The sequence below is a fragment of the Taudactylus pleione genome, unplaced genomic scaffold, assembly GCF_031769625.1.
Source record: "Taudactylus pleione unplaced genomic scaffold, aTauple2 ptg000781l, whole genome shotgun sequence".
Classification (NCBI taxonomy): domain Eukaryota; kingdom Metazoa; phylum Chordata; class Amphibia; order Anura; family Myobatrachidae; genus Taudactylus; species Taudactylus pleione.
In genome coordinates, this window is record NW_028285183.1 from 4371813 (window position 1) to 4432760 (window position 60948).

A 60948-nucleotide genomic window follows, 5' to 3' on the forward strand; every position below is an offset into this window, starting at 1 on the left:
CGCTAATAATCTATTCTAGAATACACCTGCCGCTAATAATCTATTCTAGAAAACACCTGCCGCTAATAATCTATTCTAGAATACACCTGCCGCTAATAATCTATTCTAGAATACACCTGCCGCTAATAATCTATTCTAGAATACACCTGCCGCTAATAATCTATTCTAGAATACACCTGCCGCTAATAATCTATTCTAGAATACACCTGCCGCTAATAATCTATTCTGGAATACACCTGCCGCTAATAATCTATTCTAGAATACACCTGCCGCTAATAATCTATTCTAGAATACACCTGCCGCTAATAATCTATTCTAGAATACACCTGCCGCTAATAATCTATTCTAGAATACACCTGCCGCTAATAATCTATTCTAGAATACACCTGCCGCTAATAATCTATTCTAGAAAACACCTGCCGCTAATAATCTATTCTAGAATACACCTGCCGCTAATAATCTATTCTAGAATACACCTGCCGCTAATAATCTATTCTAGAATACACCTGCCTCTAATAATCTATTCTAGAATACACCTGCCGCTAATAATCTATTCTAGAATACACCTGCTGCTAATAATCTATTCTATAATACACCTGCTGCTAATAATCTATTCTAGAATACACCTGCCGCTAGTAATCTATTCTAGAATACACCTGCCGCATACCTGCAGAATAGCCCTGAACCTATTTCCCTATAGTTAAACAATTTTTTCCCATTTTTTTTTTTTCACCCCAATTTTTAAATTAATTTTTTGGGGTGTCCCTATTTTAAAAAAAAAAAAATTTTTGACACAGTTATTTTTAAAATGTCATTCCCAGGGGTGCAGGCTATTTTTTTTAAGCCTGCACCCCTAAACCCCAATTCTGCACTTTTTTTTGACACCTATTCAGTGGTGAAAAGTTAGTGTATGTCGCTCATACAGTCCTTGGTCCAGCGACTTTTTCTTCCTGATAGCTTGCATTGTTGTCGCCACAGCAGCGAGAATACAGGCACGAGCCTTCCTATCTCAAACTCATGATGGGGAATGAAATGAGGGACGTATTCACAACTCAGCACTAGGTCAGAAAATGGCAGACAATTCCCTGCCCATTATGCTAATTTTAGGTACACCCTCCGCGAGTGCAGCCCGGAATCGGGAGTGTGTGTACGCTGGTACAATCATTTTCTTTCGATATTTCGTCAGCCCGGGATCGAAGGGTGCAAGTATGATTGTATAGGTGTGTACGCGTGTATCGACACTGCGGTTGGGACTTCCAAACTGGAGTGAAGTCGATCGAAACATTGCATCAAAAGTGTGATTGTACCCAGCTTTACTTAGCCTAGTGTACTTACATAGGGGAGAACACGAAATTACAAGCACGTGGTTGTATACCAATTGTTCTTTTTGGAGGGGTACAGCTTCAGTCCTTCCCTCTCCTGTCCTCTGCAACATGCTTTTCCTAAAATGATATCAGAGTGTCGCTTATCATATATGATGTAGTTCTGTTTCAGAATATCCTAAATGGTACCTTACATACCCACTTACAATTAAATATTTAATTTAGAAAATTAAGCCCAAAAATGTAACATACATAGAGCTGTATCCATGTAGCTGCGATAAGTCGCCATTGTGCGAAAAGTTTACACTTGTGAGCTCTTTGACAAAAATGCGTTTCGTGCTATCCTATTGGCAGAATCTTTTCGCACACACGAATTCTCGTAGACAAAAGCGACAAAAAAAGTTTTCATCATATCAGAGCAAAGTTGTGCAAAACCCCTATTTTTTGTCTAAAAATGTTGGGACTTGGTTCAGAACCCCTTGGATACCCCCCTTAATGACATAATAGGCAAAAATTATTTACTTAGCATAATTCGCCCAATAATGACATAGAATTTTTGGGGTAAAAAAGTATTGGAAAATGGGTTTAAAGTAGTGAGGTAGGTATATTTTTTTTGGGGGGGGGGGGGCTGTATGGATGGGACAGGGGTTTTAAACATTGCAGGTGGCTGCAGCAGGTGTATTTTTTTTTTTTTTTTTTATTAAAGTGCCCTAAAATGACACAAAAATATACTTGCACCCAGGGGCAGAACGATGGGAGACAATGGGGGGCGCCTGCCACCGGGCGCCAGCACTGAAGGGGCACCTCTTCCATTGCCCACAATATATTCACCCCACTTAGGGCTGTAACTATGTACCCAGGGTGTACCATCAATGCTGCCCAATACATGGCACCCCTTCCCGGCACCTGAGAAGCCTCCATACACTAGTGGAGAGCTCCATGTCAGACCATCAGCTGCTGCTTCCATCTATCTATAGCCTGTCCCTACTCATTGGTGTCACTGCCCCTCAGATCATGTCGGTGTGACACGTCCAGCACCTCCCCTCACCCACAACTCCCCGTCGCACTCCTCCCTGGCGGCAGCACTAGCCTCAGACCCAGGGCCGGACTGGGACTAAAAATAGGCCCTGGCATTTACAGCACACAGGCCCACCTCGCATCGGCACCTGGCTCCAGGCACAGACTCCTCCCCTTACTATTTCCGACTCCTCCCACTTTAGTCTATACAAATATAAGCTTAGAACAACAAAAAAGTGTACATCATTCTCTGTATTAAAATAGTCACACTACAGAGCTCATCCTGTAGGGGATTGATACATGTGCCATAATCAGACATTTGGTATTTGGTTGGTTCTGTTAGGTAAAAAGCCCTAGCTTAGAAATTGTTGAGGATTAGATAGTGTTCACTGTAGGATTTTGTTAGGGCAGGGGGTACTGAACGCAGAGGAGGACACATCCGTGCACACCAAATTAGAGCTGTCACCACATTGTTGTGCCATGTGTACATAAAGAGCATTGGTGCCCCCATCCACAACCAAAGAAGGGAGAGCGCACGCCTCCGAAAAAGCATGAAGTCTCGCTGGGAAGGGGCACGACCACACAATAGCACCCCGAATGCAAATTACGCCACACAGTAGTAATGCCCCTAATTCACATTATGAAATGCAGGAATGCCTCCCAGAAGCCATCATGCCACACTGTGATGCCCCCAGAAGCCATCATGCCACACTGTGATGCCCCCAGAAGACATCATGCCACACTGTGATGCCCCCAGAAGACATCATGCCACACTGATGCCCCCAGAAGACATCATGCCAAAAAGTAAACACCCCCCTCCCAGTAAGACAACATGCCAAAAAGTAATCACAGACAGTAATGCCCCAAAAAGATTGCCACACGGTATTGACCACTGTATTAACTATTAAAAACACAATGCCGCCGACGCTCCCCCCAAGCAATTTACCTGCTTCCAGTCTGGGCCCTGCATGTGCCTGATGCCGCCCGCACTGGGAGAGCTAGAAAATGCAAAGAGACCTCAGTGCTGCCAGGTAGCTATGGGCCACTCCACCCCTGCCGCGCTTCTCACACCAGGCCATCAGGCCGCGTTCTCACATCATGAGGCTGCTGCACATGTCCCCAACCTGAGCGCAGTGCCGTCCAGGAGGCGGTGCTGCCGGGCTGCCCTGCACTCTAGCTCAAAGCAGCTGTCAGAACAGCATCCATCCGGATTCCCCCCACCCCACTTCTCATACACGGCCACGTCGTGACGTCACGACGCAATGGCGCGGCCAAACATCGAACCACCCGCCGAGCATGGCGCCGCCCGGGAGGCGCTGCTGCCGGGTGAGCGTGCACTCGGCCACACCGGCCCATGTGGCCATCGGCCCTTCTGGCATTTGCCAGAAGTGCCCGATAGCCAGTCCGGCCCTGCTCAGACCCGTGCAGCAGTCCCGGCGCACCTCCTCACGTACAACTCCCCATCCCGCTCCATACATTTATCCTCAGTGCGCTACAAGTCGCGTTACACATAACGTGTGAGCACAGAGTGACTCGGTAGCGCCGAGCATCTTTTCGTGCAAATATTTCCATTGGAATGCGTCTTATTTGCACAGCGACGTGAATAGGACGCGCAAACAGCTTCTGCTGATTAAAATGATATGCGGCATGCCTATATTCTGTGTGCGACTGCGGGTGTATCGGCATGCGAAACGCTACTTTACAGCGCCAGCAGCTGTGACGGGGGGTGTTTGCACCAAATTATTAATTGTCTCAGGGCGTCGGCGATGAACTTACGTCACTGCTTGCACCCATTTTAATATACCCTTAATTTAACTGCAGCATTTATTTTGGACAAAAATATAACTTTCTTTCAATCATTTTTCACTGTTAGAGAAAAACGCATATAACAGTGGTTCCCAAACTGGGTGCCGTGGCACCCTGGGGTGCCTCAAGCCTCTTGCAAGGGTGCCTTGGGTCAGTGGTCCAGTACCAAATAAAATTCTATTTAGTCAGCGTTCGGCAAAACCAGTGCTAATGGCCGCCAATCAAAAAATGTGTGGACAGAAAGAAGCGCAGCCCTGTCAGCCGCCACATAACTGACCCTACGGGTGACATAAAAGCACAATATACTTCATGTAATTGTTGCTGAATTTCTCAATAAGAAACTTTTGGCCCAGGGGAGCCGTGAAAAAATGCTGATACTCTAGGGCGCCGTGATTCAAAAAAGTTTGGGAACCACTAGCATATAACATTCATTTGACACAATTTAAACCCCCCAAAGCCTTTGATTCTAGCCACTAATTACTTCTACACTGTTACCCTATCTTAATTTACCTTTTTTGGGGGGGGTACAGACACATTTCCCCATTTTCATCCGCTCTCTTTCACCACTAAACGCGTCTTTTGCAATAGGACCGTTAATATTCAAAACAACATTACAAAACAAATTCTAAAATCACATTTACAACAAAATGAAAAAAGAAAGTAGTGCACCTATATTTTATTACGGCGGTATTCACTGTCCCACATTGAAGGGTGCTGCATATGTTGTCATTGACAGCAGCGAGATGCCCAGTTTAACTGACCCATAACCGCCTCCCAGGTGACAGCTGTAGGTTAGTCCATTTTCTTAAAACCCATTACAGAATAATTTGTTATTGTCTGTACATTCTGGGCAGAAATATTCATCCTTCTGTTTTTAATGTATTTTTTTTTTTTTTTTTTGTAGTCCCACACAGTCCAAATAAAACCACAATTGACATTTTTTGCAACTTATCATTACATATTGGGTCCTGTAAAATATGCAGAAGCAAAATTATATTTGTATATTTTTTTTAAAATAAATTTATTTAATTGTTTCATTTCTTATGAGAAAACAGTAATTTGTTATTCTTTAATGCAGTAGACTAAACAAAAACACAAAGAGACTTCATGGAGGTCCCCCCCCCCCCTTCCAATGAACTAAATAAAGGATTTAAGGTGAGTACAACAATCCCATTTTCTTTATTCATCCATTGGGGGACACTGGAGAAGTAACAATGGGGATGGTACAAAAAAAAAAAAATTCCCAAGGGAGGGGGTACACTCAGAGGTTGCAGTCCACGGTGCGTGTCCAAAGTTGGCATCTTTGGACGCCAAAATATTTGGTAAAGGTATGCACTGCAGACTAGGTGACTGTCCAACACAACTGTCCAGCATAGTTCCCATGTCTGCCCCCAACCATCTGGTGGAATGTGCTCTCATAGGTCCAGGAACTGACAGATGTTTCACACGGGAAGCCCAGTGGGCCACCAAAATAATCCACCTGCCAATGGACTGTTGGGACGCTGGACAGCTCATCTTGTGGATATCATACAGAACCAACAGGTCATCCGTCCTGCATAATCGACATGTAAAATGAGATATGGAGAAAGATAAGATACAGCTCCCAGTTCAGAAACTCTCAGAGCTATCTATGAAAATAATAAAATAAAGACCACCAAATCCATTGGTTATAAAGGAGGGTGATGCAGAGCCGTCAACATCAGGTCAAGATCCAAACAAATTATATTAAGGATGAATGGAAGCTGAACAAGCATCCCTCCCCTGTAAGAAGGTCTGCACTTCAGGTGTTGTTTATTGGCTGAAACAGGTTGTTGAGCACTGAGCATGGTCGGAACTACAACGTCGGTAATATCTCTAGCTGTAAGAATCATTACTTCAACACTAAGCCAGTCAAGGTAAACTCTAGAAGATGAAAGTGACCCTGATTTAAGAGATCAGGTCTCAGAGGCAGGTGCCACACTGGGCCTTCCACCATAACCCAAATCATCTGGAACTGCCGGATACTAGAAACACCAGAACTCGTTCTCTGTTTACCCTCTTGAAGAACCAAGTAGATCACACTGAAGCTGCAAGGAACAGGCATCTGCCAGAAATGCTTGCTGAACCCTGATCCTGGAGCAGAAGTACTTTACCTTGTGGGTATGTCAACATCTGGTTGCCCCCATCTATGAAGGACCCATTTGAGGGTTTATCAGTTGTAAAAGTTTTGCTCTACCCAATACACGATCTTGCTTGTCTCTCATGGCCGAAGTTCTCCTGGTGCACCCTTGGTGATCAATTGTTGGAATGAACCTTAATGGCCCTTCCTTGCAAGATGTGGTGTCCGGAGAACAGAGAGTGTTAAATTGCTCTGAGCTCCAGCGCGTTGATGCAGCACTGACTCCACTGAAGGCCAAAGACCCTGTAATAATCTGAACTGAAGAACAATGGTCCACTAGCTGCGAAGGCTGAGATCTGTGTTGCAGGAACGAAGCCAGAGGGCTCTCCTGGCCGCGACGGAGGAAGCTGACACTTTAGAGGTTAGGATACTAGTGTCAAGGGCTGCCTCGTCTAGATAGGAGGCAGCCTCCTTAATATGCGCCACTAGGGGCAATAACTGGTTCCTGGGAGTACCAGAAGAGAGGCTCTCTTCTAGGGCATCCGTCCAACTGCCGATGGCCTTAGCCACCCAAGCAGATGCCATAGCCCGACATGCGACAGAATCTACATGGGAATAAATAGTTGGAGCCTTAAGGGAAGCAGTATTAGGGATAGGAAGGGTAGATTTCTTAACTAGGCGGGCAATATGCGCATCAACCATAGGAGGAGAATCCCATTTGTGACTCTGCTAATTGATCCTCCAGCTGTTCTGGCTTATGGAACTCTACAGAAACCCGCTTTTAGTGCTTGAAAACTGGAGCCTTGGATATAGGGGCCAGTTCCTCGTCTTCGATCTACAGAACCTGTTAAACCGCCTTAATCAAGGTCGCTACATCTACCCGAGATGAGGATTCCTCCTGAAAAGAGGAGGTCTCCACATCTGAAGCAACGGAACCAATCTCAAGATCTGAGGAAACCTTAGAATCCAAAGCATAAGCAGATTTATGGTGCGTACACACTGGGCGATCAGGAAAGACAGTACGATTACGACATCGTAATCGTGCCATCGTTCTTGGTCACCTGTAGTGTCTGCACTGAACGATCAGTCGTTCACTGCAGGCACAGTCCATCATTCCTGAACATGCCAATCTGTCATTATTGGCAGATTGGCCTCCATGTTCAGGCGATGGACAATGTCGGAAACGATCAGCGGGAGCGCGCATCTGACATAAAAGTGCATGATTACTGAGCGATTGCATGATTACGATGTTGTAATCGTGCAATCGCTCAGTGATATCGCCCAGTGTGTACACACGTTAAGGCCCGTATACAATTGCCGGCGAAAAGTCCCAGACTTTTCGCATTCCGGAGATTTCGCCGTCATCGCTAGTTTTTCCTCCGGAAAAGTATCGCGCTCATCACCGCTTTTTGCCCTGTTCAATTGCAAAGGACGTGAGAACGCGTCCCGGCAAAACTCAAATCATCAAAAAGTCCTGTCAGATTTGGGGAAATCAGCCTGACACCCCCCAAAAGATGCACTGACATGGGGGATCACTATGGATACCCCCGAATAGCCCTGCTGAAGGTATTTGGGGTGCTTAAGTGTTCTCAATTGGTGCTATTTAGCGTCTTTGCAGAAGTGATGAAGAATAGCATTTAGCTGTTTTTTAATAAATAAGTAGTCCCAGCAAATTTGGGGTACATGAAAATGGGTGCAAGCATGGTTAAAAAGCACTAAAGTGCGTTTTTAAAAAACGCACCTTCAGCATGCACCTGCAATCAAAAAAACACCTGGGGCACAATTGGGGGACCCCCTGGAGTCTATTTCGCTAGTTTTTAAGTTTGTCCCCCAACTTTTAACTATTTCGCCCCCAAAACGAAAGTACTTTTTTGGGTGTTCTAAACTATTGTTCCCACTTTTTTTGACGCAGGTTACCTTTGGGGGACTGTCCCAAGGCTGTAGGGGTGTCGTCGCAACTTTGCACCCCAAACCCCCAATTCTGCACTTTTTTCCGCCTCCTTTCAGAGGCGAATCTTTCCCGCTGGTTACAAGGCGCAGACTTTTCACACCGGCGAAAAGTCTTTGGAATTGAATATGGGGAAAAGTTCTCGTCTGGCGTAATGACGTCACCGGTGAGAACTTTTCGCCGGTAATTGAATATGGCCCTAAGAGGTAGCGCCTTCCCGTCTGGAAGGCCCACGTTTGGAATCACGGTCCTTATCCAGCATTTGCTGGAAGGAGGCGGATACCTGCGCCAAACCCTGAACTGACTGGGAGAAGGAACTCATCCATGATGATTCCAAAGCGGGTAGCTGCAGATTAGACTGCAGAACCGCGGCAAGGTGGGCCCCCGTCGGAGGGAGGGTTGTCAAACGGTCAACTAGCTGTGTCATTACCTGTGACAGCGAGGCAACCCAAGCCAGCTCCTGGATGGAGACTGTGGATGGGACCTCTCGCTGCGCATCTGTGCACAGAGACCATCCTGGACTAGATCCTGCGGGGAGAGACCAATAGAACTAGGGGTCTCATTCAGACCCGCTCGCGAGCGCTGTACGCTCGCAAGCGGGTCGATGGTGCCCAAGTGCGCATGCGCATGACGGAGGGAGCTCGTCGTGCGCATGCGCGAGACCCGGCGAGTGACGGGGAAGCCGTTGCTCCAGGTCTCGCACCAAAGGGGGTGTGCTGTCGATGGTGAGTGACAGCACGCCCCCTTTGGTGGGCGTGCCGGGGGCGTGGCTGCCCAGACGGAGGCGTTCCCATGGGAACGCCTACCGTCTGGGGCCGGCCCCACTGACATCACTAGTGATGTCAGCGGGAGTGTTTTTGGCTCTGATAGAGGGTCTTGTCGCAAGCCCGAAGACCATCGTGACCATCTTTTTGGCCGCTCGCATAAGCTGTGGGTGGTCACCCACAGCTATGCGAGCGGCCAGGAGGCTGCTCCAATAATAGGTAGGCCGGCCAGGGGCGGATTGGGATAGAAAACCAGCCCGGGAAATTTCTGGTAGCAGCCTTAATGGGGGCGGGTCTTTTGATGGGGCGGAGTCTGTGGAGGGGGTTGGGATACTCCATCCTCATAGGGCCTGATTCTGTGATTCATAGAAAGAAGCAGTTACAGCCTTCCTTGTGTCATTTGCTGCAGTTGTGTCTGCAACTTAATGCTAATGCCACTACAAAGCCCTTCCCTGATGTACATCCATGCATCTGAATGTGCAAGGACTGACACTGCAATTATGCTTTGTGCGTCTTTAGACACCAACATCAGTCATGCCACTGAAACTTTCACCAGACCAATGCTAGGTGCAGATCATTCATCTAATTATGGCCTCCAATGTGAGCGAGACTATGCAGCCTCTTTCCACAACATACCTGTCACTCCAATAACACACCAATCGCTACATCTGCATCTGATTAGCCAGCCCCCTGTAGCCACACAGGAAGTCCAACACATTTCTGATGCACTTCTTGTGCATGCATCAATATCTGTACTGCGCATCTATACAACACCATCGGGACAAAAAACACCACTCTGCTGCTTCTGACTCAGAATAATGCTGTATACTATGCCATAGTGGTTCCTGCTGAATAACATAACTACATAAATAGTTATAAAATGTCACTGGCGTGACATTATGGTGACCATCACACCAAACACGCTGCAGCATACTGTATCATATACAGTATATCAAATGGTCTGGCTGACTGACTCATCAATGCCCAGCCCAAACCCCTGGACCTAGAAACATGAAATCCAGGGGGTATATTCCTTCCATGATGTAAGCACCCACTAAGAAGGGATTTTTTGAAATTCAACTCCAATGGGGGTGAAAATTAGTAAAATGTTTCCTCTTAACTGAGGTGATAGAGTGACAAAACAACATGCCCCAAGCGCTGCAGGACTTTAAGCTCATGTCTGGGATGAATGACGTCTCCGTGTGTCTACATATGAGACAAATCCTCTGTGTTCTATGTATTGTATGGTTGCAGTTATAATACCGACAGTCAGAATGCAGACACTGAGAATAGCGGCGCCAGCATCCAGACCGGCACCGACATCCTGACAGTAAGTTTTGGTGTTAGCAGGGAGGGTTAGGCACCAGAGGGAAGGTTAGGGTTAGGCAATAGGAGGGGTTAGGTTTAGGCAGCTGGGAGAAAAGCGGGGTTAGGATACCCATACCCAACCCATATAAGAAATGCACCTACACTATCAATATAAAATACAAGGCAATGACTGCATACAGGGATAGATGGACAGATATATTATTGCTATGCATATTTTCTATAAGTACACATAAATGTAGGCATAAACACATCTATAGCAGAGGTCTGTGTATGTGTGTGTATATATATATATGTGTGTGTATAAAACATGTGCTTTTATCTAGCACATGTAGATCGGCATTCCTATATACCCATGAGGAACTTGCCAGGGTGCTCATGAGAAAAATAACAAGGTATGCAAAAAAGCGGCACTCCACTGGTCTTCATAACAGCAAATAAATATACTCAGCAGTGTCAGTGTAACACTTCCGTGAAAAGGGACAAATAAAAGTTTGAAACGTTGGTTCATTAGACTGGCTCTTTGAGTACATTTATTTGATGTTATGAAGACCAGTGGAGTGCCGTTTTTTTGCATACCTTACATATATATAAATAATGTGGTGAGCGATGGGATGTGATTTTATATATATATACTGTGTATGTATATATCACATTCACATCCCATCCCGCAATAAATAATCACATTCCATCACACAAGTTAAGATAGTTAGGGGCCCATTTATCAAAGATCATTTGAGGTAAATTCCCCGAAAACACCTGTTTTCGGGGGTTTACCTCAAATACTTAGTATCCCCCGAATGTATGAAGGAGGGACCGCAGCAGGTATCTCCGATACCTGCTGCGATCCCTCCATTGCCGCCGGCAGCCGCCTCCCCCATAGGTTTCTATGGGGGATGCGATGCTGCCAAATGTATCAATATCGGGAATGCTTCGCATTCCCGATATTGACCCCAGCAGCTAACGCCATCTGCAGATAGCGTTAGCCGCTGTGTCCTATGGGCACTTACCGCATTTGAGTCCCTCCGCCGGCAATGGGCGCCGCTCATGTGCAGTCCGCGGGCATGTTCCGGGTCATACATTCGGCCGGTATGATCGCATTTTACCATGCGATCATGGGCGATACTGCATGCCCTGATCGCATTGCAAAATGCGATCCTTAATAAATGGGCCCCTATATGAGGTGATGCTTCAGTGGCATGTGATGTGATTATATTTTATAAATATTTGAGGGGTCCATGTGGATTTTATTTTTTTATAAGTGATGCTTGTACAGTGCACACTTAACATTTTGTCTCACAATATGGGGGACCCCCGATCGCCTCCCCCGCCCCCCCCCCCGGCCCATGCAAATTATAATAGAATAAGAACAAGTAGATTCAACAACTGCACACACATACAAATAAAATTGAGACTTACTGTACTCAATGCAAGCTAGCCGCGGCTGCCCCGAGTCCTGCTGCAGCAGCATCTGCCCTTCCCGGCTCCTAAGTCCTGCCCTTGTGACTGCTTGAGGCGGAGCCATGAGCTGTCACTCACGAGCTCCGCAATGGCCGATGGGAGGAGCTGCTACTGCTGCTGAGAATGCGCAGCAGCCATGAGCCCTCCCGCGGCCATATTACACGGGATGGATTAGCTTCTGTATAGAAGCTTATGACCGCTGCTCACATTACCGGCCGTTAGAGCTGCCGATGCCTGTGTCAAGCGGCCCAGCGGAGGGGAGAGGGGGACCGGCCCAGCGGGAAACAGCCCGCTTTCCCGGTGGCCCAATCCGCCCCTGAGGCCGGCCCTGATTCAGAGCGAGCGCTCTGGTCAGAGCGTCCGGCTCTGAATCAGGCCCTAGATCTACATGTGCGCAACACAGGAGCTCCCACCTCCTTGGGTGCTTTGCCTCTGGGAGACGTGGTAAAATCCAAGGCAGTCCCCACACACGAAGCTATAGCAACAGATGTGTGCAATAAGGGGAAGGTGCAATGAACGTAAGGCCACACAAAGTAATAATAAGTGGGGTGTAATAAAAAGAATCCCCTTATATGTTTTGGTTCATTGCCAATAATTTTATTTAAAAAATAGCTCATTTGTAAGGCTTATTCTGTTTATGTCTTCCATATTTGTTTTTGTGAGCTTTCTAAATAAAGAATTAAAAAAAAAAAAGGGACACAGGGAACCCCTCACCCTGCTAACACAAGGGTTAATTGGTCATTACACAGAGAGGATGTATAGTGTTAAACAGGACAGAAAAAAATGACAGAAAGAAAGAAAATTCCTTTCTATAAGAACAAGCACAGAGTACATTCAATGCAATAGATAGGGGAATTCAATATGGAGCGAAAACTCAGTTTTTGCATTAATTTTGCACCTATGACGTCATTATCGCAGGTTTTAGTTTTACACCGTATTCAATTTCAAAGACTTTTCGCAGGTTCAAAAAGCCTTTGAAAAAACACGGGGATAACTTTTCACCACTGAATAGGTGTCGAAAAAAAGTGCAGAATTGGGGTTTAGGGGTGCAGGCTTAAAAAAAATAGCCTGCACCCCTGGGAATTACATTTTAAAAATAACTGTGTCAAAAAAAGTAAAAAAAAAAAAATAGGGACACCCCAAAAAATTAATTTAAAAATTGAGGTGAAAAAAAAAAAAATGGGAAAAAAATTGTTTAACAATAGGGAAATAGGTTCAGGGCTATTCTGCAGGTATGCGGCAGGTGTATTCTAGAATAGATTATTAGCGGCAGGTGTATTCTAGAATAGATTATTAGCGGCAGGTGTATTCTAGAATAGATTATTAGCGGCAGGTGTATTCTAGAATAGATTATTAGCGGCAGGTGTATTCTAGAATAGATTATTAGCGGCAGGTGTATTCTAGAATAGATTATTAGCGGCAGGTGTTTTCTAGAATAGATTATTAGCGGCAGGTGTATTCTAGAATAGATTATTAGCGGCAGGTGTTTTCTAGAATAGATTATTAGCGGCAGGTGTATTCTAGAATAGATTATTAGCGGCAGGTGTATTCTAGAATAGATTATTAGCGGCAGGTGTATTCTAGAATAGATTATTAGCGGCAGGTGTTTTCTAGAATAGATTATTAGCGGCAAGTGTATTCTAGAATAGATTATTAGCGGCAGGTGTTTTCTAGAATAGATTATTAGCGGCAGGTGTTTTCTAGAATAGATTATTAGCGGCAGGTGTATTCTAGAATAGATTATTAGCGGCAGGTGTATTCTAGAATAGATTATTAGCGGCAGGTGTATTCTAGAATAGATTATTAGCGGCAGGTGTATTCTAGAATAGATTATTAGCGGCAGGTGTTTTCTAGAATAGATTATTAGCGGCAGGTGTTTTCTAGAATAGATTATTAGCGGCAGGTGTATTCTAGAATAGATTATTAGCGGCAGGTGTATTCTAGAATAGATTATTAGCGGCAGGTGTATTCTAGAATAGATTATTAGCGGCAGGTGTTTTCTAGAATAGATTATTAGCGGCAGGTGTTTTCTAGAATAGATTTATAGCGGCAGGTGTATTCTAGAATAGATTACTAGCGGCAGGTGTTTTCTAGAATAGATTATTAGCGGCAGGTGTATTCTAGAATAGATTATTAGCGGCAGGTGTATTCTAGAATAGATTATTAGCGGCAGGTGTATTCTAGAATAGATTTATAGCGGCAGGTGTATTCTAGAATAGATTATTAGCGGCAGGTGCACAGTTGCAGAATTTAAAAAAAATTACTTTAGGGAAATAAAAATATGCTAGTACCCATTTTCATGTACCCCAAATTTGATGGGACCACTTAAAAAAATGAAAAAAATAACCTAAGTGCTCTTCTGCACCACTTCTTCAATGTCGGGGAAAAAGCACCTGCCACAGCTACTTAAATCCCCGACTTTCATTTGCAGGCTAAAACGGGGGTACCCATAGTGATCCCCCATGTTTTTACAGCTTTAGGAAATTTTTTCTAGTTTATCGCAAATCCCACTTCGCCAGGTGCCGTTTTCGTTGATTTTATATTGAATACTGGGATAAAGCAGGCGCGCTCCCGATACTTTATCCCAGCAAATCTCAGATGTGGAGCGAAAAGTCCAGCACAGACTTTTTGCTTCCATATTGAATACCCCTCAGAGTAGTGGTTCTCCAACTCGGTCCTCAGGACCCCACACAGCTCACGTTTTGCAGGTCACCCAGCAGGTGCACAGGTGCATTCATTACTCATTGACACATTTTAAAAGATTCACAGGTGGAGCTAATCGTTTCACTTGTGATTCTGTGGGGAAACCTGGAAACATTTAGGACCTCATTCAGAGCCACTCGCAAAATGCGAGCGCACGCTCTGAATGAGGGCGGCCGCATCTCTAAAAAGAGCCGGCCTCCTGGCCGCTCGCTAAGCTGTGGGTGACCACCCACAGCTTTAGCGAGCGGCCAGGTTGATGGTCGCGACCATCGGGGCTTGCGACGAGACCCTTGTGGTAGGGTCTCGTCTGCCGCAAGCCCCAGAGAGCTTCCGGCTCTAATAGAGCCGTAAGCTCTCCCACTGACATCACTGGTGATGTCAGTGGGGCCGCCCACAAACGGCAGGCATTCGTTTGGGAGCGCCTCCGTTTGTGAAGCCACGCCTACAAAACGGGGCGAGCTGTCGATCACCATCGACAGCCGCCCCTTTTGTAGTGAGTCCCGGAGCGAGAGAATTTCTCTCTCGCTCTGGGGCTCGCGCATGCGCACGCCGGAGGCGGCGTGCGCATTGGGGGACCATTGACCCGCTTGCGAGCGCGTCTGAATCAGGCCCTGTGCAATATAGTATAATGGGCAGTGAGTGCTCAACAGTCCAAACCCCGTAGTTGGCTGAAAGGACCATAACTGTATAAACCTGACCTAGGAGTGAGGTATACAGGGAGACAGGAGCCCAGCTCTCCGGCATAGATGCCGACATTCTGGCTGCCCTTTCAGGGAGGGCTCAGCCAGGTCGGCAAAATCGGGGGCGTGGCTGACGTTTTGGGCCACACAATCGCATAATTTTGGCCCCGCCCCCGCTACACAATGCTGAGATTACCGGCATTGCGCAGAATGGGGTGGGGCTAAAGTGACGCGATTCGCGACGAGCAGTGCCCTGTTTCCTATGTGCGCTGGTGGTCTAGTGGGGGTGCAAGCGGTCCAGGACACCCGCTTGTCAGAGACGCACCAGTGGGTGAATCCGCATCTGGCTGGGGTCCTCTGTCTGTGGAGGATCCGGTCGCCAGCGTCACGGCCACCAGCACCAGGAGTCGTTGGAGTAGCCGCGCGGAGCGTCCTATAGGACACTCTGTGCTGCCCACTTAAAATAAAACAAAGATTTGAGGCTGCATTAGCTGACCCCTGTTAAAGTGTGCACGCCTCCTGCCGGCACCAAACGTAAACTGGCCTGGGTGGGGTATAGGGGAGAAGGAGGCTGGGCTGGCCTGAAGACAAAGATTAGCTGTTTGGTGCCCCAGCGTTGTGTACCCCCATGGTTATGATGAAGAAAATAAAAAGAATGGCTACCGCAGTAGCTCTTAAAGATGGGCCCTTAAACTAAGCTGTGGCTTCCAGGCAGCCACCGGGGAATATAGAGGGAGGAACCTGAGCTTTACAGGTGTTTCTTACATTGCCAGGCTCCCTGCACCACATGCTATAGCTATGGCTCCTATCCCAGAGCCTGCCAATGGATGACAGGGGAAATATATCAGCCTAGTTCTGCATTTCTGAGCGCGCAAAAGGAACATTTTCCTTTATTCATAACACAGACAAATCTCTATAGCTGTGATTATACATCAGTGTGCAAGTCAGAGCAAGCAGTTGTGCCCAGCCCGGCTGTGGTCATGTTCAGGACGTAGACTCTGAGAGCATGCTGCGTATGCGCAAAATAATCTGGAGAAACGTAATACGCATGCGTTACCCTCTGTGTGTGCACAATTGCGCTGTTGCATATGGGACCACTGACATCAACACTGGCGAGGGAAAAGCATGGGCATTCCTGGGTGGTGACTGGGTAGTGGTCTGAAAAGAAACCCCCCCTAAAAAATCTGTCACGTGGGGGCGTTATGACAGCGTCATGGGCGTGTCCATGAAAGCCTCTGCGTTCTTGGATGCAGCCATAGAGGCTGTGGACCTGATTCAGACCCGCTCGCGAGCGCTATGCACTCGCAAGCGGGTCGATGGTGGCCCAGTGCGCATGACGGAGCCGGCTCCGTCGTGCGCATGCGCGAGACCCGGATAGCGACGGGCAAACCGTCGCTCCGGGTCCCGTACCAAAGGGGGCGTGCTGTCGATGTTCAGTGACAGCACAACCCCTTTGGTGGGCGGACCGGGGGAGTGGCTGCCCAAACGGAGGCATTTACATGGGAACGGCCCCACTGACATCACAAGTGATGTCAGTGGGAGAGATTTTGGCTCTGTGAGAGCCGAAATCTCTCTGGGGCTTGCGGCAACGAGACCCTACCACAAGGGTCTCGTCGCAAGCCCAATGGTCGCGATGGTCTTGACCATTGCGACCATCCTCCTGGCCGCTCGCTATAGCTGTGGGTGGTCACCAGGAGGCCGCTCTAAAAAACAAGAAGGCCGGCCCTGATTCAGAGCGAGCGCTGTGTCAGAGCGTCCGGCTTTGAATCAGGCCCTGTGGTCAGATGGAGACATTGATGGTGGATTGTTCAGAACCACTGGCAGTGTTGTAATGCGCATGGGCATTGAAAGTCGGCGTGCCGGGGCTTGCACTTTCTGCCGCAAAGTAGTACGCTGGGGAAAGCTGAAACTAGCATTTGCCGTTACAGCACCACTAAAAGACACAGCTATGGCAGCGACATCAGCCCCTAATAGTAAACTCTGAGACTTGAATTTAAACTAAATACAAATCAACTGAGTGGAAGTTAATTTGCGCAGAAAGGAACCAAGCACCCATGTTGATCAGTGGTACTACTCCACCAGGTCACTGATCATCTAATAGAGTAACAATGTATGATATGAGGTCTGGAACCAGAGACAGACAGAGTAGGGGGTGGGCCCTCAGGCAGTGGGGCCCACCGGGGATTTCCCCTGTACCCCTGTGGGCCAGTCCAATCCTGTGCCCGGGAGAGAGGGCAGCTTATTAGTTTCCATGAGTTTGGCCTCTTCTCATGTACTTTTATATCTGCATCCCCGCCATGTAAAATCTGTAATGCAAGCCATTCAGCCAACCAATACAGTCTTAACAGTAGATCAGGTGTTGGAATAAAAAATATTCTGTGGTGCCAGCAAGTGGGGACAGTACCTGGGAGCTGTATAAAAAATAATTTGTGGTGGTGCCAGCTCTAAATAACCTGATGCTGATGTCACTAGAGGGTCCAGACCCTAAAGACTTTGATTATGAAAAAGATGCTGACGACTGGGCCTCTAAGAAGAAGAGGAGAATTAATATATAAAATGTTATCTCAAGTTGAAATCATTATAAGGTTAGGATTTGAAACCTTTTATTATTGCGAAGGCCCCCACCCGGCTACTTCTTGATGCCACCCGGCTGGAAAAAATTTCTGGGGAGAACACTGGAGAGGTATCAGCAGAGAGGACCTGATTTGCAGCGGCGGACAACCTGCACTGTGTGGCATTAACAGAAAGTACGTACTATTCTGAGGTGGGCAGCCTGCCATGGGTTGTGGAGCTACCACTGCCAGCAGGTCTTGCCAGTCAGAGAGCCACTGGATGCCTCTGAACTATTCAACATCTCGAGCAGAACATCCACACCTTGGGATTCCATGACTGAACCATCAGAATGCTAAAGCCATCCTTACTGCTGTAAACGTCCGCTGTTTCCTCTCTCTGTCTGGTTTTCAACATTGAGCTCCAGCAAGTGCTTCTACCTGCATGCCAACCTCAATTACACTCCAACCTATGTGGAACAACTCTATAGGGCATCTTGCGTCTTTCATTGTTCTCCCTTCAATGGTTCTTGCCTTTCTGAGGTGGTGGATAAATCTGTATCATCTATTAGTGTGTTCGGGAGGGTCCTTCCTGGTTCTCTTTCAGCCTCTGGAGACAAGGTCACCTCCGAAGTCCACTGTACAATTTGTCTTGGAACAAAGTGCCATTTATGTGGCTCTGAGCTCTGGAAATGGGGTGGATGAAGTAGTTTGTTCAGACCATATTAGCCATCAACATTTCAGTTAGTGGGGAACAATTAGTAGAAAGGCATTGAGTCATCATCGCCTAGACACCGTCAAGTGGATTCTTCATGCAGAAATATTTTGTGCTCTAATAGATGTTAACAAGTCTCCAGATATAGACCTGATGGTTTTGTGACTAGTTCACCAACTACAGCCATGTCCAGGAGGCTTATCTTGCAAGCACAATCCTGGCCCTGTGGTCATTCTAGTTCATCCACCAACACCTCTAACTTCACAGATCTTGTTAAAGGGCAAGCTAGAAGGAGTATGGGTGCTGTTTTTCACCCAAACTGGCCCAGGTGATTGTTGGAATTATTGTCTGTGGCTGGATTAATTTTCTCGGAGCCCCTTTTTTTCCCTTCAAGGACTAATGGAACTAGCTTAATTGCAAGGCTCTTGGGGCAAGGATTCTTAATTGAAAGCATCACATCGGCTAGATGATTGAGGCTGTGCTGCAAGTGGCGAGACCTTTTGCCTCTCAGACTGGTGATCTCGCTTTGTCTGCTGCAAGGCGTGCGGTTTTCAGAGGGAGAATCTCTTACCTACTAGTTTTTATTGAAGAAGCCTAGAGAAAATGCCTGTCCTGACCTCTGTTAATGTGAAGGGTTCTCCATATAATTCTAGATTTATTAGATGCTGCTTCCAGATGTTAATGTTTTTCTGCAAGCAGTGGTCACATTCGGCTAGCCTTTTGTTCTCCAGTTTTGCCTCGGGACATCAAGTATTGTCCTGGAGGTTCTACAGAGTGCAGACTATAGAGTGCCTCAGACTGGTTCCTGGGCTTCTTCACCTGGACAGTAACCTGTCTCCAGGTCATCGTATCCTGTAGGCATGTTCATGTCTTTCATCTGGAGTCCCATTCTTATCAGTCCCTGTAATTATTTTTACAGAAACACAAGGTGATTTTTTGCATGGTGCTATATTTTTATCTTAAGCTAGCACAGTGGTTAGCTTTGCCGCCTCACAGCTATTGGGCCATGGGTTTGATTCCAACCAGGACACTTTTATGTTCTACCCGTTTTCTTGGGTCTCATCCAGGTGCTACTGCTTCCCTACACAGTCCGAAGACATACTGGTAGGTGAAGTGGCCTTTGGATAAATTAACCCTATTGTGTGTTCATGTAGTAGGGAATATGGATTTTAAACTTCACAATGGTGGGGACTGTTGTAAATGATTAAATATTCTCTGTAAAATGTTGCAAAATACGTAGGATTAATTAATTGTAAAGATTACAGGTACAGTCTGATTATCACGTGAAACAAGAGTTGATTGTGCCTTCATCCTGAGACACCAAGGAGTCAGCGTTAGGGATGGCAATGGAAGGCTTAAACATCTGTGGTTTCCATTGGTGGTGCAATTGGTGCTTAGCATCAAGGGCATGAAACCATCCGTGGCAAACCATGTGACACACTAGGCAGCAGGGTTAATTGGTCATTACACAGAGAGGATGTATAGTGTTAAACAGGACAGAAAAAAATGACAGAAAGAAAGAAAATTCCTTTCTATAAGAACAAGCACAGAGTACATTCAATGCAATAGATAGGGGAATTCAATATGGAGCGAAAACTCAGTTTTTGCATTAATTTTGCACCTATGACGTCATTATCGCAGGTTTTAGTTTTACACCGTATTCAATTTCAAAGACTTTTCGCAGGTTCAAAAAGCCTTTGAAAAAACACGGGGATAACTTTTCACCACTGAATAGGTGTCGAAAAAAAGTGCAGAATTGGGGTTTAGGGGTGCAGGCTTAAAAAAAATAGCCTGCACCCCTGGGAATTACATTTTAAAAATAACTGTGTCAAAAAAAGTAAAAAAAAAAAAATAGGGACACCCCAAAAAATTAATTTAAAAATTGAGGTGAAAAAAAAAAAAATGGGAAAAAAATTGTTTAACAATAGGGAAATAGCTTCAGGGCTATTCTGCAGGTATGCGGCAGGTGTATTCTAGAATAGATTATTAGCGGCAGGTGTATTCTAGAATAGATTATTAGCGGCAGGTGTATTCTAGAATAGATTATTAGCGGCAGGTGTATTCTAGAATAGATTATTAGCGGCAGGTGTTTTCTAGAATAGATTATTAGCGGCAAGTGTATTCTAGAATAGATTATTAGCGGCAGGTGTTTTCTAGAATAGATTATTAGCGGCAGGTGTATTCTAGAATAGATTATTAGCGGCAGGTGTATTCTAGAATAGATTATTAGCGGCAGGTGTATTCTAGAATAGATTATTAGCGGCAGGTGTATTCTAGAATAGATTATTAGCGGCAGGTGTTTTCTAGAATAGATTATTAGCGGCAGGTGTATTCTAGAATAGATTATTAGCGGCAGGTGTTTTCTAGAATAGATTATTAGCGGCAGGTGTTTTCTAGAATAGATTATTAGCGGCAGGTGTTTTCTAGAATAGATTATTAGCGGCAGGTGTATTCTAGAATAGATTATTAGCGGCAGGTGTATTCTAGAATAGATTATTAGCGGCAGGTGTATTCTAGAATAGATTTATAGCGGCAGGTGTATTCTAGAATAGATTATTAGCGGCAGGTGTATTCTAGAATAGGCTATTAGCGGCAGGTGCACAGTTGCAGAATTTAAAAAAAATTACTTTAGGGAAATAAAAATATGCTAGTACCCATTTTCATGTACCCCAAATTTGATGGGACCACTTAAAAAAATGAAAAAAATAACCTAAGTGCTCTTCTGCACCACTTCTTCAATGTCGGGGAAAAAGCACCTGCCACAGCTACTTAAATCCCCGACTTTCATTTGCAGGCTAAAACGGGGGTACCCATAGTGATCCCCCATGTTTTTACAGCTTTAGGAAATTTTTTCTAGTTTATCGCAAATCCCACTTCGCCAGGTGCCGTTTTCGTTGATTTTATATTGAATACTGGGATAAAGCAGGCGCGCTCCCGATACTTTATCCCAGCAAATCTCAGATGTGGAGCGAAAAGTCCAGCACAGACTTTTTGCTTCCATATTGAATACCCCTCAGAGTAGTGGTTCTCCAACTCGGTCCTCAGGACCCCACACAGCTCACGTTTTGCAGGTCACCCAGCAGGTGCACAGGTGCATTCATTACTCATTGACACATTTTAAAAGATTCACAGGTGGAACTAATCGTTTCACTTGTGATTCTGTGGGGAAACCTGGAAACATTTAGGACCTCATTCAGAGCCACTCGCAAAATGCGAGCGCACGCTCTGAATGAGGGCGGCCGCATCTCTAAAAAGAGCCGGCCTCCTGGCCGCTCGCTAAGCTGTGGGTGACCACCCACAGCTTTAGCGAGCGGCCAGGTTGATGGTCGCGACCATCGGGGCTTGCGACGAGACCCTTGTGGTAGGGTCTCGTCTGCCGCAAACCCCAGAGAGCTTCCGGCTCTAATAGAGCCGTAAGCTCTCCCACTGACATCACTGGTGATGTCAGTGGGGCCGCCCACAAACGGCAGGCATTCGTTTGGGAGCGCCTCCGTTTGTGAAGCCACGCCTACAAAACGGGGCGAGCTGTCGATCACCATCGACAGCCGCCCCTTTTGTAGTGAGTCCCGGAGCGAGAGAATTTCTCTCTCGCTCTGGGGCTCGCGCATGCGCACGCCGGAGGCGGCGTGCGCATTGGGGGACCATTGACCCGCTTGCGAGCGCGTCTGAATCAGGCCCTGTGCAATATAGTATAATGGGCAGTGAGTGCTCAACAGTCCAAGCCCCAGTTGGCTGGAAGGACCATAACTGTATAAACCTGACCTAGGAGTGAGGTATACAGGGAGACAGGAGCCCAGCTCTCCGGCATAGATGCCGACATTCTGGCTGCCCTTTCAGGGAGGGCTCAGCCAGGTCGGCAAAATCGGGGGCGTGGCTGACGTTTTGGGCCACACAATCGCATAATTTTGGCCCCGCCCCCGCTACACAATGCTGAGATTACCGGCATTGCGCAGAATGGGGTGGGGCTAAAGTGACGCGATTCGCGACGAGCAGTGCCCTGTTTCCTATGTGCGCTGGTGGTCTAGTGGGGGTGCAAGCGGTCCAGGACACCCGCTTGTCAGAGACGCACCAGTGGGTGAATCCGCATCTGGCTGGGGTCCTCTGTCTGTGGAGGATCCGGTCGCCAGCGTCACGGCCACCAGCACCAGGAGTCGTTGGAGTAGCCGCGCGGAGCGTCCTATAGGACACTCTGTGCTGCCCACTTAAAATAAAACAAAGATTTGAGGCTGCATTAGCTGACCCCTGTTAAAGTGTGCACGCCTCCTGCCGGCACCAAACGTAAACTGGCCTGGGTGGGGTATAGGGGAGAAGGAGGCTGGGCTGGCCTGAAGACAAAGATTAGCTGTTTGGTGCCCCAGCGTTGTGTACCCCCATGGTTATGATGAAGAAAATAAAAAGAATGGCTACCGCAGTAGCTCTTAAAGATGGGCCCTTAAACTAAGCTGTGGCTTCCAGGCAGCCACCGGGGAATATAGAGGGAGGAACCTGAGCTTTACAGGTGTTTCTTACATTGCCAGGCTCCCTGCACCACATGCTATAGCTATGGCTCCTATCCCAGAGCCTGCCAATGGATGACAGGGGAAATATATCAGCCTAGTTCTGCATTTCTGAGCGCGCAAAAGGAACATTTTCCTTTATTCATAACACAGACAAATCTCTATAGCTGTGATTATACATCAGTGTGCAAGTCAGAGCAAGCAGTTGTGCCCAGCCCGGCTGTGGTCATGTTCAGGACGTAGACTCTGAGAGCATGCTGCGTATGCGCAAAATAATCTGGAGAAACGTAATACGCATGCGTTACCCTCTGTGTGTGCACAATTGCGCTGTTGCATATGGGACCACTGACATCAACACTGGCGAGGGAAAAGCATGGGCATTCCTGGGTGGTGACTGGGTAGTGGTCTGAAAAGAAACCCCCCCTAAAAAATCTGTCACGTGGGGGCGTTATGACAGCGTCATGGGCGTGTCCATGAAAGCCTCTGCGTTCTTGGATGCAGCCATAGAGGCTGTGGACCTGATTCAGACCCGCTCGCGAGCGCTATGCACTCGCAAGCGGGTCGATGGTGGCCCAGTGCGCATGACGGAGCCGGCTCCGTCGTGCGCATGCGCGAGACCCGGATAGCGACGGGCAAACCGTCGCTCCGGGTCCCGTACCAAAGGGGGCGTGCTGTCGATGTTCAGTGACAGCACAACCCCTTTGGTGGGCGGACCGGGGGAGTGGCTGCCCAAACGGAGGCGTTTACATGGGAACGGCCCCACTGACATCACAAGTGATGTCAGTGGGAGAGATTTTGGCTCTGTGAGAGCCGAAGTCTCTCTGGGGCTTGCGGCAACGAGACCCTACCACAAGGGTCTCGTCGCAAGCCCAATGGTCGCGATGGTCTTGACCATTGCGACCATCCTCCTGGCCGCTCGCTATAGCTGTGGGTGGTCACCAGGAGGCCGCTCTAAAAAACAAGAAGGCCGGCCCTGATTCAGAGCGAGCGCTGTGTCAGAGCGTCCGGCTTTGAATCAGGCCCTGTGGTCAGATGGAGACATTGATGGTGGATTGTTCAGAACCACTGGCAGTGTTGTAATGCGCATGGGCATTGAAAGTCGGCGTGCCGGGGCTTGCACTTTCTGCCGCAAAGTAGTACGCTGGGGAAAGCTGAAACTAGCATTTGCCGTTACAGCACCACTAAAAGACACAGCTGTGGCAGCGACATCAGCCCCTAATAGTAAACTCTGAGACTTGAATTTAAACTAAATACAAATCAACTGAGTGGAAGTTAATTTGCGCAGAAAGGAACCAAGCACCCATGTTGATCAGTGGTACTACTCCACCAGGTCACTGATCATCTAATAGAGTAACAATGTATGATATGAGGTCTGGAACCAGAGACAGACAGAGTAGGGGGTGGGCCCTCAGGCAGTGGGGCCCACCGGGGATTTCCCCTGTACCCCTGTGGGCCAGTCCAATCCTGTGCCCGGGAGAGAGGGCAGCTTATTAGTTTCCATGAGTTTGGCCTCTTCTCATGTACTTTTATATCTGCATCCCCGCCATGTAAAATCTGTAATGCAAGCCATTCAGCCAACCAATACAGTCTTAACAGTAGATCAGGTGTTGGAATAAAAAATATTCTGTGGTGCCAGCAAGTGGGGACAGTACCTGGGAGCTGTATAAAAAATAATTTGTGGTGGTGCCAGCTCTAAATAACCTGATGCTGATGTCACTAGAGGGTCCAGACCCTAAAGACTTTGATTATGAAAAAGATGCTGACGACTGGGCCTCTAAGAAGAAGAGGAGAATTAATATATAAAATGTTATCTCAAGTTGAAATCATTATAAGGTTAGGATTTGAAACCTTTTATTATTGCGAAGGCCCCCACCCGGCTACTTCTTGATGCCACCCGGCTGGAAAAAATTTCTGGGGAGAACACTGGAGAGGTATCAGCAGAGAGGACCTGATTTGCAGCGGCGGACAACCTGCACTGTGTGGCATTAACAGAAAGTACGTACTATTCTGAGGTGGGCAGCCTGCCATGGGTTGTGGTGCTACCACTGCCAGCAGGTCTTGCCAGTCAGAGAGCCACTGGATGCCTCGGAACTATTCAACATCTCGAGCAGAACATCCACACCTTGGGATTCCATGACTGAACCATCAGAATGCTAAAGCCATCCTTACTGCTGTAAACGTCCGCTGTTTCCTCTCTCTGTCTGGTTTTCAACATTGAGCTCCAGCAAGTGCTTCTACCTGCATGCCAACCTCAATTACACTCCAACCTATGTGGAACAACTCTATAGGGCATCTTGCATCTTTCATTGTTCTCCCTTCAATGGTTCTTGCCTTTCTGAGGTGGTGGATAAATCTGTATCATCTATTAGTGTGTTGGGGAGGGTCCTTCCTGGTTCTCTTTCAGCCTCTGGAGACAAGGCCACCTCCGAAGTCCACTGTACAATTTGTCTTGGAACAAAGTGCCATTTATGTGGCTCTGAGCTCTGGAAATGGGGTGGATGAAGTAGTTTGTTCAGACCATATTAGCCATCAACATTTCAGTTAGTGGGGAACAATTAGTAGAAAGGCATTGAGTCATCATCGCCTAGACACCGTCAAGTGGATTCTTCATGCAGAAATATTTTGTGCTCTAATAGATGTTAACAAGTCTCCAGATATAGACCTGATGGTTTTGTGACTAGTTCACCAACTACAGCCATGTCCAGGAGGCTTATCTTGCAAGCACAATCCTGGCCCTGTGGTCATTCTAGTTCATCCACCAACACCTCTAACTTCACAGATCTTGTTAAAGGGCAAGCTAGAAGGAGTATGGGTGCTGTTTTTCACCCAAACTGGCCCAGGTGATTGTTGGAATTATTGTCTGTGGCCGGATTAATTTTCTCGGAGCCCCTTTTTTTCCCTTCAAGGACTAATGGAACTAGCTTAATTGCAAGGCTCTTGGGGCAAGGATTCTTAATTGAAAGCATCACATCGGCTAGATGATTGAGGCTGTGCTGCAAGTGGCGAGACCTTTTGCCTCTCAGACTGGTGATCTCGCTTTGTCTGCTGCAAGGCGTGCGGTTTTCAGAGGGAGAATCTCTTACCTACTAGTTTTTATTGAAGAAGCCTAGAGAAAATGCCTGTCCTGACCTCTGTGAATGTGAAGGGTTCTCCATATAATTCTAGATTTATTAGATGCTGCTTCCAGATGTTAATGTTTTTCTGCAAGCAGTGGTCACATTCGGCTAGCCTTTTGTTCTCCAGTTTTGCCTCGGGACATCAAGTATTGTCCTGGAGGTTCTACAGAGTGCAGACTATAGAGTGCCTCAGACTGGTTCCTGGGCTTCTTCACCTGGACAGTAACCTGTCTCCAGGTCATCGTATCCTGTAGGCATGTTCATGTCTTTCATCTGGAGTCCCATTCTTATCAGTCCCTGTAATTATTTTTACAGAAACACAAGGTGATTTTTTGCATGGTGCTATATTTTTATCTTAAGCTAGCACAGTGGTTAGCTTTGCCGCCTCACAGCTATTGGGCCATGGGTTTGATTCCAACCAGGACACTTTTATGTTCTACCCGTTTTCTTGGGTCTCATCCAGGTGCTACTGCTTCCCTACACAGTCCGAAGACATACTGGTAGGTGAAGTGGCCTTTGGATAAATTAACCCTATTGTGTGTTCATGTAGTAGGGAATATGGATTTTAAACTTCACAATGGTGGGGACTGTTGTAAATGATTAAATATTCTCTGTAAAATGTTGCAAAATACGTAGGATTAATTAATTGTAAAGATTACAGGTACAGTCTGATTATCACGTGAAACAAGAGTTGATTGTGCCTTCATCCTGAGACACCAAGGAGTCAGCGTTAGGGATGGCAATGGAAGGCTTAAACATCTGTGGTTTCCATTGGTGGTGCAATTGGTGCTTAGCATCAAGGGCATGAAACCATCCGTGGCAAACCATGTGACACACTAGGCAGCAGGGTAATCAGGGGAGGAGCTTCATGGGTGATGACACGCCAAGCAGCAGGCCAATCATGGGAAAGGGTGGGTCTTCTCAGGTACCATCGGGAGCGGAGCTAAGCTACATTTCTCCAGCACTAGGGGAGGAGAAAAAAAACAAACATCACCAGGCACTGCTATTGGTGGCTGAAAACCATTGGATCTCCACCATCTATGGCAAAACCTTCATCCATCAGTGGCAAACCCAAGGCACTTGTCAAGGATACAGAATTTCATCTATCAGCCTCTCCGTTGCCTCATCACTGGGTTTGGAGGGCAATTTGGCAGGTCTGTTCTAGGGATGGCCATTGCATGATTGCAGGATGGCCCAATGAATAGTGGCGGCAGAGCCGCCATTACAACCTGACTTGCTATGGTTTGCAGGTCGGTTTTGCCATAAAACTAATAGTTGCTATAAATATAGTGACTATCTTGCCGGAATTGTGCCAGTTCCTGCAAATCGCGGGCTATTCAATTTGGCCCAGCTTTGCAGAAAGGAAATTTGTTTGTCCCCCCAGTCGTCTTTTTAAGTTCCACAAGGTAAGTGTGGCATGCTTTGCCATGAAGGTACCTGGACTCCCCACGAACTGAATGTGTCTTTCGGACATCTGACAATTATTAATGGAATTTTTTGGCCTTACCGTGAAATCCTTTTTTCTGAGGCTCTAGGGAGGGCAGAGCCAGGGGGGTATGTGGAGAGGTCTGGGAGGCACATGTGAGTAAAATAGGGGAAGAGTGGTTCAGTGGCACATGGGGTGGTCTGGGAGGAGGTCTGAGAGGCATATGTGGGCACATGTGCGTAAAATGGGGGAAGAGTGGTCCAGCGGCACATGCGGTGGTCTGGGAGGTGTGAGAGGAATAGCCCGGGGGGTGGGGGGTGGTGGAACAGTTTGGTAGTCCATGTCGGACCCAATGGGGCATTTTATGGCAAGTGGGAGTCATAGTAAATGTAGGAGTATTATATTGCAAGTCGGGGGTCGACGGTCAGAATTTTGTACTAGTGTCAAAAAATTTGGAGGCTTTTTTATAAAGGGTAATGTGTGGCCAGTTTGAGGGTTGACGGGGGAGCGCGCATGCCACCCTATGAGTGTGCCAGGTTACCCATCACTGGTCACAGTACAATGACCAGCCTCTTTGGTCAGAAGCAATAACCACAACATGTGACATGTATGATGTGCAGTTTGCGTACATGTGACATGTATGATGTGCAGTTTGCATACATGTGACATGTATGATGTGCAGCCTGCATACATGTGACATGTATGATGTGCAGCCTGTGTACATGTATGATGTGCAGCCTGTGTACATGACATGTATGATGTGCAGCCTGCGTACATGTGACATGTATGATGTGCAGCCTGCGTACATGTGGCATGTATGATGTGCAGCCTGCGCACATGTGACATGTATGATGTGCAGCCTGCGCACATGTGACATGTATGATGTGCAGCCTTTGTACATGACATGTATGATGTGCAGCCTGCGTACATGTGGCATGTATGATGTGCAGCCTGTGTACATGTATGATGTGCAGCCTGTGTACATGTATGATGTGCAGCCTGTGTACATGACATGTATGATGTGCAGACTGCGCACATGTGACATGTATGATGTGCAGCCTGTGTACATGTGACATGTATGATGTGCAGCCTGTGTACATGTATGATGTGCAGCCTGTGTACATGTATGATGTGCAGCCTGTGTACATGACATGTATGATGTGCAGACTGCGCACATGTGACATGTATGATGTGCAGCCTGTGTACATGTGACATGTATGATGTGCAGCCTGTGTACATGTGACATGTATGATGTGCAGCCTGTGTACATGTATGATGTGCAGCCTGTGTACATGACATGTATGATGTGCAGACTGCGCACATGTGACATGTATGATGTGCAGCCTGTGTACATGTGACATGTATGATGTGCAGCCTGTGTACATGTGACATGTATGATGTGCAGCCTGTGTACATGTGAGAAGTGTGATACAGAGCAGAGATCATGGCTCCTTATCACACACTGTGTATACCAGCAGCAGCAGCAGTACCCGGGGAGAGGAGGCAGCACCACGTTACCACCAGCACCGGGGTCCCCCAGACTCCTCCTCCCACAATGCCCTGCGCGGGGCCGCCCAGTCTCCGGTTCCGGTTCCGGTGGGGGAGGAAGAAGCCGCCGCTGACACCGGCTGGACCGGCCCGGGGATACGGTGGGCAATGCGGGTGAGGACCGGGTTAGAGGGGGGAAATCATGAGGCGGCCGATGTAACCGCCCGGGAGGCCGCAGCCCGACAGTAATCCAGGAAACTCCGGGGATGAGCAGCTGGTACAGGCCGCATCTCCCTCACCCGCCGGGGGAGGGGGCTGTGTGTGTAAATAATATGGGGGGAGGGGGAGAGCTGTGGGTATATAATATGGGGGGAGGGGGCTGTGTATATAATATGGGGGGAGGGGAAGAACTGTGTGTATATAATATGGGGGGAGGGGGCCGTGTGTATAATATGGGGGGAGGGGAAGAACTGTGTATATAATATGGGGGGAGGGGGCTGTGTGTATAATATGGGAGGGAGGGGGCTGTTTGTGTATAATATGGGGGGGAGGGGGCTGTGTGTGTATAATATGGGGGGGAGGGGGCTGTGTGTGTATAATATGGGGAGAGAGCTGTGTGTGTGTATAATATGGGGGGAGGGGGAGAGCTGTGTGTATATAATATGGGGGGAGGGGGAGAGCTGTGTGTATATAATATGGGGGGAGGGGGAGAGCTGTGTGTATATAATATGGGGGAGGGGGAGAGCTGTGTGAATATAATATGGGGGAGGGGGAGAGCTGTGTGTGTATATAATATGGGGGGAGGGGGAGAGCTGTGTGTGTGTTTAATATGGGGGAGGGGGAGAGCTGTGTGTATAATATGGGGGGAGGGGGAGAGCTGTGTGTATAATATGGGGGGGAGGGGGAGAGCTGTGTGTATAATATGGGGGAGAGCTGTGTGTATAATATGGGGGGGAGGGGGAGAGCTGTGTGTATAATATGGGGGGAGAGCTGTGTGTATATAAAATGGGGGGAGAGCTGTGTGTATATAATATGGGGGAGAGCTGTGTGTGTGTAATATGGGGGAGGGGGAGAGCTGTGTGTGTGTAATATGGGGGTGGGGGAGAGCTGTGTGTGTGTAATATGGGCGGAGGGGGAGAGCTGTGTGTGTAGAATATGGGGGGACAGCTGTGTGTGTAGAATATGGGGGGACAGCTGTGTGTGTAGAATATGGGGGGACAGCTGTGTGTGTAGAATATGGGGGGAGAGATGTGTGTGTAGAATATGGGGGGAGAGCTGTGTGTGTAGAATATGGGGGGAGAGCTGTGTGTAGAATATGGGGGGAGGGGGAGAGCTGTGTGTGTAGAATATGGGGGGAGGGGGAGAGCTGTGTGTGTAGAATATGGGGGGAGGGGGAGAGCTGTGTGTGTAGAATATGGGGGGAGGGGGAGAGCTGTGTGTGTAGAATATGGGGGGAGGGGGAGAGCTGTGTGTGTAGAATATGGGGGGAGGGGGAGAGCTGGTTATATAGAATGATATATAGGACAGGTGTGAAGAGCAGTATATTATATGTATGAGGAGATATTGGAGGGTTATATAGGATGATACATAGGACAGGTGTGGAGTGCAGTATATTATATGTATGAGGAGATATTGGAGGGTTATATAGGATGATATATAGGACAGGTTGTGGAGTGCAGTATATTATATGTATGAGGAGATATTGGAGGGTTATATAGGATTATATATAGGACAGGTGTGGAGTGCAGTATATTATATGTATGAGGAGATATTGGAGGGTTATATTGGATGATATATAGGACAGGTGTGGAGAGCAGTATATTATATGTATGAGGAGATATTGGAGGGTTATATAGGATGAAATATAGGAGAGGTGAGGAGAGCAGTATATTACATGTATGAGGAGATATTGGAGGATTATATAGGATGATACATAGGACAGGTGTGTTGTGCAGTATATTATATGTATGAGGAGATATTGGAGGGTTATATAGGATGATACATAGGACAGGTTGTGTAGTGCAGTATATTATATGTATGATGAGATATTGGAGGGTTAAATAGGATTATATATAGGACAGGTGTGGAGAGCAGTATATTATATGTATGAGGAGATATTGGAGGGTTATATAGGATGATATATAGGACGGGTGTGGAATATGGGGGGAGAGCTGTGTGTGTATAATATGGGGGGAGGGGGAGAGCTGTGTGGGTAGAATATGGGGGGAGGGGGAGAGCTGTGTGTGTAGAATATGGGGGGAGAGCTGTTTGTGTAGAATATGGGGGGAGGGGGAGAGCTGTGTGTAGAATATGGGGGGAGGGGGAGAGCTGTGTGTAGAATATGGGGGGAGAGCTGTGTGTGTATAATATGGGGGGAGGGGGAGAGCTGTGTGGGTAGAATATGGGGGGAGGGGGAGAGCTGTGTGTGTAGAATATGGGGGGAGAGCTGTGTGTGTAGAATATGGGGGGAGGGGGAGAGCTGTGTGTGTAGAATATGGGGGGAGGGGGAGAGCTGTGTGTAGAATATGGGGGGAGGGGGAGAGCTGTGTGTGTAGAATATGGGGGGAGGGGGAGAGCTGTGTGTGTAGAATATGGGGGGAGAGCTGTGTGTGTAGAATATGGGGGGAGGGGAGAGAGCTGTGTGTGTAGAATATGGGGGGAGGGGGAGAGCTGTGTGTGTAGAATATGTAGAATATGGGGGGAGGGGGAGAGCTGTGTGTGTAGAATATGGGGGGAGGGGGAGAGCTGTCTGTGTAGAATATGGGAAAAGGAGTAGTGTGTGAGTATATATTGGTGGGGAGGATTTGTGTGTTTATATATTGGGGGAGGAGTAGTGTGTGTATATATATATATTGGGGAGGAGTACTGTGTATGTATATATTGGGGGGAGGAGCAGTGTGTGTATATATTGGGGGAGGAGTAGTGTGTGTGTATATATTGGGGGAGGAGTAGTGTGTGTGTATATATTGGGGGAGGAGTAGTGTGTATATAATGGTGGGGAGGATTAGTGTGTGTATATAATGGTGGGGAGGATTAGTGTGTGTATATATTGGGGGAGTAGTAGTGTGTGTGTATATTGGGGGGGGAGTAGTGTGTGTATATATTGGGGGAGGAGTAGTGTGTGTGTATATATTGGGGGAGGAGTAGTGTGTGTATATAATGGTGGGGAGGATTAGTGTGTGTATATATTGGGGGGGAGTAGTGTGTGTATATATTGGGGGAGTAGTAGTGTGTGTGTATATATTGGGGGAGGAGTAGTGTGTATATAATGGTGGGGAGGATTAGTGTGTGTATATATTGGGGGGAGTAGTGTGTGTACATATTGGAGGAGTAGTGTGTGTATATATATTGGGGGAGTAGTAGTGTGTGTGTGTGTGTGTGTGTATATACACTGCTCAAAAAAATAAAGGGAACACTTAAACAACACAATGTAACTCCAAGTCATTCACACTTCTGTGAAATCAAGCTGTCCACTTAGGAAGCAACATTGATTGACAATCAATGTCACATGCTGTTGTGCAAATGGAATAGACAACAGGTGGAAATTATAGGCAATTAGCAAGACACCCCCAATAAAGGAGTGGTTCTGCAGGCGGTGACCACAGACCACTTCTCAGTTCCTATGCTATTTGGCTGATGTTTTGGTCACTTTTGAATGCTGGCGGTGCTTTCACCCTAGTGGTAGCATGAGACGGAGTCTACAACCCACACAAGTGGTTCAGGTAGTGCAACTCATCCAGGATGGCACATCAATGGGAGCTGTGGCAAGAAGGTTTGCTGTGTCTGTCAGTGTAGTGTTCAGAGCATGGAGGCGCTACCAAGAGACAGGCCAGTACATCAGGAGACGTGGAGGAGGCCGTAGGAGGGCAACAACCCAGCAACAGGACCGCTACCTCCGCCTTTGTACAAGGAGGAACAGGACGAGCACTGCCAGAGCCCTGCAAAATGACCTCCAGCAGGCCACAAATGTGCATGTGTCTGCTCAAACAGTCAGAAACAGACTCCATGAGGGTGGTATGAGGGCCCGACGTCCACAGATGGGGGTTGTGCTTAAAGCCCAACACCGTGCAGGACGTTTGGCATTTGTCGGAGACACCAAGATTGGCAAATTTGTCACTGGCACCCTGTGCTCTTCACAGATGAAAGCAGGTTCACACTGAGCACATGTGACAGACGTGACTGAGTCTGGAGACGTCAAGGAGAACGTTCTGCTGCCTGCAACATCCTCCAGCATGACTGGTTTGGCAGTGGGTCAGTAATGGTGTGGGGTGGCATTTCTTTGGGGGGCCGCACAGGCCTCCATGTGCTCGCTAGAGGTAGCCTGACTGCCATTAGGTACCGAGATGAGATCCTTAGACCCCTTGTGAGACCATATGGTGGTGCGGTTGGCCCTGGGTTCCTCCTAATGCAAGACAATGCTAGACCTCATGTGGCTCGAGTGTGTGAGCAGTTCCTGCAAGACGAAGGCATTGATGCTATGGACTGGCCCGCCCATTCCCCAGACCTGAATCCAATTGAGCACATCGGGGACGTCATGTCTCGCTCCATCCACCAACGCCACGTTGCACCACAGACTGTCCAGGAGTTGGCAGATGCTTTAGTCCAGGTCTGGGAGGAGATCCCTCAGGAGTCCATCCGCCACCTCATCAGGAGCATGCCCAGGCATTGTAGGGAGGTCATACAGGCACATGGAGGCCACACACACTACTGAGCCTCAGTTTGACTTGTTTTAAGGACATTACATCAAAGTTGGAGCAGCCTGTAGTGTGTTTTTCCACTTTAATTTTGACCTCCATGGGTTAATAAATTTGATTTCCAATCATAATTTTTGTGTGATTTTGGTGTCAGCACATTCAACTATGTAAAGAACAAAGTATTTAATACGAATATTTCATTCATTCAGATCTAGGATTTGTTATTTTAGTCTTCCCTTTATTTTTTTGAGCAGTGTATATTGGGGGAGAAGTAGTGTGTGTATATATTGGGGGAGGAGTAGTGTGTGTATATATTGGGGGGGAGGAGAAGTGTGTGTATATATTGGGGGAGGAGTAGTGTGTGTGTATATATTGGGGGAGGAGTAGTGTGTGTGTAAATATTGGGGGAGGAGTAGTGTGTGTATATATTGGGGGGAGGAGTAGTGTGTGTGTGTAAATATTGGGGGAGGAGTAGTGTGTGTATATATTGGGGGAGGAGTAGTGTGTGTGTGTAAATATTGGGGGAGGAGTAGTGTGTTTATATATTGGGGGAGGAGTAGTGTGTGTGTGTATATATTGGGGGAGGAGTAGTGTGTGTGTGTTTATATATTGGGGGAGGAGTAGTGTGTGTATATATTGGGGAAAGAGTAGTGTGTGTGTGTATATATTGGGGGGGAGGAGTAGTGGGTGTATATATTGGGGGGGAGGAGTAGTGGGTGTGTATATATTGGGGGGGAGGAGTAGTGGGTGTGTATATATTGGGGGGGAGGAGGAGTAGTGTATGTGTATATGTTGGGGGGAGATATAGTGTGTGTGTATATATTGGGGGGGGATGAGTAATGTGTGTGTATATATTGGGGAGGAGTAGTGTGTATATATTGATGGAGGAGTAGTGTGTTTATATATTGGGGGAGGAGTAGTGTGTGTGTGTATATATTGGGGAAGGAGTAGTGTGTGTGTGTATATATTGGGGAAGGAGTAGTGTGTGTGTGTATATATTGGGGGAGGAGTAGTGTGTGTGTGTATATATTGGGGGAGGAGTAGTGTGTTTATATATTGGGGGAGGAGTAGTGTGTGTATATATTGGGGGGGAGGAGTAGTGGGTGTATATATTGGGGGGAGGAGTAGTGGGTGTGTATATATATATATTGGGGGAGGAGTAGTGTGTGTATATATATTGGGGGAGGAGTAGTGTGTGTATACATTGGGGGGAGGAGTAGTGTGTGTATATATTGGGGGGAGGAGTAGTGGGTGTATATATTGGGGGGGAGGAGTAGTGGGTGTGTATATATTGGGGGGGAGGAGGAGTAGTGTATGTGTATATATTGGGAGGAGTAGTGTGTGTATATATTGGGGGGGAGGAGTAGTGTCTGTGTGTGTGTGTGTGTATGTATATATATATATATATATACAATGTATATATTGGGGGGGAGGAGTAGTGTGTATATATTGGGGGGGAGGAGTAGTGTGTGTATATATTGGGGGGGAGGAGTAGTGTGTGTATATATTGGGGGGGAGGAGTAGTGTGTGTATATATTGGGGGGGAGGAGTAGTGTGTGTATATATTGGGGGGGAGGAGTAGTGTGTGTATATATTGGTGGGAGGAGTAGTGTGTGTATATATTGGGGGGGAGGAGTAGTGTGTGTATATATTGGGGGGGAGGAGTAGTGTGTGTATATATTGGGGGGAAGGAGTTGTGTGTGTGTGTGTGTATATATTGGGGGGGAGGAGTAGTGTGTGTATATATTGGGGGGGAGGAGTAGTGTGTGTGTATATATATTGGGGGAGGAGTAGTGTGTGTGTATATATTGGGGGAGGAGTAGTGTGTGTGTGTATATATTGGGGGGAGAAGTAGTGTGTATATATTGGGGGGGAGGAGTAGTGTGTGTATATATTGGGGGAAGAGTAGTGTGTGTATATATATTGGGGGAGGAGTAGTGTGTGTATACATTGGGGGGTGGAGTAGTGTGTGTATATATTGGGGGTGGAGTAGTGTGTGTATATATTGGGGGCGGGGGAGTAGTGTGTGTATATATTGGGGGCGGGGGAGTAGTGTGTGTATATATTGGGGGGGAGGAGGAGTAGTGTGTGTGTGTGTATATATTGGGGGGAGGAGTAGTGTGTGTATATATTGTGGGGGAGGAGTAGTGTCTCTGTGTGTGTGTATATATATATATATATATATATATATGTATATATTGGGGGGGAGGAGTAGTGTGTGTATATATTGGGGGGGAGTAGTGTGTGTATATATTGGAGGGAGGAGTAGTGTGTGTATATATTGGGGGGGAGGAGTAGTGTGTGTATATATTGGGGGGGAGGAGTAGTGTGTGTATATATTGGGGGAGGAGTAGTGTGTGTATATATTGGGGGGAAGGAGTTGTGTGTGTGTATATATTGGGGGGGAGGAGTAGTGTGTGTATATATATTGGGGGAGGAGTAGTGTGTGTGTATATATTGGCAGAGCAGTAGTGTGTGTGTATATATTGTGGGAGGAGTATTGTGTGTATATATATACATATATATATATATATATATATTATATATTGGGGGGGAGTAGTGTGTGTGTGTATATATATATATATTTATATATATATATATTGGGGGGAGGAGTAGTGTGTGTATATATTGGGGGGAGGAGAAGTGTGTATATATTGTGGGGGAGGAGTAGTGTGTATATGTTGGGGGAGGAGTAGTGTGTGTATATATTGGGGGAGGAGTAGTGTGTGTATATATTGGGAGAGGAGTAGTGTGTGTATATATTGGGGGAGGAGTAGTGTGTATATATTGGGGGAGGAGTAGTGTGTATATATTGGGGGGGAGGAGTAGTGTGTGTATATATTGGGGGAGGAGTAGTGTGTGTATATATTGGGGGGGAGGAGTAGTGTGTGTGTGTGTGTATATATATATATATATATATATATATATATTGGGGGAGGAGTAGTGTGTATATATTGGGGGGGAGGAGTAGTGTGTATATATTGGGGGGGAGGAGTAGTGTTTGTATATATTGGTGGGGAGGAGTAGTGTGTGTATATATTGGGGGGGAGGAGTGGTGTGTGTATATATTGGGGGGGAGGAGTAGTGTATGTATATATTGGGGGGGAGGAGTAGTGTATGTATATATTGGGGGGGAGGAGTAGTGTATGTATATATTGGTGGGAGGAGTAGTGTGTGTATATATTGGGGGAGGAGTAGTGTGTGTATATATTGGGGGAGGAGTAGTGTGTGTATATATTGGGGGAGGAGTAGTGTGTGTATATATTGGGGGAGGAGTAGTGTGTGTATATATGGGGGGGAGGAGTAGTGTGTATATATATTGGGGGGGAGGAGTAGTGTGTGTATATATTGGGGGAGGAGTAGTGTGTGTATATATTGGGGGAGGAGTAGTGTGTGTATATATTGGGGGGAAGGAGTAGTGTGTGTATATATTGGGGGGGAGGAGTAGTGGATGTATATATTGGGGGGGAGGAGTAGTGTTTGTGTATATATATTTGGGGGAGGAGTAGCGTGTGTATATATATTGGGGGAGGAGTAGTGTGTGTATATATATTGGGGGAGGAGTAGTGTGTGTATATATATTGGGGGAGGAGTAGTGTGTGTATATATATTGGGTGGAGGAGTAGTGTGTGTATATATTGGGGGAGGAGTAGTGTGTGTATATATTGTGGGGGGAGGAGAAGTGTGTGTGTATATATATTGTGGGGGGAGAAGAAGTGTGTGTGTGTATATATATTGTGGGGGGAGAAGAAGTGTGTGTGTATATATATATTGTGGGGGAGGAGTAGTGTGTGTATATATTGGGGGGAGGAGTAGTGTGTGTATATATTGGGGGGAGGAGTAGTGTGTGTATATATTGTGGGGGGAGGAGAAGTGTGTGTGTATATATTGGGGGGGAGGAGAAGTGTGTGTGTATATATTGGGGGGAAGGAGTTGTGTGTGTGTATATATTGGGGGGGAGGAGTAGTGTGTGTATATATTGGGGGGGAGGAGTAGTGTGTGTATATATTGAGGGGGAGGAGTAGTGTGTGTATATGTTGGGGGGGAGGAGTAGTGTGTGTGTATATATTGGGGGGAGGAGTAGTGTGTGTGTATATATTGGGAGGAGTAGTGTGTGTATATATATTGGGGGGGGGAGTATTGTGTGTGTATATATTGAGGGGAGGAGTAGTGTGTGTGTATACATTGGGGGGAGAAGTAGTATGTGTATATATTGGGGGAGAAGTAGTATGTGTATATATTGTGGGGGAGGAGTAGTGTGTGTATGTTGGGGGAGGAGTAGTGTGTGTGTGTATATATTTGGGGGGGGGAGTAGTGTATATATATATTGGGGGGTTGTGTATATGTGTGTGTGTATATACATATATATATATATATATATATACACACATACACAGTATATAAACTGAATTGTCTTTATATAATGGGGAGCTGAATGAAATGTGTATATGATGGGGAGGGGGATTGTTTCTTTATATATAATGGGGAGAGGGGGAGATACTGTGCGTAGGATAGATGGGCCAGGGAGTGTGTGTGTTTATTGAGTGAGTGGGAAGATGTATTACTATTATCAGTGCTTTCTAAGTTAAAATTAATTGAACTAGACTCCCAAAAAATGAAAAAAATGATTGAAATAATCTGAGAAATGAATGAAATAAGTGTATAAAGGCCTGGCCAGTGCATGGCTGTAACTAATACATGTGGTGTCAGCCGGTAACTTTTGGTAAGTACCGGTAACTTTATTTTCATTGAGCTCTGTATATATAATGGTGTGGAGGTGGGATGAAGTTGGTCTGTGTATATATAATGGATAAGGGGGTGTATGAAAGTGTGTACTGCTAAGCTATAAAAAAAAAATACGATTTTCCCATCTCTGGAAAATTGCCTCTTTGGGATTAGGTTGGAATATAACCAGTGATGCCACAGCCGGGGGGAGTTATTCCTGCAGAACAGGGCGAAGCAGAGAGATTTTATACTTGTTCCCCTCAGAGGCTAAACAGTCCTAGGACCAGCCAGGAAAGCCGCACTGAGTCGCTTTGTAGAACTCACCCCAAATAACGAAGGCTTTGCATGTTCTAGCGTTGGCTGACATAAAGTCCTTTGACACAAGGAAATCCACCTAACTTTATACCTGATCCAGATATGTACGTAAACCCGATGGTGTACATACATATCAGGTGGAGGGGCTTCTGTGCATGCACTGGATCTGTTTTGCGCATATGTGCATTTTGGGGGCGGCGCCATGCTGCGTTCCTGTATTCGGGTGCACGCCACCCCTGTTTCCTGGGAGTACTGAGGCCAGGGGCGTCATAGGATGCAGATTTCCTGGCCTCGCAACCGGCCAGGAGCCTGACCAGAGCAGCGACCATCTGATCAGAAGGCAGCGTCTACATACACCCTCCTGCTGCGTTTATATATTGGACGGTATCCACATCTTAATCAGCCCTCTAGTTCTTAAACCCCGACATCTCTAGGGAGGTGGAAAACCCCTAATTCACCTCACCACCACCCGGATGCACTCTGTGGACACTGGTTGCTCAGTGTCATCAGCCAGTGGTACTGGATATCATTGTCTCCACTCCGACAAAGCGAGTTCCTCCTGTCACAGGCACCATGGGCCCGGAGTACAGGTAGACCTTCTATTCCATGGTCCAGAGACTCTTGCTTATAGTGGTCATGTATCTGGTTCCAGAACTCCTAACAAAAAGTATTTATTTATTCAGCACTCTCCCTGGTGCCCAGTAAAGACCGTTCCATCTGGCCCTAAAAGCCTCAGAAAGTTCCTCCGATGAGAACGATTCAGTACATTGCTGCTTCATTCAGTGATCTAAGACATGAGAAAATGGTGTATCTGACTTCCATGGACATTAAGGACACATACCTTGGCATCACCGCCTGGCAGGATCCTCAGTGCTGCCTCCAGTTTCCCTTGCGATGCGCATTCATCCATTTCCAGGTGCGGCATGTAATTAGCCAGGTTAGTAGTCGCCAATGGCAGCACTTGTTCGTCAATGAGAAGTCTTAATTTCCCCTTATTGGACCAATATTCTGGAGAAGGAAAAAATTCTCCAACATCTCGAGCAGAGCTTGCAGACCTTGGAATTCCATCGCTGGATTATCAGAATATAATAGCCATCCCTAGCAGTGGCAAACGCAGAATTTCTAGAGAGGGGGGTTTCCAAATGCTTGATTTTAGTGCAAGTGTGGCCAGTCCATGAAGATGGCATAATTAGCACTTATCCAGCTTTAATATGTTACATACAAAGTATATTGTGTTGTATAATTCCGGCATATACAGGACCAGGATCACAGTGAGCCATTGGATGCGGCAGTAGGTCCATCCTGTCTGAGCAGAATGTTTTTCTCCCGATGTGGTCACCATTCCAGGGCTTTGGAGCAAGTCCGGGAGTCTGGGGGAGCATCAGAAGAACCTAGCACTGCCCTGGACATATATATGTACATATTGGGCTCCTTATGTACTGGATAGTGTATTATTATACAGTATTAATAATTTACCCTATTGATGGTCTATAGCAGTGCACCCGTAACAGTGCATGTTTTCCACATCTCCTGGTTGGTGCACAGGTGTATTTATTACTGGCTGACACCGTTTAAAAGATCCACAGGTGGTGCTAATTATTTCATTTGTGATACTGAGAAGAACATGCAGCGCTAGTAACATTCTATTATATTACTATTTATTTTGTGGTCATGGTGTGTGCTGGGCAGGAGGGTTTCCAGGCAGATGGAACCCCCCCTGCGTTTGCCTGTGCCTAGTGCTGTAAACCTCCATAGTGTTTCCTGTGTCTACTCTTCACCATTGTCCATGAACTTGGCTCTGGAGAGAGTTGCTGGTGTGCAAGTCCAAACCTCCGTGTCACTCCTCCCATCGGTGCGAGTCCTAATATTAGTAATACAGAGAAACCCCAGTACTCGCTCTGAGTATGTTATGCGTGTGCATAAATAAGATTTAACTGGTAATGTATGGTTGTGTACACAAATAAGAATTAATGATGCGGTGATGGGTGCCGGAGTAACTAACCATTAGAGCTACTTGTTATAATAACAATAGTAATAACGAGTATGAAAACAATGGAATGATACATGCTACATGTGAGTTTATTGGGTAAAAATAAAACAAATTTAGGCCCGTATTCAATTCGCACCCGCAATACTTTTTAGCATGCCGCACTTTTTGCATTGACTTTCCGCGTACACGAAAAGCGGATGGAATTGAATACGGAGATAAGTTTCCGAAAGGCGAAAAGTCGCAATCAGCGATACTTTTTCGCGGATTCGGACTCTTCGCCAGCAATTGAACATGGGCCTTAGTATAGTTGCTAATAATGATACAGCGCAAAGATTTCTAGGAGACACAGCGGCTGATTCAGCATTGGCCCCATTTTCCGGGGAGTGGCAAGGTCAGGGGCTGCGTCCACAGACGCAGTTTCCTGGCCTCACAAGCTGGGCAGCCTGCGGCCTTCTTCCTACAATAGAATTCCAATATTGGGCGGTATTCAATTAGTTTCGCACCCGCGGAAAAGTTTTGCATGCCGGACTTTTCACCTACATCGCGTATTTTAGCAGTGGAAACTTATCGTCCCCGCTATTCGCCCTATTCTATTCCAAAAGACGCGAAAACGGAGACACGCGAAGTCAAAACAGGCAGAAAGTGGTGTCAGAATCGGGGAAATCAGCCTGAACCCCACCAAAAAGATGCAGAAACATTGGGGATCAACGTAGTAGTGTCCGAATAGCCCTAATAAAACTGTTTGGGGTACTTAAGTTGGTACAATAGACTCTAATTAGCGTCTTTGCACAAGTGGTGAAGAATGGCATAAAGCATTTTTGGGGGGTAAAAAAAAAGTAGTCCTGTCAAATTTGGGGTACCTGAAAATGGGTGCTAGCATCTTTTAATGTTTACTTTGTATAGGGAAAAGGGGATGAGGATATCCTAAACACTGGTGGGACTACTGACAGAATCACTTGTATAGTAGATGTATTCCAAAATAAGTATACTGTGTGGGTCAAAATCCCAAGAAGTCTCTCTATGGAGGTGCACCCTCGAGAGTTGTGTTATAAGAGAAGAAAAAGAAAGAGAAAGATACTCTCTTTTTGTGGGGCACTCAAACTACTATGATATATAAAAATTAGCTTTTAATATGTATGCTATTAAAATAATGAAATAATGTGACAAACATCTATACGTGAACACTGAAAAAACAAAACAAACACAACATGTAATCTGGGCCACAGTAGGTCCAGTTATGAGTGACTGATAGGAGATAGGGAAAAAAGTTTTATATATATATATATATATATATATATATATATATATATATATATATATATCCGATCTCTAAATCCCAATATGGGTCAGACACAAAAATTATGACACTGTGGTCAAAAGGCGAAAATATGTATATATTGAAGGGGATTTATATAAGGAAATATAAAGGATATCTGCCCTTCAATGTAACAGTCGGTGACTACCTAGCTAACTCCCTGTAAATAGGGGTAGTTCCAAAATTGCTGTCTATACTGATAAATTTCATACATGAAGCATCATCATATGGGAACAAATGTATAATACCACAATAAATGATTGATCAAATTAACAGTGTTTTGAGGACACGCCCCCACACTGGCCGGCTACGCCCCCCTTTTCAGAAGCGGGCGCCTTTTGAGTCTCCATGTCGGCACCTCCCAGCAGGATCGCTACTAAACCCGTGCAGTCACTCAGACCGCGTTTTATTGGCTGCACCAGGGCGATTATTCTCCGCTTTGCTTTTAGAACACATTCGCAATGCTGAGTAAGGCAGGGTACACATTAGACGATATATCGGATGATGTATCGTTCCGACGTGAACGGTAACGACATATCGTCCATAACGATTAATGGGTAGGCACAATTGCGTGTGCCCGTATGTCATCGACACATGCAGGTAAGTGGAGAATGGAAGGCTATGTCGTGCAGTGTGTATGGCAGACCCCTATATCGTTCCTTTAGTTCTCTGGTCGTCTGGGATACACATCGCTCTGATGTGTACCCAGCCTAAGTTATCCTCACTCGTAGGCCAAGCTTACGTACAGTATGCTATTATTTTCTTTTCAAGTAGAGGCAGTAAGAGTTGGGGGACACACAATGCCGCCGTTTGGTTACACCCCCCCAATATCGTAATGAGGAAGATTACAGAATGACTTTTAGAGAGTTATTAGTGGGGCTCTGACTTTCTACATCTCTCTTACAGACGTCTCTGTGAAATATGAACATTGAAAACAACCTAGAAAGTTTCCTTAAATGCGGCCACACAAGCGTCCTGCAATCTCCCAGGGGTCTGCCGGGAATAGGGGTCCCTGACCAGCCGGCGTCTCGGACGGAGAGGCAGACGGACATCTTACAGGGGCGCGAGGAGATGATGTCACAGGACGAGCTGATGGTGCAGGAGGAAACCGTGAAAAACGATGAGGAGGAGATGGACGCTCAGGAGAGGCTCCTCCCCCCCGGGTTCCAGTATACGGTCAGTGATCATGTCGCCGTAATGGGGGGTAGCTCTGCACTGCTGCAACAGGATCCAGTCTGCCATTGCTACAGCATGGTGACATAGGGATCATTCAGACCAATCACCCTACAGTACAGCAGTATGGAAGATATTGCACATAACCTGCGTATCCTCATTATTATTATTATTTATTTGTAAAGCGCTGAGACATTATGTTGCACTGTACATTGAGGGGACGATGGCATGACCCAAGTTACATACAGTGACATGAAGCCTATTATAGATGGCATCGGCCAAATGAGCTTACGATCTAAGGAGCTCATTCAGACCTGTCCGCTAATTGCGGCCGCTCGCTCCCAGCATGTTTAAATTTTGCAAAGTGACGTCAAGGCAGCCACTCGCTCTTCAAGGCATAAGCACGCCACTATGTCTTGGCGAGCGATCACTTTGTCAATGTAGACGCCCATTATTTAGATGCCCACCAGCGCACGTCATCTCCAGGAAGTGTCTTAAAACATCGGAAGCGATCGCAGCGCTTGTGGTTGACTCTACCCTCCCGCAAGCACTGCGAGCAGTTCAGGCTAAAAAAGCAACCAAGTGACGTGTTCAATGACGCTACTTTGCTAATTACGTACACCCATTAAACTCCGTTCTGACGGCCAGACACACCTGCGTTCTCACATCCACTCCCCCGTACACAAGCACCTTCCCCTGTTACCACCCACAAACGGCTTATTCTGTCACTCAAAGTAGCGGGCAGCCTGTGTACTACGAGCGCACGATTCCCCATTGCTAAGACTGGCTTACGAATTATACGCATGCGCAGACGGGCGACTATCGGTCAGTGCGAGCAGCCGCAGCTTAGCGAGCAGGTCTGAATCAGGTCCTAAGAGTGTTATATTATACTTCACATATAGTCAGACCTCATACTACAGCTGAGCAATATTTAGCAAATGTCTGGCGCATTAAATAGGGAAAATGCTATAACATCTTCGGTCCAGTGGACCAGTCCAAGAGGACAGAATAAAAGAGAGAACATAGGGAATCTCTAGCTCTCTGGGTTTCATTAAGGATGATAGGAGAAGAGCAGAAGAATAATTATTCTGAAAGAGACCCGGAACATTTAGATTGTGATCTTCTGGGGGTCTCCATACATCCCGAGTGCTTATGGGCAGGGCCCTCCTCCCTCTTGGTTCTCTATCTATAGTGCGTGCGTCCCCGCTCAGTGACTCTGATCCTTTCTGTCTGATCCCCTCGGGGCACTACTACCAATAACTGGCGCTCATCTGTTATCGGTATCTCACGGATGTGTGCCCAAGTGCTGTCTAATGCTTTTATATTATATTGTTTGTGCATAGTGTTGTAATTCTTGTACGGCCCCACAGATTCTTTATAAATAAATGTATAATAATAGGTGAAGTGGCCATTAGTGAGAGAGATTATCTATAACCTTATGAAAATGCTATTACTTGACTTATATATCTGACATTCCAGCACATTTAAATACTTATAATTGTACTTACATAGACCAGGGGTTGTCCTCTCCAGTCCTCCAGTACCACCAACAGGCCATGTTTTTTTTTTTTTAAACAATAATTTTTATTGAATGAGTTAATATAAACTAATAAGGATACAGAAAAAAAGAAGGGAAAATAGACAAAGGATTACATAACACAAATAAAAGGCAATAACCCTAAATTACAATACTTATTAATATAATATTCAATATCTCAAAATGAACATTAAAAAAATGACCACACTGGAAATGTATCATGTAGATTCAGATACAGGAGAACACAGAACATCAAGATCTACGACATTACTGTGAACAAGTGAACGGCCTTGGAGAGGTATTCAATATGAGAGCGATAACATCGTTTTTGCGTTAATATCGGAGGTATGACGTCATTATCGCAGGTTTCACTTTTACACCGTATTCAATTTCAAAGACTTATCGCAGTTTTGAAAAGTCTTTGATAAAAAATGGTGATAACTTTTCACCATTGAATAGGTGTCGAAAAAAAGTGCAGAATTGGGGTTTAGGGGTGCAGGCTTAAAAAAAATAGCCTGCACCCCTGGGAAAAAAAAAGAACTGTGTAAAAAAAAAATAAAAAAAATAGGGACACCCCAAAAAATTAAATAAAAAATTGGGGTGAAAAAAAATAAAAATGGGAAAACATTGTTTAACAATAGGGAAATAGGTTCAGGGCTATTCTGCAAGTACAGTATGCGGCAGGTGTATTATAGAATAGATTATTAGCGGCAGGTGTATTCTAGAATAGATTATTAGCGGCAGGTGTATTCTAGAATAGATTTATAGCGGCAGATGCACAAATGCAGAATTTTTAAAAACTGACTTTAGGGACATCAAAATATGCTAGTACCCATTTTCATGTACCCCAAATTTGATGGGATCACTTAAAAAAACGAAAAAAATAACCTAAGTGCTCTTCTGCATCACTTCTTCAATGTCGGGAAAAAAACACCTGCTGCGGCTATTTAAAGCCCCGACTTTCAATTAAAGGCTAAAACGGGGGTACCCATAGTGTTCCCCCATGTTTTTACAACTTTAGGGGGGTCTTACAATTATTTTAAGGAAAAATTTGTAACTTTAAGCAAATCCAACTTCGGAGTTTCCCGTTTTCGTTAATTTTATATTGAATACGGGGATAAGCGGGAGCGCGCACCATACTTTAACGCAGGTAAAAACTCCGATATGAAATGTTAACTTCGACAGTGAAGTTAACGTTTCATATTGAATACCCCTCTTGGTCTTCCAAATAATCACTCCACCCGAGCCAGAACATATTAGGCGAAGACGCCAAAGAGAAATATTTACAATCCACTGTCTCAAAAACAAAATGCTGTTGAATTTTTATTTGTAATGGTCTCTAGAAATGGTATAGAGGCGGTCCTCCAAAGCTGGGCGATAGCCGCCTTAGTGGCTACTAAAATATGACCCATGAGGTATCTGTTCCCTTTGGACAATAGACCCGGGAAAAAGTGAAACAGAGCAGTTAGTGGGTAACAGGCCATGTTTTGTGGATGTCTTTAATCATGCACAGGTGAGTTACTCTATGTTGTTGAGTCAGTAATTATCCCACCTGCTTCCACATACAGAAATCCTCAGGATATGACCTGTTGGGGACACTTGATTGATAAGGTTGAGAACCGATGGCTTAGACTTTGCAGGTTTCAATAGTTTGTCATCCTCACCGAGTCTTGGGGGGTCTATGTGCTAAGCCTTGGAAAGAGATAAAGTGGATGGTTGCGATAAAGTTACGCATGCCGGACTTTTCACCTACATAGCGTATTTTAGCAGCGGAAACTTATCGTGCCCGTACCCGCTATTCGCCCTATTCAATTCCAAAACACGCAAAAATGGCGACACTCGAAGTCAGAACAGGCGGAAAGTGGTGTCAGAATTGGGGAAATCAGCCTGAACCCCCCCCCAAAAGATGCAGAAACTTTGGGGATCAATGTAGTAGTATTAGCCCTAATAAAACTGTTTGGGGTACTTAAGTTAAGTTCGCACAATTGCCTCTAATTAGCGTCTTTGCACAAGTGGTGGAGAATGGCATAAAGCTGTATTTTTGGGGGGAAATAAGTAGTCCTGGCATATTTGGGGGTACCTGAAAATGGGCGCTAGCTTATTTTAATGTCTCTAAAGTGCAGTTTTAATAAATGCAAATTTCACCCTCATAAAAGCACCTGCAATCCCAAAAACACTTGACCCCTTCTTAGTGCACCCCCAGAACCTTATTTCACTAGTTTGCAAAGTTGTCCCCCCACTTTGTGCTTTTTTGCCACCAAATTTAAAGTACTTTTTTGGGGTGTTTTCCAGGAAGTTTTTGATGCAGTTGTCCTTTGGGGGGCTGTCCCAAGGGCTCTGAGTGGTTTCCCCACCTTTGTACCCCAGAACAAAAATTTTGCGCTTTTCTCCTGCTATTCAGAGGCGAATCTTTTTCGCCTATTACAATGCATTGACTTTCCGCGTACCCGAAAAGCGGATGGAATTGAACACCAGTGTTCACTCTAGCTTCGTCGGCAGGCAGGGCGCCGGAGCTAGAGAGGGCACTTCCGTGCGTGCGCCCGAAAAGGGGGCATGGCCATTGAAAGGGGGCGTGTCTCTAAGAAGCATCCCCTTTTCGTCACTCTTGGGGGCGTGCCCGGCACTTACGGACACGCCAGGCAGCCCCCAAGCACTGCCGACAGGGAGAATAGATGCCGGGCGCATGTGCCCGGTGTCTATTCTCCGGCGGTGACCGGGTCACCGCACATTTCTCCACCCGTAGGACACTGCGACCAGCGGGTGAAGACGGCACCCGCAGGCTGTGAGGGCAGGGTGCTTTTTACCCTTCAGAAGGAGGGCAGGGCGCCGTGTCCCGCTAAAACAGCCTAGCGGGAACGCTAGAAAATGGAAATAAGTTTCCGACAGGCGAAAAGTCGCAATCGGCGATACTTTTTCGCGGATCTCACCGTTTCGCTTCTACGGGCCACAGTCTGTAAAGTGACATTTAGGAATTGATTGGTTGGTAATTGATCTCTCTCCAAGGCTCAGTACGTCTCCCCTTTGTCCTATTTGGTATTTGTGTCTCCCCGTTTGCTAGTTTCCGCTTCGCCATCACCTGTCTTCTCTCCTGTCCAGCCCAGACCATGTGTGACCGGAGGGAGGAATCGTTCCTTCATTCTTCACTGTTTCCTTTCAACAGGTTCATGTGAAACAAGAGATAAAATTCTCGGAGGAGATGGAGCCGCAGATGATGGAGAGCTCGCAGCTGCCGGAGCCGGTTAATCTCCAGAAGAAGAAGAAGAGAAAACAGCGTTCCCCGGCCAAGGTAACCAGTCACGGGATAGAAGATGCTGATGGAATGACTTATGTAATGGGTCAAATGACTTTCCCCGTGCCTGCACTGCATGGACTACGAGTCCTACATGTACCCTACGTAACTTAATGTCTTATCCGGTTCTGTACATGCAGCACTTATGGGGCGAATAATAATGGAATATGGGGGGAGCACAGAGGCTGAAAGCAAAGGAGAATGTGCGTCAGGGGCTGCAGGACGTAAGGGCACAGTGGGTGTGATATGTATTACTGCCAGGCGCATGGCCTAAAGGTAAGTATTTACTAACCTAACCCCCCTAACCCTAACCCTCCTTAGGGGTGCCTAACCCTAACCTCCCCCCCTGTGCCTAAACCTAACCCCCCCCCTTCCCCGCTGCCTAAACCTAAGTCCCCCCGGGGGGGTGCCTAAGCCTAACCTCACCCCGGGGGTACCTAACCCTCCCTCCCCCTAGCCTAACCCTAACCCCCCGGTGGGGGAGTGCCTAACCCTAAGTCCCCCCCAGGAGCCCTAAACCTATTCCCTCCCCCGCCCTCTCCCCCCCACTCCCGCGCGGCTGTCCGCTGCGGTGCCCGTCATCCGCTCATTCGGGATGCCGGGCGCCTGTCATTCGTCCCTAGTCGGGATAAAGCAGTCTGGAAGCCGGCGGTCGGCATTTAGACCGTCGGGTTCCAGACTACATCCCGGCACAGTAACTGGACACGGTGCAGCTTGTATGATCATATCAGGGTGGACATGATGACTAAATGCTGGTTGTATTACAATCATGCTCTCTGTGGGTGTGTCCTACATGTGACATTGCTGGAGGTGGGCCTAATAGGTACCAATCAAAAGCAGCAGAAAGGTTGCATAAAATTGGATTTTTAGTTTATTTTTTTAAATCAAAAACGGATTTATTTGATTTAAATCAGATTTTTTTATTATTATTATTTAAATAGGATTTTTTATAAAAAATTTTAAAGTAAATGTTTTACATTTTTAAACGTTTATTTAAAAAACCTATTTGAATCAAATACGTTTTTTTTATGCAACCCTGGAATAACCTTTATAAAAGTGACTCTTAATTACACGCATTATCGCATTTACATTTACAACAAGAGTGGCGGAATTGGGTAAGGGGCATTGTCACGTAGGCAAGGTTTTACAAACGGTGTGTTCACTTAAATGCGTCTTTTTCATACCTGGACGTAAGCGAACGTACGCCTGTTAGGAGGGGTGTCTTTTGCACATGGTATAGGGCAGGTGCAACTACTCACTGATGATGATGACTTGTAGCCATCCAGGCGAACGCGCCACACACGCAGGGGCGGGTACACCTTCGAGGATGCGTACATCTCTAGCAAATAGCATACTTTTTTTTTTCTCTGTACCAGTTTCTTTACCCGATTTATTCAACTATGCCCCAGACCCATTTTTTTTTCCCTGACGCCAGCAGCTGGCGTGCAACTGGCGGTGACCAGTGTTAGAAGCTTTGGAACATCTGGTTTGCAAGTTAAAAGCGTAAATCTCCTAGACTTTAATGATATGAATATCAACTACTGTTTCCTGAGCTGTAACACGATGCTTCCAATACGCAGGTGTGAGATCAGCCATAATGTGCCAGTTAGTAAATAAGTTCTATTATCGGAAAATAAAAACAGTAGTTATAAGAAATATTTGCCCATGCGACGTACCTCTGCCAGTTCTCTGGGGCATTCTGTACCCTGCTGTCCTTGCACTGGCTGAGATTATATCATGTTATTTTGGAAGCCAGCTGTTCAGTGGTCAATCAGTGTCGTCTTTCAGCATTTCATAAATCGCATTTACATCCTTTGTATACTGCGGTAATTGATTTTACAGCTGTATCACATGTCAGCGTATGCGTTTTAGATCCTCACTATTAATGAAGATGGATCACTGGGTCTCAAAATCCCCAAATGCCATGTGTGCGAGCACTGCAACGCAGCCTTCAGAACCAACTACCACCTGCAGAGACACGTCTTCATCCACACAGGTAACCCTCCTGCCGCTCGGGTCCGTCTGACCAGGGTGAATTACTTCTACTGCTATTTTGTTACAAAATGGAAACATCTAGCTAATCAAATAGAAGGTACAGACCTCAACCCGCATTAGGAAATGACAGATGGTTGCCAGGTTTAAGTCATCTTGTCTTAATTGATAATTTCATATGCACTGTAATATCTGGATCTGTAGTAGAATGATGACCTGCCATTATTCCACCAGAGATTACGTAGATTTATGGGGCTGAAAATGCTCTCACATTCCACTCCGGAATCTCTCCCATGTAGTTCACTTCTAGATTTGTTTCAGAACTCTCCTGTCTACAGTACACCCCTAGATCTGCTCCAGTATCTCTCCCAACTACAGTACAACCCTAGATCGTATCTCTCCCAACTACAGTACAACCCTAGATCTGCTCCAGTATCTCTCCCAACTACAGTACACCCCTAGATCTGCTCCAGTATGTCTCCCAACTACAGTACAACCCTAGATCTGCTCCACTATCTCTCCCAACTACAGTACACCCCTAGATCTGCTCCAGTATCTCTCCCAACTACAGTACAACCCTAGATCTGCTCCAGTATCTCTCCCAACTACAGTACAACCCTAGATCTGCTCCAGTATCTCTCCCAACTACAGTACACCCCTAGATCGGCTCCAGTATCTCTCCCAACTACAGTACAACCCTAGATCTGCTCCAGTATTTCTCCCAGCTACAGTACACCCCTAGTTCTGCTCCAGTATCTCTCCCAACTACAGTACACCCCTATATCTGCTCCAGTATCTCTCCCAACTACAGTACACCCCTAGATCTGCTCCAGTATCTCTCCCAACTACAGTACACCCCTATATCTACTCCAGTATCTCTCCCAACTACAGTACACCCCTGGATCTGCTCCAGTATCTCTCCAAACTACAGTACACCCCTAGATCTGCTCCAGTATCTCTCCCAACTACAGTACACCCCTAGATCTGCTCCAGTATATCTCCCAACTACAGTACACCCCTATATCTGCTCCAGTATCTCTCCCAACTACAGTACACCCCTAGATCTGCTCCAGTATCTCTCCCAACTACAGTACACCCCTAGATCTGCTCCAGTATCTCTCCCAACTACAGTACAACACTAGATCTGCTCCAGTATCTCTCCCAACTACAGTACACCTCTAGATCTGCTCCAGTATCTCTCCCAACTACAGTACAACACTATATCTGCTCCAGTATCTCTCCCAACTACAGTACACCCCTAGATCTTCTCCAGTATCTCTCCCAACTACAGTACACCCCTATATCTGCTCCAGTATCTCTCCCAACTACAGTACTCCCCTAGATTGACTCCAGTATATCTCCCAATTACAGTTCACCCCTAGATCTGCTCCAGTATCTCTCCCAACTACAGTACAACCCTAGATCTGCTCCAGTATCTCTCCCAACTACAGTACAACCCTAGATCTGCTCCAGTATCTTTCCCAGCTACAGTACACCCCTAGATCTGCTCCAATATTTCTCCCAACTACAGTAATACCCTAGATCTGCTCCAGTATCTTTCCCAGCTACAGTACAACCCTAAATCTGCTCCAGTATCTCTCCCAACTACAGTACCACCCTAGATCTGCTCCAGTATCTTTCCCAGACACAGTACACCCCTAGATCTGCTCCAGTATGTCTCCCAACTACAGTTCTCCCCTAGATCTGCTCCAGTATGTCTCCCAACTACAGTTCTCCCCTAGATCTGCTCCAGTATTTCTCCCAACTACAGTTCACCCCTAGATCTGCTCCAGTATTTCTCCCAACTACAGTTCTCCCCTAGATCTGCTCCAGTATGTCTCCCAACTACAGTTCTCCCCTAGATCTGCTCCAGTATTTCTCCCAACTACAGTACTCCCCTTGATCTGCTCCACTATTTCTCCCAGCTACAGTACACCCATAGATCTGCTCCAGTATTTCTCCCAACTACAGTAATACCCTAGATCTGCTCCAGTATCTTTCCCAGCTACAGTACAACCCTAAATCTGCTCCAGTATCTCTCCCAACTACAGTACCACCCTAGATCTGCTCCAGTATCTTTCCCAGATACAGTACACCCCTAGATCTGCTCCAGTATCTCTCCCAACTACAGTTCTCCCCTAGATCTGCTCCAGTATGTCTCCCAACTACAGTTCTCCCCTAGATCTGCTCCAGTATTTCTCCCAACTACAGTTCACCCCTAGATCTGCTCCACTATTTCTCCCAACTACAGTACTCCCCTAGATCTGCTCCACTATTTCTCCCACCTACAGTACACCCCTAGATCTGCTCCAGTATTTCTCCAAACTACAGTACACCCCTAGATCTGCTCCAGTATCTCTCCCAACTACAGTACACCCCTAGATCGGCTCCAGTATCTCTCCCAACTACAGTTCTCCCCTAGATCTGCTCCAGAATCCCCCGTTGTTACATCCTAGGGGACAATCTGAGCTCATTGGAGATTTAGAACACATTTTGGTGTTAATATTGCCCATGTATTTAGTAGTGTTGGTGTCCATGGTTAGGTGTTTAACTGATGGATCTGGAATTACATTTTTCAAGGTGAGAAACCCTTCCAGTGCAGCCAGTGTGATATGCGTTTCATTCAGAAGTATCTTCTTCAGAGACATGAAAAGATCCACACAGGTGAGTAACACGTCCCATTACAGACAGGTGGAAAGGCCATTGTATGTATAACTTTGTTCCACACCTTAGCGATAACCCTTTAGTTTATCATTCACATTTCCTCAGGAACACGTTCCATTTTTGGATGCCCCATTTTCACGGGCTTCCAAAAATGATTTGAAGATGAGCACTAAAACTTTCTCTAGACAAGCGGATACAAGTTATCATTTACACGTCCTGAGGCAGCCTGACAAATCATAGATCAGGAATATCACAAAGGGGCCGGTATAGGGATCTGTTCCATGAATGAAGAGTAAGCCAGCACAGGAAGTTACACAAAGAGGGTTTCCCAAAAAAAATTAATACATGCGGATGAAAAAAAAACACCAAATCAATTAATGGAATAGGCATGGCTTACCATATGCCCAACCGAGGCGTCCTGGTAAGGTGCGGGACGGCAGACCTGTTTCCATTATATACAGATACAATCGTTTTCTTGTAAGATAAAATTCTAATTTATTTTTTCAACAGAAACCAGAGATGGTAATTACTGAGAAATATAGAGAATACTACAATTAGTCTTACTTATTAAATACGCATAAAATAACACATACATTTAATGCATACAAGATAAAAAAAAAAAAAATAGTCACTTATTACTCAATAATTTGTATAGGACTATGCGATGGCATGATGCAAAACTGATTGTGTATATCACTTACGTGTCAAGTTCCACGTCTAATTCCTCTCAATATGATTATATTACGTTGTCACCAGTTGGGTAATGCTGGGCAATGTGGTTCATCTGCACTAATCCTGGATACACAATTCCTTAATATCCTCATTACTACACAAAGTGAACTGAGGCTTTCACGCTCACCATACCTATCCCGAGTATAGCGGGGCACACAATACATCTAGCACTTACAGTACTTAGATATCTTTCTTAACTGCCAGTATCTATCTGCCTATGTTAACAAGACGCCATCTTACGTTATGGCGCCACACACACATTCGCCATGGTAATGTGAGTAATCCTTCACGTCCATGTGCCATTTTATGAAACTCTCTATCGGTTGTTGACTGGATATTGATATATTTGAGCCTCTAGTGATTTCCTTTTGCTACACAACTGCTCGTTTTGTTCCTTCTGCCCTCATGTTTATTGCTACATTTTCCATCTGTCGGGCAGGAGAGAAGCCTTTCCATTGTGACGAGTGCGGAATGCGATTCATTCAGAAATACCACATGGAGCGGCACAAGAGAACCCACAGCGGGGAGAAGCCTTACCAGTGCGAGTACTGCCTGCAGGTGGGTATAGGTATCAGTGCGAGTACTGTCTGCAGGTGGGTATAGGTGTCAGTGTGAGTACTGTCTGCAGGTGGGTATAGGTGTCAGTGTGAGTACTGTCTGCAGGTGGGTATAGGTATCCGTGTGAGTACTGTCTGCAGGTGGGTATAGGTGTCAGTGTGAGTACTGTCTGCAGGTGGGTATAGGTGTCAGTGTGAGTACTGTCTGCAGGTGGGTATAGGTGTCAGTGTGAGTACTGTCTGCAGGTGGGTATAGGTATCAGTGTGAGGACTGCCTGCAGGTGGGTATAGGTGTCAGTGCGAGTACTGCCTGCAGGTGGATATAGGTGTCAGTGCGAGTACTGTCTGCAGGTGGGTATAGGTGTCAGTGCGAGTACTGTCTGCAGGTGGGTATAGGTGTCAGTGCGAGTACTGTCTGCAGGTGGGTATAGGTACCAGTGCGAGTACTGTCTGCAGGTGGGTATAGGGACCAGTACGAGTACTGTCTGCAGGTGGGTATAGGTACCAGTGTGAGTACTGTCTACTAATTCCAGTGTGTGTATAGACTAGAGGTGGGTATAATTGCCATTGTGAATTCTGTCTACAGGTAGGTATTATGCTAGTGGTAGTTATTATGCCAGTGTGTGTACTGTGTACAGGTGGGTATTATGCTAGTGGTAGGTATTATGCCAATGTGTGTACTGTGTATAGGTGGGTATTATGCCAGTGTGTGTACTGTGTACAGGTGGGTATTATGCCAGTGTGTGTACTGTGTACAGGTGGGTATTATGCTAGTGGTAGGTATTATGCCAGTGTGTGTACTGTGTACAGGTGGGTATTATGCTAGTGGTAGGTATTATGCCAGTGTGAGTACTGTCTACAGGTGGGTAGTAATTCCAGTGTGCATATAGACTACAGGTGGGTATAAATGCCAGTGTGAATTCTGTCAGGTGGGTATTAATAGTAATGTGAGTACTGTCTACAGGTGGGTATGAAAGTCAGTGCGAGCCCAGAGTACTGGTGGAAATGAGTCTATATCTGGTGCTGTGTAAAGATATAATCAGGAAGGGTTATCACATGATTGTGCCTCACACTCATAGAGCAGTACACGAGGCTAGTCTGTGCCATTACCTGTTCTTATGTGAAGTATCTGTGTACTAATTCACATGTATCTCGTCCTTATAAACAGTACTTCTCGAGGACAGACCGGGTACTTAAACACAAGCGGATGTGCCACGAGAACCGTGAGCGGAAAGTGTTAAAATGCGCTGGAAAATCTGGGCTCTTATCGCCGGACGGTGACGCCGGCTTCCCCGCCACAACCAAAGAGGGCGCTTTACCGAAAAAGAAGCAGAGGACAGATAAGATGAAGCTCTTGGTATTGAGTGAAAAAGACCATCTGGAAAAGACGGAGCAGAAAAAGGAGAAGATGGACTTCCTGCCCCTCTACCCCGACAGCACCAAAGTGAAAGACGAGTACATGGTGGCAGAGTACGCCGTGGAAATGCCCCACCCCTCGGCCAGCGACTTGCACTTACAGGAAGCAGTGTCCAGGGACGTCAGCCCTCCCAAACTGCTCATCAAAAAGGTGAACAGCAAAAAGAGTGTGAGACACGCACTGGAGCAGAGCCAGGCGTTTGAGCACAGCCCGGCCTTGTCGGCGCTCTCCGCCTTTGACGACGGGAAGGTCGCCAAGTACACCTTCGAACTTGTGGATAAACAGGCGCTGCTCGACTCAGGGAGCAATTCAGACATGGACCACGGTGATCCGCTGCAGGACGGGACCCCCAAACCGCCCAATATCAGCGTCAGCTACGACGAGGCCATGCAGTTCTCCAAGAAGAAGAGGTACCTGCTGGCAGCCACCGGCAACAGCAGCAGGGAGTACGCCCTAAACGTGGGCACCATGGCATCCCAGCCATCCGCCACACAGGCAGCCGTGGCCAGCGTCCTGGACGAGAACGGCGCCGCCACTCTTATAGACGCCCAAGCGCTGAGCGTGGACATTAAAACCAACCACGACAAGAACGTGATTCCCGACGAGGTGTTACAGACGCTCCTGGATCATTACTCGCACAAAGCCAACGGGCAGCACGAGATCTCATTCAGCGTGGGAGATACAGAGGTCACTTCCAGCATATCCATTAACTCCTCCGAGGTGGGGGAACCCAGCCAACCCGAGACCCTGGGCGCCCCTGTCCAGGTCCCGCAGTCTGACAAGGCCAGCATGTTGCAGGAATATTCCAAGTTCTTGCAGCAGGCTTTAGACCGGACTAGTCAGAACGATGCCTACCTGAACAACACGAGTCTGAACTTTGTCACGGACGGCCAGGCTCTCTCCAGCACCTCTACCTTTCCCTCGTTGGACAAGCACGTCTATGCCACTCTGCCCATCAGCACTTTCCGGGCAGGGCTGACCACCCCGCTGAGAGGGTCCCCTGACAAATCGCACTTTGGCCTCATAGTGACTGACCCCCAGAATGCCTTCAGCTTTACAGCGGACGACGGCGCCCACGCATCCCCTACGCCCTCCTCCTCGGCGCAGGATTTCATAGAGCAAGTGACGGGCCAGAAGAAGACGGAATCGCAGCATCAGACGTACCAGCTGAATGCTTTTGAGCAACCTTTTAGGGCACAGTACCATGGCACCCGGGCTGGGATATCTCCCCAATTCAGTCCTACCAACGGACAGGTGACCCTGAGGCAGCCGGCCACCAGTGCCGATTTCCCAGAATTCCCCCTGGTGAATGTTAGTGAGAGTAGGACCCAGCTGACTTCTAGCCCTGACCCGGCCGCTAGCCAGACCTTTGGCTAATGCTTTAATTGGTCAACCCCCCTTGTCACCAGTGGGGGGCGATAGCTGCACATCGCTGGACCTGTGTCAAAGCAGCATTCTGTGTAATCCCAAAGCACGTGTAGCATATGACAATACCCCACTGTGCGTGTAGCGAGCCAACGCTGCTTTCCGCGGGCTCACAGGAGGCCGGCTTCGCTCTGTGTCCGTATACTGAGAACTGAGAGCTTTGCTGGCTTATGTTCTGGGGTTAATGTGTCCGTACTGCAGGGAGCCTGAGCCGTGGCCGCTGGGTGGGGAGGGACTGGCGAGTTCTGCACCGTTACACGTCCTGCCAGGAGGAGGGAAATGCCTTCTTGTGCTCAGGCTGCTGCTTTAATCCATGTGCGGCCACTGGTGATTGCTTAGCTTACCTTCTAAGGTAAAAAAAAAAAAAAAAATGTTATAAGGCACTTTAAAGAGACCCTGTCTCAAGTCGCGGTTCTGGGTTTGAGGTGTGAGCTGTACAGTCTGGGGTCTTTGTATTCATGTTATTCACAGATAAATGGGACAGGATGAAAAGATTGCAAGGAAAAGCCACAGCCGCTTCGGCCCAGCAGGCACCGCTCTTCCTGCTCGTTAGAGGAATCTGCAGACTGTTGCTCTGAACCACGTGTGATTGTGCAATGCTCTGCAGACCTTTAGCACAGCAGATCAGAGAAAGCACTTATCTTCTCAAAAGCTGACTTCAGTTTATATCTCTTTCTGGATTTTAGAAACATGGGTGCGTGTACATTGCAATACGTACACGCACATACTTGTTATGCATAGCAAGCCCGCCGTGTGCAGGTATCGGAGGTGTTTCTATGTTTTCGTTTCAGTTCCTTGCAGCAGAGTCCATTCTTTGAAATCCAAGTATCGTTTAAAGTGGACTGCAATAGGGTCATACATTGTTAATGGTTATGCAAATTGCATATAAGTGACCACCAGGGGGAGCCCCATGAAAGGAATTCTATGGCAAACCGCTCTCTGGGCTCCATTCAAACCCGCTCGCTAGATGCGTTTGCTCGCTCGATGCGTATGCAAATTCGGGAAGGCAGGCGATCGCACGGCAAGGCATAAGCACGCCCACTATGTCTTGGCGTGCGATCGCTTTGTGTATGCGGACGTCCACCAGCCTGTCTTAAGACGCCCACTTGCGCACGTCATCTTCAGGAAGTGTGTGCAACCATCGGACCTATACGCAGCACTTGTGGCTGACTATACCCTACCACAAGCACTGCGAGCTCTTCAGTGTAATATTCAACCAAGTGATGTGTACTATGACGCTGCCTCTTAATTATGCACGCCTCTGAAACTGCGTTGAGACGCTCAGGCACGCCTGCGGTTGCACCTCCACTCCCCCGTATTTAATGGCCAGCCCCTGTCACCACCCACAAACGGCCTCTCCTGTCACTCATTCAGCCGGGCTGTCTATGCGATCGCTCGGACTGGTTTGCGCACGGCGATGCATGCGCAGAATGCAATAATCGTCTGCCTGCCTGCGAACGCTTCCTAGCGAGCGGGTCTGAATTGGGCCCTCTGTTCCTAGTGACACTGGGGCATATATTGAGTTACAGACAGAGCGTCTCTTGCCGCGGAAGCCCTGATTTACTACATTATCCTAATGCGACCGACCATTGTTGCCACCCAATTTCCGTCCGATTCAGAATAGGACGGACATGCTCAAAAAATACGTAAATTTTCATCCGTGCATGCAAGAACTCGCTGTTTGCGGCTGTGAACCGCGATCTATCTGGCTCAGAATCAGCCCCGCTGTGTGCAGCGGTTTGACGCTGTCCGCCATGTCCTAATGCCAGCGTGAGGAATGATTTTAATGTAGCACTTAGGCAATGCTTATAGGACCTGTTTGGAATTAGATTTCGGGAGGGTGTATGAGGCTCCTAACAGTACGCCCAATATCCCACTACTGAAATTATATTAATTGCGTAAGTTTAGCACTTTTACGGCCTGCACAGTCACAAAAGGAGCCCCGGTATACTCAGTTCTGTACACACTTTGCGGATGGTGCGATTTGCACAGACAGCGTGGCGAGATTGGGATCCCCCCCCCCTATGAGAATCTCCCGTGAAAGGCCTGGCACTGGCGGGCCTATGTTATCACGCTCCAGCGGTTATCATATCCCGTACCAGGTTCTGCTTTGCGTGCTTCTGTACACGCAGTATAACGCCGTACCAAGTTAGCGGGACTAATCTGCTTCCCTCCTTGTCCCCTCCACAAGGTACGTTACCTTACAGACGTGCAGCTGGTGCGCCTGGTCACGAACCTGTCCTGACATTTCAGATACTTCCGCAACGCTCCTGGCGGAATATGGGGCGGCCGATCCCATAATAGCACTTAGTAGTTCTCAAAATAGCACTTAAATGCTTCTGTGTATAATGAAATGATGTACGGGCTCTGTCCCGGTTAGTATGTGTCTTTAATGCTGCCACATGTAAAAATGGCTCCTGAGTTTGCTTGTCTGACAGCGGGACCTGTAGCTGGATGTCTGACACCCAGGGATTCTCAGTGTATTATGAATTGGAGGGATGTAGCTTCTGGATTGAGACGGCGAGGGGCCGGGGTGGGGTGGGGTGGGGGGTGTATGTCGCCCAGTATGGAAAGGCACAATAAAGGACCAGGAAAACCAATATATAAGTTGCCTTATATAAAAGAGCTAGTAGCAATTTCCAAACACATATATGTAAGGTGGTAATGGTTGGTAAGAGAGAACAGTAGCTTGAAGTGACAGTCACACTTATTCTATGAAGGTATGGAAATGATGACATATATAATTTGTGAATGTTCTATTATGCCTTTATATATCGCACCTGGCTGTATGTCGGGTTTCGTGGCCATGTAAGCAGGTTCTTCCGTCTCTCTGTTGTATTCCGTCATTGGCTAAGCGTTTTATATTCTTGTATTATTTGTCATGCTGTCAAGTCAGAGATGTGGATGAGCTACATCCCGTGGCACCTTGCTTTGTATCAGTATTTTAGTGGTACCTTTTATTCTGACTATTCCATGTTTGATTAAATTACTGTTTAGGAGGAGCTTTGTTACTGCTCTTATGTTTGAATGCTGAGCACAGGGATGATCCCCCCGTGGTGCGCCCACATATATATACATAATGAGCTCACACAAAACCGCTAAAATGACGACGCTACCATTAACGTGCCTACTGCAGTATTAGCGTTTTAGTTCTTCATAGTCTTATTGCGACGCCTCCCGTCCCTGTGCGGCTTTGCAAATCCATGCTTCTGCGTGCAAAGACGTATAATCGGTCGCAGATCCTTCGATTAATCTGACTTCCGATGGCCGCATGTACTGAGATGCCGGAGCCACTTTCACCGCGTACGGGATCGCTACGCTACGAAACGGTCGAGACACCTTTTGCGTTCTTCGCCGCCGCTGCCCTTTTACCTCCCACATACGCTCCCTGATGTGTCAATCACACTAGCGAGTAAATAGTCGCTGCGTTCATGTACCTTGACGCATGCACAGTGCAGATTATCACTCAACGGCGTAAACATCGGAATAGCGTACATCTCGGAATCGCGGAATCGGGCCCCGTGTTAGGAATCCTGGCGGAACAGCACAGGGGAGGAGCCAATGTTTAGATGGAGATCTATCGGAATCTGTTCCTGGGGTATAAATCCTGCGCTCCTTATCTCTGCAGCGATGGATTGTTGTTCATTCTGTACACTGAGAAAACGTATTCATCTGCTCAATGTCAGGCAGCTGCGCTCGAGCACTAGCCGTAGCCATGCCTGATGCCCGCTGTACCCTGGCGCTGCACATTCACGCTGCTCACCGTATGCTGCCTTTCTCATTGGTGATTTGTCCTTAATTACTCAGCGGTAACAGCCGAGCATAGATGTACAGATGTGTCCACATACATCTATCCTCCGTACGCAACAAGTCACGCCACACATAATGCCGGAGCTCCGAGTGCCTCGGTAGCGCCGAGCATCTTTCGTGCGACTTTTTTACCTTCAAATGCGTCTTATTCACACAGTGGTGCGAACAGATACCACAAGCAGCTTCTGCTGGTTAAAGTGATATGTGGCATGCCTATGGACCTCATTCAGAGCCGGACGCTATTTGCGCTCGCTCGTTCATTAAAAAGGGGTGGCTATTCAAATGAACCGTTCGCTCTTTGCGGTCTGCTCACGCCTCTAGGTCTGAACGAGCGAACCAAACATGCGGTCGTTTTTTTTGAAAACTACGCCCCCTGGCCGCTCGCTTCCTATGTCATG

At 46.8% G+C, this 60948-nt stretch overlaps 1 protein-coding gene across 1 annotated transcript; it reads left to right on the forward strand.

Moving 5' to 3' along the window:
• The first annotated feature begins 29004 nt into the window (after window positions 1-29004).
• Window positions 29005-60690, forward strand: ZNF148 (zinc finger protein 148). The gene is made up of 7 exons (XM_088457739.1): window positions 29005-29089; window positions 42861-43130; window positions 47825-47950; window positions 49826-49949; window positions 52526-52609; window positions 53781-53899; window positions 55067-60690. Exons 2-7 carry the CDS (start codon window positions 42876-42878, stop codon window positions 56690-56692), a joined length of 2334 nt encoding a protein of 777 aa, XP_088313865.1. The 5' UTR covers window positions 29005-29089; window positions 42861-42875; the 3' UTR covers window positions 56693-60690.
• The last annotated feature ends 258 nt before the right edge of the window (window positions 60691-60948 follow it).

Excerpts from the sequence above, each read along its gene's own strand:
- ZNF148 (XM_088457739.1), top strand. The coding sequence starts at position 42,876 with ATGAACATTGAAAACAACCTAGAAAGTTTCCTTAAATGCGGCCACACA. Across the intron at positions 43,131-47,824 it reads CCCCCGGGTTCCAGTATACG|GTTCATGTGAAACAAGAGAT; the intron begins GTCAGTGATCAT and ends TCCTTTCAACAG. Across the intron at positions 53,900-55,066 it reads AGTGCGAGTACTGCCTGCAG|TACTTCTCGAGGACAGACCG; the intron begins GTGGGTATAGGT and ends CCTTATAAACAG.